This window comes from Peromyscus leucopus, chromosome 6 (genome assembly GCF_004664715.2).
Source record: "Peromyscus leucopus breed LL Stock chromosome 6, UCI_PerLeu_2.1, whole genome shotgun sequence".
NCBI classification, from domain to species: domain Eukaryota; kingdom Metazoa; phylum Chordata; class Mammalia; order Rodentia; family Cricetidae; genus Peromyscus; species Peromyscus leucopus.
The window spans coordinates 80,476,182-80,548,270 of NC_051068.1; the positions used below are offsets into that span (position 1 = coordinate 80,476,182).

Consider the following 72,089-nt stretch of genomic DNA (forward strand, 5'->3'; position numbering starts at 1 on the left):
ACTTGGCTCGGTCTGGGAGGGGAGAATGGACCTGCCTGGACTGAGTCTACCAGGTCGACCCCGGTCCTCAGGGACACCTTGATCTGGAGGAGGTGGGAATGGGGGGTGGGCTGGGGGGAGGGGGGGAGAGGGGGAGAACAGGGGAATCTGTGGCTATTATGTTGAACTGAATGGTGTTGTAAAATAATAATAAAAAAAGGAAAAAAAACCAATAGACTTTAAATCAGTGTGTAAATTTATGTATACACTTTAAATAGTATTTTCATATCTGTACTGACTTGTTGTCTACAACACCCAAAGACCAATTATTAAAGACCACACAATGAAGTATGAGAAGCCCTTTTTTGAGGTGTTGCTCAGACTTGGTTTCTTTTTATTTTCTTGTTTCATTAAGTATGTGTATATGTGTATACTAAATACATAATATGCATTATATATGTATATATATATATATATATATATTCCTCAGTACATAAATACAATGACTCAACCTGTACATTCTTACTAGTATGCCCATGATTATAGTTAATATCTAGATGAACAGACATTTGCTTCTCAGATTTGCTTTTCATGCTGACACAGCCTGTAATCACCTGTGAAGTGTGTCTCATCTAAGGGTTATCCAGAACTCTTTGGCATGTGGAAATATTCATGTGGGTGTCTCTTATGTTAGTTGAAGGAGGAATGTTCTGCATATTATGGGGGAACATTTATCTAGGCAGAGTTTCCTGAATATGAAATGGCAGGAGATAGTTAGACAAGAACAAGTGAGGAGCCATGTCTTTATTCTCTCTAAGATATTGACTGTAGATATGGTGCTTTATGGTCCTTCCTAGGTTCTCCAAATTAATGGCATGTAGCCTGCAATTTTAAGCCTTAAAAACCTGTCCTGCCTTCTGTAGCATTTTTTCATAGTATTTAATCAGAAGAGTAGAAACAATACAAGATCAGTGACATAAATTCCTCATATTTACTCTAATATGGTATACGTGTTTTTGGATTTTATATTCATGCCAGTTATTTATTTATTTTACATCCTGGCTGCAGCCTCCCTACACCATCCTCCCCTCCAGTCTCTCTCCCCCATTTCCCCTCCCATACCTCAATCCCTTTTTCTTCCTTCTCCATCCAGAAAAGGGCAGGTCTTCTATGAGTATCAATAAAACATGGCATATCAAGTTGCAGTAAAACTAAGCACCCCTAATGTGTTCATGCTGGGCAAGGCAATGAAGTATGAGGAGTAGAGACCCAAAAGCCAGTAAAAGAGTCAGAGTCAGTCCCTGTTCCCTCTTTTAGGAGCCACATAAGAGGACCAGGCTACATTACTGTAACATATATGCAGAGTTCCTAGGTCAGTCTCATGCAGGCTCCCTGGTTGCTGGTTTGGTCTCTGCAAGACACTATGAACACAGGCTCTTCCTCTTCTTCTTCTTCTGCTTCTTCTTCTTCTTCTTCTTCTTCTTCTTCTTCTTCTTCTTCTTCTTCTTCTTCTTCTTCTTCTTCTTCTTCTTCATCTCCTTCTCCTCTTCCTCCTCCTCCTCCTCCTCCTCCTCCTCCTCCTCCTCCTCTGCCTTCTCCTCAGCAGGACTCCTGAATGCTGCCTAATGTCTGACTGTGGGTCTCTGCAACTTGCTCCATCAGTTGTGGGATGACTCCTCTCAGATGTCACCTGGGCCAGGCACCAATCTGGTGACAAGAAACAGCCAGTTCAGGCTATTTACTCACTATTGCTTTAGGATCTACGCTGGGGTCCTCCCCATAGACTCCTGAAAGATTTCCTTGTGCCAGACTTCGAACAGACCCCAAAAAGCCCCCCAAACAGAAATCCTCCTCAACACTCTCCCCCTCTCTACCCCCTCAATCTCATTGCCCAAGTTCTCATCCCACCAGCCTTCAGTTCATTCATGAAATCTTTTCTATTTCTCTTCCCAAAGGAGATCTGGGTGTCCACCCATGAAGTATCTTTGTTACCCCGTCTCTCTGGGTCTATAGATTATTATATAATTATCATTTTTACAAGTAATTTCCACTTATGAGTGAATAGATGTCATGTTTTTCTTTATCTGTCTGAGTGTGACCTCACTCAGGATGATTTTTTTTCAGTTTCCATCCACTTTCTTCAAATTTCCTGGTGTCCTTGTTTTCAACAGCTGATTAATACTTCACTGTATAATATATCACATTTTCTTTATCCATTCTTTGGTAGAGAGACCTCTAGGTTGTTTTCAAGTTCTGGTTATTACAAATAAAGCTGCTATGAACATATTTGAGCAAGTGTCCTTTTGGAATGATTGAGTGTCTTTGAGTATATGCCCACAAGCATTATAGTTGGGTTTTGTGGTAGGATGATTGCCAGTTTTCTGAGAATCATCACACTGACTTCCAAAGTAGCTGTACAAGTTTGCACTCCCACCAACAATGCAGGAGTGTTCCCCTTGCTCCACATCCTCTGCAACATGAGCTGTAGCTTGTGTTTTTCTTATGTTAGCTATTAGTACTGGTGTTAGATAGAATCTCACTGTCATTTTGATCTGCATTTCCCTGGTGGTGAGGGATGTTGAACATCTCTTTAAAGGTTTCTCCACCACTTGAGGTGTTTCTGTTGAAATTATCTGTTTAGATATGCACCCCATTATTTCTTTGGATTGTTTGATTTGCCCATATTCATGATAATTTTAGAAGAGAATCATTCTAGATTGGATTTATACGAAATTTGTGTACTCCTGTGAATAGGAACCAAGTTGTGTGGTCACAATCATTCTAGATTAACTAGATAGATTTAAATTTCAAAATGGTTTAAATAGAGAAAACCATGGGGTTGTCCATGAATTCAGGGGAGATTCCAATGTCCTATGATAAACACACATTTTCTATGACCTGAGTGCTGTGTCTCATCACAAGTCACCCCATACAAGCAGGACAGATAATATGTGCTAGAATGATTTCAGAAATTGTGAGAAAGAGCATATCAGTGAGTGCTTAAGAGAGGCCCTCATCTTGACTTTGAAGAGCAGATACTATTGGGATCAGGAAAGACACAAAAGGCTGATGTGTGAGCTTGGAGAGTGACATGCAAGGCTTTTTTTGAAGGTAGTAAATAAATAACTTTTCAGAAATCAAAATTTAATGAAACATGCTAGTAACACACAGTGCTTGGAAATGGTGATTAAAATGAATTCCAAACAAAGAATTTTCAAAATATTTGTGTGGCTTCATAGTGTTATAAATTTGTGGTTTTAACATCTTTAATGTAGAAGTAAGTGGGAATTGCTTTCATCACTCTGTATGTCAGGAGACAGAATGGAAGACTAGAGAGTACCTGAGAAAATTAGCTGGAAATGAGAAAATGAGCTGGAACATGACTGGACTCATACCTTCTTAGGTAAGGCTATATTATAATCTTACTTGAAGGTCCTCCTGTAGAAAACAGTTGGCACATTGTTCAGAAAGTGGCCCCTAACCAGAGAATCTCCCATAGGCAATGATCTCAAGACACAAAGAAATGACTGAAGGAAGTACAAGGGATTTTAAGGAATCAATCATATTGTTTACTTTCCAAGAAGATTGAGATTTGCTTAGGTATGAAATATTCCCAATAGTATTAATTCCAATATTCAAAGAAATGCTGAGTTTTTGGGACTTGACAAGATGATCTTAGCTGGGTGAGTGATGCCCAGGTGGTAGTATACACCCACTTCTTGGAGACATAGCAATTTTGACTGAACAGGTGATTAAAAAGTGCTGGTGATATATTAAAGCTGAGTCAGCAGTAGGGAGCCATGGATTAAAAGATTACCCACAAAGACTTCCTGGAAAAAAACTTTCTACTTGCAAAATCTTTGGAAAACCATGGTCTCAGAGAGTATAAAAAGTCAGCAGAAGCTCTGTTGGAACAATCCCGAAGACACAATGGCCAAACTCATTCTTGCTACAGGTGAGTTGATAATTAGACCTAGAACCTAAGTATTGCCTGATTCTTTCCTCACAGGATCTGACAAGGAAGCAATTTTGACACTACAACTCTAGGCTTTACCATTCTTTATTTGTCACTGAAAATTTTCTTTCCTTATTCAATCTTTCCTGGCTCTAATAAGTGTATAGTTGAGCGAATACTTTTGCCTTCATTGATACCACAGGCATGACACTGATGTCTCCCCTTCATTCAATGCTTCTTTTACTCTTCTTTTTCAACAGTTATTCATTGCCCTGACCTCTTGTTATAGCACCATCCTTAAATTCACAATCTGTTTATTTTATTTCAGGTGTTATGGAACATTTTTTTTGAGAGATGGATATCACTAGACTCTGAGATATAGCTCTCCAAGTTTTCTTTGCTCTTCTTTTTTTCAGAATCATTTCACATCTCTCCTCCATTGTCCTATCTCATTGCTGACTTAAATTGTCACAGGGAGAGACATTTGACCATTTAGGAGTTAGATTGAGGCATTTTAACCCAAGTTGTTCACAATTTACCAGTTGCACTAAATCTGTTTCCGTACATAATTTTCTCAGCTTCAGAACGTTATTCAAGTGAAGACTGAAGCTCGGTGTGTAAAAGATTCACAGTGGAGATGCTGTAGTTACATGATAATGATTCAACCCCAAAATATCAGCACTCAAGAAGCACAGTCAGAACATTGTGCAGTAGAAGGTCAGCCAGGGCTATCTAGTGTGAGACCCTGACTCATTGATCAAAACAGCACAAAGAGGAAACATCCTCAGGCCTAAATTATTCCTTTGTAGCTAAAAATGTCATATGGAGCAAAGCATCTTATTTCCTCAAGCAAGGGCTCTTTTTTGTCTCATTTTTTTTCAATTTTCTTTATTAAGAAATTTTCTACTCACTCTACATACCACCCACAGATCTTTCCTTCTCCATCCTCTCACCTCCAGACTCCCCAAGACACCCCACATCCCCACATCCTCCAAATCAAGGTCTCCCATGGGGAGTCAGCAGAGCCCAGCACACTGAGCCTAGGTAGGTCCAAGCCCCTTCCCACTGTACCAAGGCACCACACCACAGGCACTGGACTCCCAAAAGCCTGCCCATGCACCAGGGATGAATCCTGAACCCCTGCCTGGGCACCCCCTAAACAGTTGGAGCCAAACAACTGTCTTCCGTATCCAGAGGGCCTAGTCCAGTACCATGGGGCCTCCACAGCCACTAGTGTACAGTTCATGGGCTTCCACTAGTGTGGCTGATCATCTCTGCACATCTTCCCATCATGATCTAATCGTCCCCCACCAGCAGAATCCCTTCTCTCTCTCATCGATTGGATTCCCAGAGCTCAGCCTGGTGCCTGGCTGTGGATCTCTGCATCTAACTCCTTTAGTCACTGGACAAAGGCTCTATGATGACAGTTAGGGTACTCACTAGACCGGTCACCAGAGTAGATCAGTCCAGTCACCCTTTCCACCACTGTCAGCAGTCTAAGGTGGGGTCATCCTTGTGGATTCCTGAGAGCCTTCCCGGTACCCTGCCTCTTCCTATTCCCATGATGTTCTCATCTATCCTGGTATCTCCCTTCCTGCCTTTCCACTCTGTCCCTGTTCCAGCTCAACCCTCCCATTTCCCTATGTTCTCATACCCCACTCCTCACCCTCTGCCACCCCCAGTTTGCTCATGTAGATCTCATCTACTTCTCCTTCTCTGGGTCATCCATGTGTCCCTCCTAGGGTCTTTCCCTGTTAGCTAGCCTCTCTGTTGCTGTGGGTTGCAGTCTGGCCATCCCTTCCCTCACATCTAGTACTATGTTATGAGTGAGTACATACTATGTTTGTCCTTCTCAGTCTGGGTTACATTCTTCAGGATGATATTTTCTAGTTCTATCCATTTGCTTGCAAATTTCATGTTATCATGATTTTATTGTGTATATGTGTCACATTTTCTTTATTCTTCAGTTGAGGGGCATCTAGGTTTTTTCCAGGTTCGTGCTATTATGATTAATGCTGATATACATAATTGAGCATGTGTCCTCCTGCAAGGACACTTAACAGATGCTCCCAAATAATGTCCAAGGCTCTAGAATATATTGAATGATGTACTTGAGATGTGTCTTGGCTGGAGGAAGCCTTGACTCATTGCAGCTCTGGAGACTGCAATGTGTGTGCTCACTAAGTAAAAATTCTTGTTTGTCATTTCATTCAGTATCACTGGCAGAGGTAGTAGATTGCAAATTTCATAACAATCAGGACACATAAGATGGAACAGAAGGATATTACTAGGTTTTAATAATAGGTGTAGATGATTTTGAAAAGCATGATAACTCCAAGGTCCATACTTTGTGAAACTGTAATGTTTCTTTGGGGATGTAATGATATATAGTTAGTAGCACAGGCCACATGAACTGAGAATTTGATCCTTATGATTCTAGTAACTGATTTAGAGAAAAATGTGTTTTCTCCCTCTCTAGGTTTGGCCATTGTGCTGAATGCTCAGTTGGGTGAGTTATTGGCAAAAATCTTACTTATATAAGTTTCTAATATTTATTAAGTATTCCTAATGCAATCATCTGCCTGTCATGATTCCTTTTAGTATTACTTCCTCATATTGGGTTATTGGAAAAAGATATTATGAGATAATCTACTTGGGGTAAAGGAAGGGGTTGGCTTTATGGATGGATATTCGACTCACATCAACTTTCACTGCTCTCTCCTCTTGTGAGATGTGTTAAGAGTTTGAAACTGTTAAGTTCTGTGTTTTACAGGAATTATGTGTTTGTTTTCTCAAAAGTCTCCAAAGGTTAGCTGTAATTTGACTATGAATCTGTACACTTAATGAATAAATGTACAATAATTGATTTGAATAATTCTGTATAAGTGGTATGTGAATAATAGCAAGGGCAAGATGAAAGGCAAAATTGTTAGCAAGTTCCCTGGTATCTAAATGAGGGCATTGTTCTGATAAATTTCCCCAGATTCTGCCTACAAGTTGATGTGCTATCACATGTGGCCCAAGAACTGGCCTGACTTGGGGAGTTTCAATCTTGGTTTAATTGACTCCTGCTTGTGTACTCACATAATCTTTAACTTTGGTTGGATGCCAAACAATGAAATCATCTTGAAAAATGAGGATGACTTGAAGGAGTACAAAAGTATCAATAATCTGAAAACCAGGTAAGAGAAGGACCAGTTTTGAGATACTTGGTTTGGTACTTGTGTGTCAATAGTTGCCACTTGTCAATGATTCTTTAAATATAGTTCAGAATCAAAATGTTTGAGTTGACAATCTGCCTATGTATTTTTCTTGAATGTTAAGTTGAGGCAGACTGGCTACTTTTCTTTGTATCACCTTTGATTTCTGACTATAGTATAGAATAGTTCATGACCCCATTAGTGTATGTGTCATCTCACCTACTTCTACCTGACAAGGTAAGACTTCTTCTTATTCAATGTCCTTCATATTCTTCATATTTCATTAATTTTTGACTATGTTTTCCCCATTCTTTCTCTTCTTCCCATTTGCTAAGAATAACCATTAGACTTTCACATTCTATGTGTCTGAACATTTTAGTTAGCATTTGTAAGTCAGACCATGTTCTCTTTGTCTATCAATTACCTTTTCACATAATGTAGTATCCACCTGATTCACAAACAGAGTTGCAAATAGCAGCCTCCCTTGTTTTTATGTTCAAATAGTGTTGGGGGGTTTATGTATAACACACCATTATCCATTCATCCAGTGCCAAATACTTTCTGTGATACCAAGTTATGTTTTGGAAATAATGCTATAGTTCCTGTCAAGTGCTCTCATCCTTTAGGAAGAAAATGATTTCATGTACTTTAGATGTAAATTAAACAGTGTGGTTGCTGGGTCATATAGCAATTTTATCTTTCTGAAAGATCTCCACAGTGCTTTCTTAAGTGACTATAAGCTATATTTCCACCAATTGTGTACAAGTGTTTTCACACCCCTGATAAAATTGGATGTTTTCATCTTTATTATACTTATTGTGACTGACATGAGACATTATCTCAATGTGGTTGTAATTTAAATATCTCTCTTTGAAATGTGTTAGGTTGATTGTCATTCACCTGTTAGGTTTTATCTTTAGAGAAATATCTATTTAAGAGCTTTGCCCACAAGGATGTTTTCAAGGATGATATATTTCTTAATTTTTAATTTATTTCATTTCTGGTATATATATTCAAATTAATTCCTTAACATTGTATAATTTAAAGTATTTTCATCCAGTGTAATGTAAATCTCTTCATGCAGTTGATTTCTCTATCTTCCCTGATTCATAGAAGAAACTCTTTTCTTCACTTTTTAATAGTAGCCTATATGTTTAGGAATATTTTCAAGCAATGTCACTGAACAGATGACTCCAATGAATATTTTATTATTTTTCTTACAGGAATTTAATAGATATAGACCTTATTTTATATCCCTATTCCACTGTCAGTTGAGTTTTTCTATGGTGTGAAACTGTGAAACAATTTCTTTGGTGGCATATAGAGAAGACTGATTGTCTAGCAACCTCTTGCTGCAGGATGCTGCCACTTATGGCTTGGAATCCACGTATCAACTGCAAAGAAGCACACAATATTTTACAAATTCTGACATGATCATTATGACATCCCATGGGATGAGTGTCTTTCTTTGTCTCAGGGGTTGATTTTGCATCAGAAGAATTTTTTTTTAATGGAAAAAGAAATCTTAACTTTCTACTTTAGGAAGTACGAAATGAAGGATATTAGAATTTAGACAGAACTGATTCGCAGAATCAGAAAATCTGATTTATTCTAATTTTCCTTTTTTTTTTATGAGTCAAGCTCTCATATTCTGCAATTGAATGTTTTAGTTTACCCACAACTAAGACGAAGAAAACTCAAGTGACTTCTATATTCAGTAGTGACACGTTCCTTAGGAATAATCTAAGCTATGATTCCTAACTGAAGGTAAACTCATCTAAAGGAATTTCCTTACTCTTCTTTCCTTTCATTTTCCTGCATCAAACTAAACTAAAAGTAATCGCTGAAATCACTGAAAGTAATCCCTGGCCCTATGCCAGATCACAGAATCTGGATCTCTGAGGAAGAGACAGGAAACCTATAACTCTAATGTCTTCTCACAACTGACAATCATAATTATTTGGAGCTAATGTCTTAAAACAACTATTCTGATGAAGATGTGCACTTTCAACTGAATTTATTTGTATTCTTTTTATGGAGGTTGAGAAATTAGTAAAACTAAAATAATCTGTCATTTTATGTCATCAGGATGAATGTGAACTAACTGTGGCTCTAAGTTATTGGCACAGAAATGCACATGAAAAACTTTCATTGAGGACCTAACTTTAAAGACATTTCATTATAAAAATAGAACAAAGAATTTTTGTACAAAATTTTCAAAAGTAATAGAAAACGATACTGGCATGGGTTTTTTTCATGGCACCACAGTACTAAATAATATGAGTAATGTAGAAATCACACTGATGTTTTATATAAAGAAAACCAAAATTTTCTCCATTTTTCTTTTTCTGTTGTTTTTGAGGAACAAGGAACTGAAAACTCTCCTGGCCTTTGGAGGCAGTGAACTTCAATCTAACCAGTAAGTTTTATACACATGATTGATTGTCCTTTGCTAGTGTAACCAAGCTATGGTAACACAATTTCATTCCATTACATCTATTTTCAGAAAGGTGTTAAGAAAATCCATTGGGTAAATGGATTAACTACAAATTTGTTTCACTAGAAACTCAAATAAACATAACTCACTCTTTACAAGGCCATATGTGGCTTTCATAAATTGAAATTTATTTGGGTATTCTGGCCTCTCTCTCTGAGTGATAGTTACCTACTACAAAGTCCTGTTTCTCTAAGTAATTAAAAACCTCCAGGTCAGAGAGGTTTCATATACTGCTTCTTTCCACCATTTCATGAACTGAATTGAGAGCTTCTCATATAAAAGAAACATGCTTTGATTTAATATAAACTGGGGTATGTTTGAAGACAGTATGTGATTGATTAGCTAGGATGGAAGGCTATTAAAAATGAAATGGTGCCAGTGGCCATATCAGAGGAGCAGCAGGTGGCAATTCAGGTTCAAGGTGTCAGACTACCAGGAGGCAGTTCTCTGATGGTGAATCTCGGATAGGCAAGGCCCCAAGACCACAGACCCTGGAATATCTTTTGTTTCTGCCGTGCCTTTACGTGTTTGCTGCTGATATCTTTTGCTGGTATCTGGTATGGTGTGAATGGGTGTGGGAGATCCCCATTGCCTATAATGTAGCAAGTTTATCTCATGGAAACATCCTGTTCTACTAGGCATTTTTTTACTATGGATTATTATGAAGATGATTTTTCCTAAGCTGTACTGTCTAAATGATAATAATAATGTTAGTTTAAATAGAGTTTTGATGATTAAAAATGTAAATAAGGAAATTTCACAGTGCTACAATACTTGAGTTTCTATTGAGGAATGATATAGACTGTGGCTTAGGTTAAGGATTAAAAAAAACATTTGAGTCCCAGTTAGCCTAGCCAGCTTAAATTCTTTTTTTGAACTGAACATATAGGTTTTATCTATCTATCTATCTATCTATCTATCTATCTATCTATCTATCAATTTTTTATTAAGAGATTTTATATTCATTGTACATACCACCCACAGATTCCCCTGTCCTCCCTCCTCTCACCCCCCATCCTTCCTCCCCAAATCACCCCCCATTCCCACCTCCTCCAAAACAAAGTCTCCCATGGGGAGTCAGAAGAGCCTGGTACATTCAGTTGAGGCAGGTCCAAGCCCCTTCTCCCTACACCAAGTTTGCACAAAGTGTCTCAGCATAGGCACTAGGCTCCAAATAGCCAGCTCATGCACTAGGAACAGGTCCAGATCCCACTGCCTGGGATCCCCCTATACAGTTCATGCTAAACAACTGTCTCACTTATCCAGAGGGCCTAGTTGAGTACCATTGGGGTCCACAGTTGATGTGTTTCCACTAGTTTGGCTAGTTGTCCACAGTTGATGTGTTTCCACTAGTTTGGCTAGTTGTCTCTGCACCTTTACCAGTCATGGTTTGATATCCCTTGCTCATAGAATCCCTCTTCTCGCTCATCAATTGGACTTCTGGAGCTCCTCCTGGGACCTGGCTTTGGATCTCTGCATCTGCTTCCATCAGTCACTGGATAAGAGTTCTATCATGACAGTTAGGGTATTCAGCCATTGGATCACCAGCATAGGTCAGCTTAACACAGCACCCTCTCAACTATTGCTAGTAGTCTATGGTGGAGTCATCCTTGTGGATTCCTCGGAACCTCCCTAGCACTCTACTTCTTCCCTGGCATCTTCATTTATCATGGTATCTCTTTCCTTTCTCTCCCACTCTGTTTCCATTCCAGCTCAAACCTCTTGCTCCTGTAAGCTCTCATGCCCCATCCCTTGCCCTCCATTGCCCCCTTCACCCCTGGTTTGTGCATGTAGATCTCATACATTTCTCCATCAATGGGCAACCCATGCATGCTTCCTAGGGTCTTCCTTACTAGCTAGCCTCCCTGGAGCTGTGGGTTGCACTCTGGTTATCCTTTGCTTTATATCTAGTATCCACTTATGAGTGAGTACATACCATGTTTGTATTTCTGAGTCTGGGTTACCTCACTCAGGATATTTTCTAGTTCAATTCATTTGCCTGCAAACTTCATGATGTCATTGTTTTTCTGTGCTGAGTAGTACTCCATTATGTGTATGTATCACATTTTCTTTATTCATTCTTCAGTTGAGGGCTATCTAGTTTTTTTCTAGGTTCTGGCTCTTACAAATAATGCTGCTATGAACATAGTTGAGCATGTGTTCTTGTGGTATGATTGAGCATTCCTTGGGTATATGCCCAAGAGTGGTATAGCTAGGTCTTGAGGGAGATTGATTCCCAATTTTCTGAGAAACTGCCATACTGATTTCCAAAGTGGCTGTACAAGTTTGCATTCCCACCAACAGTGGAGAGGTGTTCCCCTTGCTCTACATCCTCTCCAACATAAGCTGTCTTCAGTGTTTTTTATCTTAGCCATTCTGACAGGTGTAAGATGTATCTCAGAGTTGTTTTGATTTGCATTTCCCTGATGACAAAGGATGTTGATCATTCCTTAAATTCCTTTCAGGCATTTGTGATTCTTTTGTTGAGAATTCTCTGTTTAGCTCTATAGCCCATTTTTTTAATTGGACTGTTAGCTATTTTGATTTCAAGTTTTTTGAGTTCTTTATATATTCTTGAGATCAGCCCTCTGTCAGATGTGGGGTTAGTGAAGATCTTTTCCCATTCTTTAGGGTACATTTTGTCTTATTGACCATGTCCTTTGCCCTACAAAAGCTTCTCAGTTTCAAGAGGTCCCATTTATTAATTGTTGAAAAATGTGTTCACAGATTTCAGAGTACATCACAGCTAAAACAAAGTTGAAAATATCTTAAAGTTAGACTAAGATGTTTTTGTCAAGTAACTTTGAGATGAAAAATCCAAGAAGATAAAGTTTTAGGAAGGCATATAGTTGAATGTGGAACTCCTTAAGGTTAGGGAACAAGAACAATGCAGCCCAATTGTTACTAGCTGATATATATTTCTTGCTAGTATTGGTTGATGATGGAAGGTGGTGATTAATTCCTTGTACCCATTTTTGTTGTAAATCTCCTGATATAAAAATCTATCGATGAGTGAGTATATACCCTAAAGATTTAAAGTAGAACCAACCGAATCTTTTTCATATATAAGTTTAGGTTTGTGATTCCTTTAAGATTCCATATAAGATTTCCTTTCAAGATAATTAATAAAGTAATTGGCTTTCTCTTTGTAACTATAAAACTGCAGCCTGCCAGTAAAAGACCTGGCTGAGAACATCTTGCTTGCCTACATCATTAATAAATAACAATTTGTTCGGGTGTGAATGTATGTGGATTCTTGGAATTATTTGTTTTCTACCTGTAATACATAAAATGTTTATTCATGTAAAGAATATGAAAACATGCTATTTTTCACTGTTTGTTTTGTATTCATTGTAGTCATTAACTTGTAAAACACAATGTAACCACATTGTAATTCCTATATTGCTTCAAAAACTTTGTTGGGGTTTATAAGCTGTAGAAAAAAGAAGTATACTATAGAAAGAACAGTGAAGAATAGAGAATGAAGAAGGAAATCATCAAGGGAGAATGTGAGTGTCTGTTTCCCCTAACCCCCTGCAATACCAACGTATTAGTGCTTGCCAACTCTGTGGCTTCCCTTTGAGGCCTGTGCTGCTGGTGCTCCAGGCAGTATCTCCTGGCAAGGGGCTGCAGCTCCATGAGTGAGATCCTATCAATGGTGACCATTACAGGATTGCCTCTTCTTTCAGGCCAATCCCTAAGAGAATTCTGCACTCTGGACAATGTCCAAGAAGAGCTTCCTCTCTATCCTGTACAGTCTTCTTGATAATTCCTTCAATATCCCTGTTCCTGGTGCTATATTCACCCATCAGGGAGTTGCCTCATGGTGTGCTGACACCTTGAACTTCAACTGCCACCTGCTGCTCCTCTGACTCCACCGCCAGTATATGACAATCTAATAGTAGTTATGGTGGGATTAACAAAACATAGGGAATGCTGAAGTGGCATTGCTAACAGGTAGTTTGCAAGGGGAGACTGGGAACAAATCAGGGAGCCTTGAAGAACAACACAGATTCTGAAATTAACTGTGAATTCTGAAATTGCCAATGTGGTAATTCCACACAAATCTTCACTTATCTCCCTTTGGTCTCCCACAGGTTCAGTGCCATTGTGTCTACTGCTCAAAGCCGTCAGAATTTCATTACATCAATCATCAATTTCCTACGCCAACACAATTTTGATGGGCTGAACCTGGACTGGCGTTACCCTGGGTCAGGTGGAAGCCCACCTAAAGACAAGCATCTCTTTACTCTCCTGGTGAAGGTGGGAAAATCAGGAGATGTCTTCATTCCTAGAGGACTCAAAGTTTCTCCTTACCAAGGAAAATTCGGTTATTTTAGAGTAAACCAAACTAGCATTTATAATTATAGATTCTTAGCACGGCATAGGTCCTGAAATATCATTTATGGATTCAACAAGCATGTGGGACACTACACCACATGTAGGTGTAGAATGGTAATGTGTCTTCATATGTTGCCTATGATGTGAGTTATGGAGTCATTATGACCTTTATGTTATGGACAAATAAATAATATACAGAAAGGGCTTTAGTAATTTTGCCAGAGTCATTCAGATGACAGTATCATATCTGCCAGTTTTATTTCTCTACAGAGTTCAAACCTCATAGCAATTACATCAGAATATCTAGAAGTGACTAAAAATGGTATACTTGATGGTAGTTAATGGATACAGGCTAAAGATGAAAATAAACCAGAATAATATGCTTCAAATTATTCTCATCTGAGGTATAACACTGTAACCTACAATACAATTGAACTGCATCTTGGTAATGACCATGAGGGTACAATAGAAACTCAAATGTGTGTGTAACTGACTTTGTGCAAAAAGGATCAGAAAGAGATTCTGAGTAAGTGATGCCTGAATTTAGTCTATGAAGAAAAATACTGTTGTCATCAAATTCATTAAGCATGGGTCTGTCACAATGAAGTGATAGAGATTAATGAGCAAGTTACCTTGTGAGACAGTGAGTTTACAATAATTGCCACATAAGCAGTGGCAATTTCTGATTATGAGGGAGCTTTAGTCATAGATAAAGATATATAATTCTCCTGCAGGAACATGAGCTATTTTGAGGGGTTGTAGATAGTGGGGAAATATGACAGAACTTGATCTTTTGATGATTATTATGATATTAACTAAAATTAATTAGAGTGAGCAGCTAAGAATCCAGTAGAAAGCTGGTGAAGTAAATTAGGGAACCTGTGATCAGAGACAAAATGGTTTTACAAGCAGGAAGGAGGGCATGTAGACAGAAAACATAAACTTTAATAGGAGCAAGGGACCATTTTGTGCTAGAGATCACAAAACGTCCTAATCTTCAGACATAAAGGACAATATCAGAATACATTTGTAAATTACAGTACGAGTAAATTACAATAACAGTTGATTTAGTGAGAGGAACTTACTCTTTTACCTATGAACATAGTGAATGTGAAGTATGGAGATGAAAACATGCACTGAAATAATGCTGATAATAGAATTCATGATCTAGAACATGACTTTAAGTACTGTTCTGAAAAGGAAGGGTGATGATAATCCAGCAAAAACCAAAAGACTAATAATCAAAGATTGGAGAAGGTTTTTAAAATGTAGTCGATTCTATGATACTTGTATAAAAAAAGAAAAGAACTTTATTTGTGTATTTAATTTTTGACAGATTGGTCTACCACTGATATACACAGATACACTCAACAACAAATTCTTTACAATAATACTCTCACCACTAGATATTTTCCCAACCTCTGAAGAGTTTCAATATTCTGTACCAACTAAATGACAGGTAGCTTCTATTGGATAGCTATGATATGAATAATGATATGAAGCACATTTCTGTGCAAATTTACAATTTCCAGCCATTGTTTCTAGGTGATTTCTCTCCAGCAGGACAAAATTAAAGCAGTCATGCTGCATTTTATGCACTTAATATTTGGAGACAGCTAAAACACTTTTCTTCTTGTGCTTCTTTCACCAGTAAAGTGACCTTATCATTTGACCCTTTTTTTCACAATACAAATTCTGGGAAAGTACTTTAGAAATAGATTCTAGAACACCCCAAAGCAGTGATGAGAGATAACCTGAGTATTGAAAATGAGAATAGAGTCACATAGGATCTAAGCAGATTACAACAGGCAAGAATTTGACCTGTTACACAGTTCTTACCAACTTTCCAATTTATCAGTTCAGCATATCATTAGACAGGATGTACCGTCTATAAACTAATTCATCCAGTCTGCAATGGCAGCTCTCTCCACAGCACTGCAAAGGGATGCAGGGAACTGCTGAAAGACATTTCCAGAGAGCTGAATACAAGAGCAGCTCTGACCAAACTTTGGAGCCTGAATACTGACCACTACAAGTTACTAGATGTTGAACATGTTGATATTTTTAAATGCCTATGCATATTAGAAAGTCATAAATTTAGTAATATCATCTAATTTGAATTTTTGAGGTAATGACATTATAAATTAAGACAAAAATAAGAAAACATGTATTGCAAGAAGTTTAAGTCTATATACATTTATTTTGAAAAAAAATGAAATAAGCTTGAAATAACAACATCAAACAATTTTTGTAGGAAATGCGTGAAGCTTTTGAGAAGGAATCCTCAGAGAAACACAAGACCAGGCTGTTAATCACTGCCACAGTATCTGGTATCATCTCCATCATTGAGCATGCCTACAAGATTCCTGAACTGTCACAGTGAGTGAGGATTCATATTCACAATTTCTGTTAGTATTTACACCGAACACATTTATTCCTGATCTTTCTTGCTGCTCTACCACTCTGAATATAAGCCTTATAAAGGGAATGTTTTGTTTACTTTCACAAGAAAAACAACACCCAGAATAAATTGGATTTGAATTTATAAGTAAGATTTTTTATTTATTCTTTAAATATTTCATACATTTCTGTAATGTATTTTGATTAAATCCATTCACCATAACCTCCCTTTAAATTTTCTTTATTCCTTACAACCTTTATCCCATTGAATTTAATATTTCTTGTTTTGAGTTGTTTATGACTTTAATGCCACTGTAATCCAATTAGTTTTGCCTACATGTGCATGGTTGTGGGGTTATCTATAGTTTCACACACACATAACTGTGTCCAAATTCCCCAGGGAGTTTGAATTTGTCTTTCTAAGCAGCCTTAATCATCAGTAGCTTCTCCCCCATGTTTGTTTCATGTTATGGGCACTGTTTTAATATGGCTGACTTGATATTGGTAGGTCTTGTGCAGGTAACCACAGCCACTGTGAGTTAATGTGTGCAACAGCCAAACCTCGTCTAGCTATCAGCACTCACAGTCTTCCTCCCAAGAAACCACCAGCACATAATATCTTTGCACTGGCTCTTCTATGACATTCATAAGCCTTCGAGATGATTTGTTGTGATATACATGTCTAATCCACAGTTGAGGATTCAGTTACTTGGGTTCTGTACTTTAAACAATAATGAGTATCTGCATTAACCACTATCTACTAAAAAGAGCAAATTCTCCAAAAGACTTTAAGAATACTGTGGATATAAACATAAATATTTAAAATATAGTCTAACAGTATGACCATAAAGGAAAACAACAAGTGTGATTCCTTCTTTGGTCTTTGAGCTCACTGGGACTGTACTTTTGTCCAACTTTACAGTAGCAGGCATGAGATCCATCACTTTACCAGGATTTTATACAATCAGTAAATAGTTTTTATTTCCATAACCATTATGTCTTTAATGCATAATTGCTAATCAGGGAAATTTTGTAATATGCAAGGTCTAGCACTCAGTAAGACTATTGTATTTTCTCCCCTACCAGATTACATAACTGTTTTGACATGATGTAGGCTTGCTAACAGGAAAACACTTTTCATTGTCATTTTCAGGCTTATTCTGCTATGTCTTGAGTTAATGTGTGTCCCATTCAACAATCAGGTATTATCATTCTGTTCCACTGAACATCAAAGACAAGTGGCAACATGGTGGTTTATTTTAGGTGTCTCTAATGCCTACCTGATTAATAACTTGTAGGGAGGTCTCATGTATCACATGGACACATTCTTTTAATAAACTAGGGCTTTTTGAAGAGTATTTTCTATTCATGCTGGGTACTTTTGCTCAAACTCATTTTTGTGTGTTTTATTTTAGTTAGCTTACAAGTTTGTAGGTTGGCAGATTTCTAAAATCTTAATTTTTTCTAAGCCGCTCTTCACTCTCATCCCCAAAATCTGTACTCTGCCATGAAACATTTACCATATAAACCAAAACCCTTTCAATCCCCCCTCTCTCTCAGTGTGTGTTAGTGTGTGTGTGTTTTTTTGTATAGCCCTAGATTAATTTTTTACTTGAGTAGAAGAATGTAACTTTCAAAGTAGAATTTTCTAGAACATTTCATTATAGATAAAATGAAATTGGAAAATGTGAGTAGCCAAGGCAGGAAGTTTAAAATCTCAATGGATTGGGGAATGATACAATGCAGAGCTTCCAGAAATTTGACCAAAAAGAAGAATGATTCTTAGGACTTTCTATTTTTTCCAGGTCCCTTGATTACATTCAGGTCATGACATATGATCTCCATAGCTCCAAGGATGGCTACACTGGAGAAAACAGTCCCCTCTATGAAGGTCCTTCTGATCATGGCATTAGTGCCTACCTCAATGTGGTAAGACCCTGGACAACTTCAAATGAAAATGAGAAATGTCTAATACCTTGGGAGATTCAATCCCAAAATAAACATCAGCTGAGCTTATGCAGTCTTCTTAAGCTACTTAGCAGATCTGAAAAACTAAGTCAGTAATATATTCTTAAAAAGAGATCTAATTAATTTTTCATTAAGGTCACACAATTTGAGCTCTCAGAGCCGAAACTAACCTAAGTAAGCACAGATCACCAGCTGCTTTGACCCTATAACTACCTTCTGCTACTGCAGGACTACATCATGACTTACTGGAAGAATCATGGGGCTGATCCTAAGAAGCTCATTGTTGGATTCCCCACGTATGGACAAACCTTCACTCTGAGTGATCCCTCTGACAATGGAATCGGTGCCTATGCCATTAGTGCTGGACAAACAGAGAAGCACACATATGAAAAAGGATTATGGGCCTACTATGAGGTCAGTTGATTGTTGTAGAGTGGCCAATGAACTGCAGGCCAAGTTCTTTAATCTTGGCACTGAAACCTACTGAAAATGAATGCTTATTATGTGTAGTACCTACATGACTCAAGCAGAATGACCATTCCAAATTATTTATTTTTATTATTTTTAATTAATAGTTAATAGAGAATAATTTAGAATATACAGGATTCCTTATATGATAGATCAATGGTACTTAACCTTCCTAATACTGTGATCCTTTCACATAGTTCCTCATGTGTGGTGACACCCAACTAAAAAAATTATTTTGTTGCTACATCATAACTGTAATTTTTCTGCTGTTATAAAATAATGATGTAAATATCTGATATGTGACCAACGTAGGGGTTGCTAACTACAGGTTGAAAACCTAAATCATACCCTTAGGTCTGCTAATAAGACCATGTAATTAAAATGTAGGTTTATTTTGTGGGGTAACTTACAAGTAAAGGGATAGGTTACAGGGTCCAGGGAAGGTGTAGCGCAATCCAGCTGTGTTCTCTGGAAAACTCTGCTCAGTCTACCTCCAGCATCCAAGATCCAGGAACCAAGAGAGCTGGCACATCCAGATCTCAGGTCTTTTTTTTGTTTGTTTGTTTTTTTTCGAGACAGGGTTTCTCTGTGTAGCTTTGTGCCTTTCCTGGAACTCACTTGGTAGTCCAGGCTGGCCTCAAACTCACAATGATCCACCTGGCTCTGCCTCCCGAGTGCTGGGATTAAAGGTGTGAGCCACCACTGCCCGGCCCGGCTCAGATCTCAGGTTTTAAGGGCTCCTGTCTTTGCCCCACCTTGTAGGTGTGACAGTTACTGAAGCCTCAATGGGGGTAGTACTTCCAGGCCAAAGCTGGAACAGCAACCCACTACAAACAAAGTATATGCTATTTTTCTTTTTTGGTATTAATGCTTAAATATTTGAATCTCTCCAATATTTAAAGATTTGCAACTTCTTGAATCAAGGAGCCACTGAGAAATGGAGTGCCCCTCAGGAAGTGCCCTATGCTTTTAGGAACACAGAATGGGTTGGCTATGATAATGTCAAGAGCTTCCAGATCAAGGTAAATTCAGTCTATTGGATGTGCAGAGATCTCATTTCTGACTCACAGGGATCAAGTAACTCATATCCTCTGTTTAAAAAGGCTCAGTGGCTCAAGGACAACAACTTAGGAGGTGCCGCTGTCTGGTCCCTGAACATGGATGACTTCTCTGGTTCTTTCTGTAAGCAGGGAAGGTTCCCTCTGACCTCTACGTTAAAGAAAGCTCTCAATATCCACTGTCCTTGTAAGTAGTAGTAGTATTGGTGTATAGTGCCCTTCATCAACCAAAGGTAGTCTTGACAATTCCACCCCCAGTTCCCAGAGAGAATGTTTCCATTTTATCTGTTGGACCTTTCCCAGATGTGAGGCAGTTTCTGCCCTTTCCAAACCCCTTGATTCCAATAATCAATATTATACACTTAATGCAAACCAGGTCTACCTTGTGGGTGGGGTGGGATGTTCCAGGACTATTCAATCTTCAAGGCATAAAAGTCCACAGAAACTTTAGTCACATTCAGTTTTCAAATCTTTAACCCTTTAAGGATCTTCATTAGAGTGCATCCGTGCCCCTTTGGGACATTCTATCAGAAAGACTTCAACAGTGTCCAATGCACACTTGTATTTATATTCTCTCTGATGAGCAGTATGTACTGAGTTTTTTTAAAGATTAAACTCAAATAGTTGACTGGCTATTTATAAAATATTGTTAATGTAAAAGAAGTAAATTTAATTGTTCAACATGCTCTCGGGTAGGCAATGAAGACATGGAAATGTAATAAAAACTGGATTTATGTGGTAACCTTCCCTAACATCCAAGTCTTCATTTGTCTTCTGATCTAACTTGAGAGACTATGAAGATAATTACATCTCCAGTTCATGCTGTCTCGTTAGTACTTCTCTTCATTTCGAGGAACAGTGTGTCTTCTATCCAGGATCACAACTTTGTCTTTGTGCTTTATGTTTCAGGTTATGAGGCATCTTGTCATGAGGAGCTTTAGCCTGTAATTGGTCCTCAATTGGGGCAGTGGGTTCTCTGTCAGCCTCCCATAGAAAATAACAGAAGTAGCTGTTGGTCCTGCCTGAATTGAATCACACACCAGCACAACTGTATGTGATGCATATCACCAGCTGTGATGCAACCAGGCATGGTCTTCACCTTTTACCTTTGTCCAAGCTTTGAACATCCTCCCATGCTTCTTTTAATGCCACCTATTTTCTGCCTAGCTTTAAAAAATAAAATTCATGTTCAAATCTTGTGTTTTGTGTGTTATTTGGAGCAAATCTTTTGTTGGTGTGAGATGCCATCTACTCATTGGTTGTAGTGGTGAAAGAGGCCTTGAGAGTATTGGGGGATCTAATTTGCTTTCTATCTTCTATTGGCAAACATGATTCTGTAGGAAAGTGGAAGCTGTTGGAGAAGGCAGTATTTGGTGGTTCATAAAATTGAGAATGCAGGAGGAAGTGTCTATACCATGTTGACCATACTCCACAAGCAGCCACAGTGACTCTAGTATGCCAATTGATAATCAGTGCTCTTTGGCTTGACCAGTAATCCTTTCTAGGACATTCATAGACAACTTCAGAAGACTCAAAACTGTTTGAGCACATACTGGTTTTGCAGATTTGGAAGCTATGCAAGGACTTCTCATTTGGTGCTTTCCCATTATTGAATATGAAGAAGAGCCTTCCTAAGCTACCTTACTCAATGAAACCAGTGTTGGAGGCCATATGCTCTCTCCTAATCCAGTGAAATGTCATCTCTTATTCACTTGTCTAATATTGTTGTTTTTCATATATTTTGCTGTAGTCAAGTGAATATAGGCACTACCATGTTGAAAATCTTTGAATGTGGTTTATATCCATCAGAAATATTCATGCTTTCAAGCAGCACTATCATACAATTCCATAAGCAGTTCTGTATCATAGGACTCATTTTTTTCTAACACTAGGTAAGTCTTCAACTTTCATATAGCAGCAACATTCTATTTTTCTTTCTGTTGTTTTGATTGTTCTGACGATGTCATATTGGATTAATTTTTTGAGACAGGTTTTCTCTGTGTATCTTTGTTGCCTGCTATCATGGAAATTGCTCTGTAGACCAGGCTGGCCTTGTACAGAGATCTGTCTGCCTCTGCCTTCTGAGTTCTGGGAGAAAAGGAGTATGCCACCACTGTCCAGCTCATATTGGATTCTTAGAACATGCAATTCGTTATTTTGTCAATTGGTATTGTCACTCGGCATTATTTCTATATTATTCTTTAATGTTTTATCATTTGTCAGTATATTCCTCTTAAATTAAACAGCACTCCATTGCATGCATATTGCAGTATGCTTGTATTTTTCCACTGATCAATATCTATCATTGCATATTTTTTATTGTCCATAATGTTACTCTGGACACAAAGTTACAAATACATCTTCAAGGTCTACCCTAGGTTCTTTTGAGTACATGCCTAGAAGAAGAATTACTGTATCTTTTGCTCCAAAGGAGCACTCCTCTTCCCTGGGTGCACAAGAAGGCATGGATGGAGGCTACTGTCACAAGTGTAGATTTAGAGTGTGGAGAAGATGACTGAGCTTTGAATATTGATCTGAGACACATGACAAGTTGTTACTTTTCTGTGGAATTTAGTGAAACTTTGTAACAACATGCAGACTAGAGTTTGGTAAAATTCACTGCTATCCATCACACAGGCTTTGCCAAGATATTGCCACACTAAAGTAACACAAAGTATGTTAAAGTGCTTTGAAAAGATGAATCTTCTTTGTTATTAAGGATGAGAAATGCACTTCTTATTGCCCTCCTCTAACTTTCTATAGTAAAAGGATAAGGCTGTTGAGCAGGAGGTAAATGAGAACAACAAACCCAGGCTGATGTAACCACCTCAGTGTCTGCTTCACTCTTCAATATCTTGATTGACAACAAGGTCCACAGCCACCCCAATGAGAGATTCGGTTCATTCTGGAAAACTTGCATGCTTGTAGATAGAGGACACTCATCCTTGGGATGCTGCTTTATAACTTTGTTTGGAGACTTTGGAAAAGTATCTACGGCTTGTGCTGAAGTAGTAAATGACCATCTGAAATGATGTCAATAGTTAAGAACACTTGTAGCTATTCCACAGTACCATGGCCTGATCCTCAGCACTGACATTGCATGTAACATTTGTCTATAAGTCCAGTTTCATGAGATAGGGCTACCTTCTCTGACCTTCTTGAGCCAAGCTTACAGATATACATGCAAAGAAACACATGCGCACATATCAAATGAATAATAATAATTCATTTAAGATAAAAATAGTTTGAGTTCATTCTCTTTCATCAAGGTACTTTGGCTCATCCTAACTATTACTTGTGCAGGGTGTGCCTGCTCTAAATAAAACTGACTCTTATGAATCTTCACCTGAGAAAGTCAACAATGCCTACCTCAAACCTCGGTAGAGTACAGACAAATAGGACACAAACCAAGGGTCATGAAAGTCATATAAATTTCAGACAGAAAATAAATGTATGGTTTTTATGTCTTGTCATGTTTGGTCATTTGTCATATCCTATTTCCTATGGTATCTTTCAAATGTTTGTAGGACACACAATATATAAACCATCTTTTATCAATAGCATATCATGTGACTTTTCAGAAAATGGTATAGCTGAAGTTTTCCTGTGTCCACCCAGCTCCTGCAGTCACTCAGACCCAAGTAAACACACAGAGACTTATATTACTTATAAACTGCAAGGCCATGGCAGGCTTCTTACTATCTAGTTCTTATATCTTATATTAACCCATTTCTATTAATCTATAAGTTACCACATGGCTTGTGGCTTACCGGTACTTTTACATCTTGTTTCTTCTGTATCTGGCTGGCAACTCCTCACTCAGTCTTCCTATTTCCAGAATTCTCCTCTCTGCTTATCCCACCTCTACTATACTTCTGGCCTGGCTACTGGCCAATCAGTGTTTTATTTATTAGCCAAATCAGAGCAACACATTTACAGCATACAGTGTGATAGCCACAGCACTTCCTCTTTTTTTCCAAAAGGAAGGTTTTAACTTCAACATAGTAAAATTACATATAACAAAACAATTATCAAACAAATTTTACAGTCATAATATCTAGTCTATTTACGATATATAGTCTATTTGTATTTGGTAAAATTAAAGATGTTATTCTATCTATCCTATATTTCTGAGTCTAAGGTTTCATATCTAACTTATCTTTTCTCATGACTAAGGAAGTTATAACTATCTAGTCTTCAACTACATCAAAGACCTCAGAAGGATATACTATTACCTGAGAAAAAGGGAGAAGCACATAAGCAACTTTTGGGCATCTTGTGAGGGTAGACAGAGACAGCTAGCAGCCTGAACAGTTATCCAAAGGTCCTATGTAAAGTTGGGGCATCTGTCTTCAGTCCACAGACCCAGGGTCTCTCAGTTACTTCTCTCTGTGTCCTGTAGAATATCTGGCATTTTTCTCTGTGAAGCAAGAATCTGAAGGACCATTTTGCTTTACAAAGTTCAGTGGTCACCTTCCCATGGGTCCTGCATGTCCAGTCAACACAACATTTTGTCAAACAGTCCAGGCAAGAACAGTTTCTTGCCGGGCGGTGGTGGCACATGCCTTTAATCCCAGCACTCGGGAGGCAGAGCCAGGTGGATCACTGTGAGTTCGAGGCCAGCCTGGACTACTGAGTGAGTTCCAGGAAAGGCGAAAAGCTACACAGAGAAACCCTGTCTCGAAAAAAAAAACCAAAAAAAAAAAAAAAAAAGAACAGTTTCTTGCCCAGATGGCTATTTTTTACCAAGAAGAAGATAAATTCCATATGGAGTGTCTTCAATGTCCATCTTTCTCTATGAAGTAAATTGGTGCTGCCAGGAGAAAATGTGTCTCATTGTCCAGAAAGCTTAAAGTTTTAAAACATTTTAAATGCCATATTCTATAGGTCTTTGAAGTGTTTGAAGATTACCTACCTAATTGAATTATATCTATGTATACCTAGAAAACTTAACATGACTATAAGTTTGACTATCATAGAAGACTAATTATTAATCTATATTTTTTAAATATCCATCACAATCAAAATGAGTTATATAAACATAATACCTCAAATGAGAGTATATATATATATATATATATATATATATATATATATATATATATATACAGTATAACAAAATTAAGTTTAAACTTGTATCAATAAAGTAAAATCCATAGCAATGTAAAACATTTCTAAACAAGTTGTTGCTCTTTAAAAATAGGTTCATTAATCTAGCCTTTCATCCTAACAAAATGGTATCATCATAACTAAGTACAGTTTATCTGATTCATGTGGCCAGTAGCTAAACTTATACAATTGCAGCATTATATCAGGAAAGACAAGAGCTATTGGGACTGTGGCTGAGAAGAAAGTATGGATGGACCTCCAGTATGATTGACCCCTCACAATGGATTTAGCATACCTATCACTAGTACTAGCCCTCCGAGACCCTACCAAAAAACAGATTGGTCTCGAGTGTGTTATATGGTCAGCAGGATAGGTATACAATAAGCTCTGAAATTTATGCACAAAGGTGTCCAATAGTCATTTGCAGAGAATCTGCTGCATCACATGTTCCTTCTGTCTTGTACCTATTTTTTCTAAATAGTGCTACTTTAGAGACTTAAATTTTATCATGCATGTCTCTACTTCAAATAAAAATGAAAAAAATAGCCAGGCGGTGGTGATGCATGCCTTTAATCCCAGCACTCCGGAGGCAGAGACAGGCAGATCTCTGTGAGTTTGAGGCCACCCTGGTCTACAAAGTGAGTTCCAGGAAAGGCACAAAGCTATACAGAGAAACCCTGTCTCGAAAAACCAAAAAATAAAATAAAAAATAAAAAAAATAAAAAATAAAACAATACATCAACTTCCTTAAGTCAACATATACATTCTTTTGGTCATGATGACTATAAAAATAAGTGTAACCCTCTTTCTACATTGCTCAAAAAATACAACACTGAAAATATGGTCATGATCTGAATATTGATAAAATAATATTAGTTAGGTTTGAGCCTTAGTGGCCATTTGATCATTGCCAAGGATCTGAGTTTAATCTGCATCATGACAGTAAGCAGTAAGAGATGACATTGTCCAGTTTTATGCCAAGAATATTTTTACAGATTCTATGCTTCACACTCATGAGCACAGCCTTCAGGTGCAGAAGCAAGTAGATCTTTGTTTTAAAGCCTGTTTTATAATACATTGCAATGTTCTCTAAAATATTAATGCTTGATTAGTATTGCATATCTCTTTGTATTATTATTTAAGGAGTTTGAATGTCTTCACTTTTCAGATATATGCAGTTTCACAAATTAAGGAGCCATCCAGTCTTGTGTTTCACTCAGGAAGTGCCCAAAGACTATCAGGGATAGAGTGGATAAACTCAGGCACCATCAAGTGGTTGATCCCTTGGAGGTCATAAACCCAGCCTTGTGTTACAGGAATCAAATAATTCTGAGTTGTTCTTTTCTTTTTTTTTTTTTTTGGTTTTTCGAGACAGGGTTTCTCTGTGTAGCTTTGCGCCTTTCCTGGAACTCACTTGGTAGCCCAGGCTGAGTTGTTCTTTTCTTTAAACCAGTAAGTACATCGAATATCTTTGCAGAAACCATAATCTGGATTATGAATGATTTCTGCAGATTTTTCTATCAGCAGCGGAATTCCCCATTCTCTTTCTCTGAAGCTTCAGCTTATATAATTTAAATTCAAGCTAGGAAACCCAAGGGTATGTGGAGGCCAGTTTATGGACACAAATGTAGCCAAAATTTGTACACACATTTCTCTTCTAATTTTTAGCTCCATTACTTAAGGCAACTCTTCCCATTTCATCATACTCACCCTGGCGTGTAAAGAGGGCAAGACTTTATTCCGAGTTCTCCAGTTCTGTGCCAGGGCTTTTATACTACAAAGGAAAACCAGGCCTACATTGGCTGTTTTGCACACAGAATGAGATTTCATCTGATGGAAGTAGCATGTTCACACCTAGTATAAAAAAATCTGCTTTTATATGGTTGTTTTCTTCAGAATATACTTCAGGTTCACAGTGAGGTTCAACAAGATTCACATGAGAGAGATCCCACACCTCTAATAAGGTTCATGCAATGCTCCAATACCCACAGTTGTTCCTAGTGTTGGACTGTATTTACTCCCAGGTTCTATGTTATATCAGACATACAATATTGATCACTAAATTCCTGAATGGATTCTAATGACAAAAATACATGTTTTGATTCAAAAGTCAGGCTGGTTAGATACAATTTTTAAAATATCTTATGTATGGGCTTCTCTTCTAATGGCCCCCTCAGGGAAGCACAATCACAGTGCTTTACATTTGTGGAAACCTGCCACTTCATGAGGCCCTTTACAGATTGTGAGATACCCGTTCAGGACTTTGAGTGAGCACCTACTCTCCTAGAAATTGGGAGAAGATGCAGTGACAATAATTCTGGATCAGAGCACTGTGTGACAGTACCTCACTGTGTGAGGAACAGAAGAATGTTGCTGTGGGACGGTCTGTATGTCAAATTGCTCTGATTGGTCAATAAATAAAACACTGGTTGGCCAGTGGCCAGGCAGGAAGTAGGTGGGACAAGGAGAGAGGAGAATTCTGGGAAGTGGAAGGCTGATGCGGAGAGACACTGCAGCCGCCGCCATGACCAGCAGCATGTGAAGATGCCGGTAAGCCACCAGCCACGTGGCAAGGTATAGATTTATGGAAATGGATTAGTTTAAGCTATAAGAACAGTTATCAAGAAGCCTGCCACGGCCATACAGTTGTATGCAATATAAGTCTCTGTGTTTACTTGGTTGGGTCTGAGCGGCTGTGGGACTGGCGGGTGACAAAGATTTGTCCTGACTGTGGGCAAAGCAGGAAAACTCTAGCTACAGAATGTCTTCTGGCATTTTTTTGGAATCACTGCCAACAGCACACCAATTGTCTTAGTTAGAGTTCCTATTCCTTTGATGAAATACCATGACCAAAGCAACTTGAGGACAAAAGTGTTTGGTTTATATTTTGATATTATTTTTAATTATCAAACGAAGCAGGACAGGAAATCCAATGGGGCAAAAACATGGAACTAGGTGCTGATGCAGAGGCCATGGAAGGATGCTTGCTCCTCATGCCTTGCTCAGTCTGCTTTCTTGTAGAAACTAGATTCATCAGCAGCCCAGGGATAACTACACCCATATTCAGAGAGGCCCTCCCTCATTGATCATTAAGAAAATGCTCTATGGTTCTGCCTACAGCCCAATTTTATATAGGCATTTTATTAAAGGAGGTTCCCTGCTCTCAGATGATTTTAGATTTTGTCAAGTAGATATAAACCTGGCCAGAAAAAGTGATCCCTTATCATCTTGACAACAAATTCATTACCATTAAGCCACAACCTTTCCTTTCTCATTTACCCCCAGGACCTCATATTATAAACATAAATAGCTTTAAAAGTCCCACAGTCTTTAGAAATTTAAACACATTAAAAGTTAAATCCCCTTAAAACATACAAACTCTTCTTTAAACCATTGAAATTTCTCAAATGTGGACCCCTGAAAAAATAAAAATTTAGTTAAATATATTCTTACTTTAAGGGGGAAGAACCAGGGCACAGTCACAATCACATTAAAGCAAAACCAATATCCCAACAATGTATATAACACAGTGTCTAATGCCTGGGGTCCAATCACAATTTCCTGGACTCCTCTAAAATGCTTGTGTCACTTTTTCTGGCTCTGCCCTCTGCAGCACACATGGATTCTCTTGTAGGTTCTGCTGCTTCCTCTCCACTGTTGCTGCTTTTCTTTGTGGTCATCTCATTGCACTGGCATCTCCAAAATACAATTAAATGGCAATCTACACATTTTTTAAAATTTTAGTCATTAGGAGAAATTCTCTACATGTCAAATGCCAGGGAGACAGAATAGAGGCTCTGAGGAACTGTTACAGTTAGCCCTCCTATAGTCTTTTTCTGTCTGCATGACAGTGGACACTGAAGAAGGAATTTATAAGATTTTGGCACATGGAGTAGGATGAGCATTCAGAGGAAAAATGTATAACCTAGTGGACACTCTCTGCTTAAAGGTGTGGCGACTTGAAGATTGTAGGACTGGTAGCTCTGCTTTGCTTGCTGAGGAATAGAAGTTCAGTACATTCCACAATTTCCCCTGATGTTCCTAGCTCCTCTATTACCTGCAGTATAGGCATCTTGGGAATATCTGTACAGTGGACACTTAGGGAGTGCCTATACTGTGCAGAGGTTGACAGGATCTTTTTTTTTTTCAAGGATCCCCTTGGAAACATCACCTTTTCCCCATTATCTAATCTCATAGCTCACATACTGAGACTATACAATATTTTCTCTTGATATAAGTTCTTTTCACTGCCCATAATGTCTCAGGCCTCATGTTGTGACACAATTTATAAAGGGTCAGCCAGTGATGAGTAACTAACTTGGGCTGTGTGACTTTTGAGTACATATTGACTTTCTCTGGGCTCCATTTTATCACCTATAAGAGGAAAATACGAGTAAACTGTCCTTTATTGCTGATGCACATTTCCTTTGCAAACATCCAAGAGAAGACTTGGAAGTCAGAACTTGTTGTTTCTCTGGAGTTGAGAAAAGACCACCCTATAGGATTAATCATTGCTCTCCTTCTTTTTTTTCTTAGTATTCTCATTCTTTTTTTTTCTTTTTTAAAAAATTTATTTTATTTTATTTTACAATGCCATTTAGTTCTACATATCAGCCACAGGTTCCCCTATTCTCCCCCCTCCCACCCCCTCCCCTTACCCCCAGTCCACCCCCCATTCCTACTTCCTCCAGGGCAAATCCTCCCCTGAGGACTGTGATCAACCTGGTAGATTCAGTCCAGGCAGGTCCAGTCCCTTCCTCCCAGACTGAGCCAAGTGTCCCTACATAAGCTCCAGGTTTCAAACAGACAACTCATGCAATGAGCACAGGACTTGGTCCCACTGCCTAGTTGCCTCCCAAACTGATCAAGCCAGTCAACTGTCTCACCTATTCAGAGGGCCTGATCCAGCTAGGGGCCCCTCAGCCTTTGGTTCATAGTTCATGTTTTTCCATTCATTTGGCTATTTATTTTTCAATAATTGAGTAAAACCGAAATTTATTATAAGCCACAGTCGTCCTAGGGACTTCCATGCTATATATATAGCCTCCATGGTTCTATGGGTTGTGGTCTGATTGTTCTTTATTTTATATCTAGAATCCACTTATGAGTGAGTACATACCATGACTGTCTTTCTGGGTTTGGGTTACCTCACTCAGGATGATTTTTTCTAGTTCCATCCATTTGCCTGCAAATTTCATGCTTTCATTGTTTTTCTCTGCTGAGTAGTACTCCATTGTGCATATGTACCACATTTTTTTTCATCCATTCTTCCGTTGACGGACATCTAGGTTGTTTCCAGGTTCTGGCTATTACAAATAGTGCTGCTATGAACATAGCTGAGCATGTATCTTTATGGTATGAATCAGCATTCCTTGGGTATATGCCCAAGAGTGGGATGGCTGGGTCTTGCGGTAGTTCGTTTGCTAATTTTCTGAGAAACCACCATACTGATTTCCACAGTAGTTGTACAAGTTTACATTCCTACCAACAGTGAAGGAGTGTTCCCTTTGCTCCACATCCTCTCCAACATTGACTGTCATTGGTGTTTTTGATTGTAGCCATTCTGACAGGTGTAAGGTGGTATCTCAGAGTCATTTTGATTTGCATTTCTCTGATGATTAAGGATGTTGAGCATTTCTTTAAATGTCTTTCAGCCATTTGTGATTCTTGTTTTGTGAATTCTCTGTTTAGCTCTTTAGCCCATTTTTTAATTGGACTGTTCAGTATTTTGATGTCTAGTTTCTTGAGTTCTTTATATACTGTGGAGATCAATCCTCCGTCAGATGTGGGGTTGGTGAAGATTTTTTCCCATTCTGTTGGCTGTCTTTTTGTCTTATTGACTGTGTCTTTTGCCCTGCAAAAGCTTCTCAATTTTGAGATGTCCCATTTATTAATTGGTGGTGCTCAGGGTCTGTGCTGTTGGTGTTTTATTTAGGAAGTGGTCTCCGGTGCCAATGCGTTCAAGAGTGCTTCCTACTTTCTTTTCTATTAAGTTTAGTGTAACTGGATTTATGTTCAGGTCTTTGATCCACTTGGACTTGAGTTTTGTGCATGGTGACAGATATGGATCTATTTGTAATCTTTTACATATTGAGATCCAGTTATGCCAGCACCATTTGTTGAAGATACTTTCTTTTTTCCATTGTATAGTTTTGGCTCCTTTGTCCAAAACCAGGTGGTCATATGTGCATGGATTAATGTCAGGGTCTTCAATTCGATTCCATTGGTCCCTGTGTCAGGTTTTATACCAGTACCAAGGTGTTTTTATTACTATAGCTCTATAGTAGAGTTTGAGGTCAGGGATGGTGATGCCTCCAAAGGTTGCTTTATCATATAGGATTCTTTTAGCTATCCTGGGTCTTTTGTTTTTCCATATGAAGTTGAGTATTTTTCTTTCCAAGTCTGTGAAGAATTGTGTTGGGATTTTGATGGGGATTGCATTGAATCTGTAGATTGCTTTTGGTAAGATTGCCATTTTTATACTATGTTAATCCTACCTATCCGTGAGCATGGGAGATTCTTCCATTTTCTGATATCTTCTTCAATTTCTTTCTTTAGAGATTTAAAGTTTTTATCAAAAAGGTCCTTCACTTGTTTAGTTAGTGTTATCCCAATGTATTTTATATTATTTGTGGCTATTGTAAAGGGTGATGTTTCTCTGACTTCTTTCTCAGCCCTTTTACCATTTGTGTATAGGAGGGCTACTGATTTTTTTTAGTTGATCTTGTATCTTGCCACTTTACTGAAGGAGTTTATCAGCTGTAGGAGTTCCCTGGTAAAGTTTTTGGGGTCACTTATGTATACTATCATTTCATCTGCAAATAGTGAAAGTTTGACTTCTTCCTTGCCAATTTGTATCCCTTTGATCTCCTTTTGCTGTCTTATTGCTCTAGCTAGAACTTCTAGTACTATATTGAATAAATATGGGAAGAGTGGACAGCCTTGTCTTGTTCCTGAATTTAGTGGTATCGCTTTGAGTTTCTCTCCATTTAATTTGATGTTTGCTGTTGGCTTGCTATAAATTGCATTTATTATGTTTAGAAATGTTCCTTGTATTTCTGATCTTTCTAAGACCTTTATCATGAAGGGGTGTTGGATTTTGTCAAAGGCTTTTTCAGCATCTAAGGAGATGATCATGTGGTTTTTTTTTCTTTCAGTTTGTTTATATGGTGTATTACATTGACTGATTTTCATATGTTGAACTATCCTTGCATTCCTGGGATGAATCCTACTTGGTCGTGATGAATAGTTGTTTCGATGTATTCTTGGATTCGGTTTGCCAATATTTTGTTGAGTATTTTTGCATCAGTGTTCATGAGGGAGATTGGTCTGTAGTTCTCTTTCTTTGTTGCATCTTTGTATGGTTTGGGTATCAGGGTAATTGTAGCCTCATAAAAAGAGTTTGGTAGTGTTCCTTCTGTTTCTATTGTGTGGAACACTTTGAAGAGTATTGGTATTAGTTCTTCTTTGAAAGTCTGGTAGAATTCTGCACTGAAACCATCTGGTCCTGGGCTTTTTTTGGTTGGGAGACTTTTGATGACTCTTTCTATTTCTTTAGGGGTTATTGGTCTATTTAAATGGTTTATCTGGTCTTGATTTAATTTTGGTATGTGGTATTTATCCAGAAAATTGTCCATTTCTTCCTGGTTTTCCATTTTTGTGGAGTACAGGTTTTTGAAGTATGATCTGATGATTCTCTGGATTTCCTTGTTGTCTGTTGTTATGTCTCCCTTTTCATTTCTGATTTTGTGAATTTGGGTGCTCTCTCTTTGCCTTTTGGTTAATTTGGCTAGGGGTTTGTATATCTTGTTGATTTTTTTCAAAGAACCAACTCTTTGTTTCATTGATTTTTTTGTATTGTTCTGTTTTCTATTTCATTGATTTCAGCCCTCAATTTGATTATTTCCTGGCATCTATTTCTCCTCAGTTGGTTTATTTCTTTTTGTTCTAGAGCTTTCAGTTGTGCTGTTAATTCATTGGTATGTGATTGCTCCATCTTCTTTATGTGTGCATTTAGAGCTATGAATTTTCCTCTTAGCACTGCTTTCATAGTGTCCCATAGGTTTAGGTATGTTGTACTTTCATTTTCATTGAATTCTAGGAAATCTTTAATTTCTTTCTTTATTTCTTCCTTGACCCATTGATGTTTCAAGTGGGCATTATTCAGTTTTCATGAGTTTGTGGGTTTTCCATAATTTTTGTTGTTGTTGAGGTCTAACTTTAAGGCATGGTGGTCTGATAAGATACAGGAGGTTATTCCAATGTTTTTGTATCTGTTGAGATTTGTTTTGTGTCCAGACATGTAGTCAATTTTTGAGAAGGTTCCATGGGGTGCTGAGAAGAAGGTATATTCTTTTGTGTTAGGATGGACTGTTCTGTAGATATCTATTAGGGCCATTTGAGTCATAACATCTGTTTGGTCCTTTATTTCTTTGTTAAGTTTCAGTTTGGTAGATCTGTCTTTTGGTAAGAGTGGTGTGTTAAAATCTCCCACTACTAATGTTTTGGGTTTGATGTGCGTTTTAAACTTTAGTAGTGTTTCTTTTATGAATGTGGGTGCTTTTGTACTTGGAGCGTAAATGTTTAGAATCGAGACTTCATCTTGGTGGATTTTTCCTGTGATAAATATGTAATGTCCATCCTGATCTCTTTTGACTGATTTTATTTTGAAGTCTATTTTATTAGATATTAGGATAGCTATACCAGCTTGTTTCTTAGGTCCATTTGCTTGGAAAGCCTTTTCCCAGCCCTTTACTCTGAGGTAGTTTCTGTCTTTGAAGTTAAGGTGTGTTTCTTGTATGCAGCAGATGGATGGATCATGTTTTCTTATCCATTCTGTTAGCCTGTGTCTTTTTATAGGTGAGTTGAGACCATTGATATTGATGGATATTAATGACCAGTGATTGTTAATTCCTGTTATGTTTTGTGGTTGTGTTGTGTTGTTCTTCTTTGGTGTATGTTGGTGTGGGATTATCTATTGCTTGATTTTTTTATGGATGTGTTTAGCTTCTTTGGGTTGGATTTTCCCTTCTAGTGCTTTCTGTAGAGCTGGGTTTGTGGACAGGTATTGATTAAATCTGGTTTTATCCTGAAATATTTTGTTTACTCCGCCTATGGTGATTGAGAGTTTTGCTGGGTATAATAGTCTGGGTTGGCATTGGTGGTCTCTTAGTGTCTGCATGAGATTTGTCCATGATCTTCTAGCTTTCATAGTCTCTATTGAGAAGTCTGGTGTTATTCTGATGGGTTTGCCTTTATATGTTACTTGGTCTTTTCCCTTTGCAGCTCTTAATATTTTTTTCTTTGTTCTGTGTGTTTAGTGTTTTGATTATTATGTGGTGAGGGGAGTTTTTTTGGATCCAGCCTATTTGGTGTTCTGTAAGCTTCTTGTATCTTCATAGGTATTTCTTTCTTTAGGTTAGGAAAGTTTTCTTCTATGATTTTTTGAATATATTTTCTGTGCCTTTGAGTTGGTATTCTTCTCCTTCTTCTATCCCTATTATTCTTTTTTTTTACACCTGAATTAGGTATTTATTGCAATTTAAGACAAGTACAAAATCTAAAAATGTTTCATTATCATTTAAATTTATAGGGCAAGTTTTACAGCACTAGAGGGAAAAGTAACCAGACTATCAGGAGTCAGGCTATACTTAGAGCTGTGAAAGGAAGGTATCCTAGATACTTATAGCTTGGAAGAGAAAGGAACACTGACTGTTGGATGTCAGGCTCTACCTTCAGCTGCAAAGGGAGATAGATATCTTGGATACCTATTGCTGAGAGGCAAAAGGTACCCTGTCTATTGTGAAGTCAGGATATACCTGAACCCGTGTTTCAGGGGGAATTGTCTCCCCACAGAATGTCATAATTTGGCTTCTCACAAAAAGTGAGCCATTACAACTGGGCTCTGCACCACTCTGCTAAGAGAGTTTACCAGGAGAGATGTCCATTGCTGCTCTACTCTGCTCCATTGAGGAAGATTCTCAGCAGAGCTATCATATGTTTCTCTTCTTTGCTCTACTAGGGTGTTTCCAGCAGAGATGTCCATTTTCTCTCAGCTCCAGCTCAAAATCTTACTTCTATGATTCACTCAAGTAAGGGGTAAATTGCCGCAGAATATAACTGAGTCCGATGAAAAGCTGTTATACTCTACTTCTTCAACGGACTTTGACATCAGACGTGTCCATTGCTTCTCTTATCCAATCGAATAGTGAGTTTCTTATTTCCTTCAATTAAAGGTCTCCACTTAAAACACATTCAAAAGATTTATTTAGCAGGAAGGAATCCAGGAAACTGACTGCCCTTTGAAGGGTGGAAAAAGGCAGCTCCCACCTTAACAGGCACAGGACTTGAACAAATTCAAAAACTGGCTGGATTTTATGCTCAGGAATTGGTTTCAAACTCAGGGATTGTTTGCTTTTGTGCGTAGTTGGTCAAGGGAAAAGTGTTTCTTTGGTTCTGGTTTCAGGTCTAACATGGTTTTCTTTCACTGGCACCTTTTAACTTTTTATTTATTTATTTATTTATTTATTTATTTATTTATTTATTTATTTATTATATATTATGTATGAGTGTTCTACATGTATGACTGGCCCCTTTAAACGTTTTATTTATTTATTTATTTATTCATTCATTCATTTATTTATTTATTATGCATGCATGTTCTACATGTATGCCTGAATGACTGAAGAGGGCATCAGATCCTCTTATAGATGGTTGTGAGCAACCATGTGGTTGGTGGATATTGAACTCGGGTCCTCAGCTCCTCTGGAAAAGCTGCCAGTGCTCTTCACCATTGAGCCATTTCTCCAGACCCTCTCCCTTTTAACATTTTTGGTCTGGCTTCATGGTCAGGGTATTTCTATAACTGGTTCTGGATTCAGAAACAACCTGTGTTTATTTGACTGTGGTTTCACAGTCCAGTCATGCTTTTCCCTCTGGTTTCAGGCCCCAAATATGTGTCTTTCATGGGCTCCATTTTCAGGGTCAGAGTGTATTTCCATGGCTGGCCCTTTTACCCTACAAATAAGCATTCATAATTTATAAATTTGGTTTTCTTCATTAAGTTTGCTAGTGCAAATAATATAAAAATGGACAACATAATGTTTGAACAGTTTGTTGACACTGTCAAATATTACCTACAGAATACATACTTTTCTGTAACTGATTATAACTGTGTTGGCTGTAGATCTTACAAAGTACTTTATAATAAGATGCCATCAGTATCTTTTTCAGATAGTCAAAGACTCATAGTATAGAAAGGCTTCCACAGACTAATTGTACACCAAATGTTTTACTCTTGTATAACTTTACCTCACTGCCTATATTTATAGAGTTTCTCTGCAGAATGAGTTTTTTTCTAATGATTTTGAAGATTACTGATACATGCAAAGGCTTTACCACATTGATTACATTCATAGGTTTTTCTCTCCAGTATGTGTTCATTTATGCCTTTGAAGATTACTGTGATGTGAAAAGTATTTACAACACTGGTTACATTCATAGGAGTTCACTCCAGTATGTGTTCTTTTATGCCCTTGAAGATAACTGTTACATGCAAAGGCTTTACCACATTGATTACATTCAAAGGATTTCTCTCCAGTATGTCTTCTTTTATGCACTTGAAGATAACTGTTACATGCAAAGGCTTTAGTACATAGATCACATTCATAGGGTTTCTGTCCAGTATGTGTTGTTTTATGCATTTGAAGAGAACTATGATATGCAAAGGCTTTACCACACTGATTACATTCATAGGGTTTCTCTCCAGTATGAGTTCTTTTATGCATTTGAAGATGAACATGTTGAGCAAAGCCTTTACCACATTGATTACATTCATAGGGTTTCTCTCCAGTATGTGTTCTTTTATGCATTTGAAGAGTATTGTGTTGTGCAAAGGCCTTACCGCACTGATTACACTCATAGGGTTTCTCTCCAGTGTGTGTTCTTTTATGTATTTGAAGATTACTATGATATGCAAAGGCTTTACCACATTGATTACATGCATAAAGTTTCTCTCCAGTATGTGTTCTTTAATGCCTTTGAAGATTACTGTGATGGGCAAAAGCTTTAACACACTGATTACATTGAAAAGGTTTCTCTCCCATAGGTGCACTTTCATGTCTTTGAAGATGACTCTCATATACAATGGTTTTACCACATTCAGAGTATATGAAAGGGTTCTTCTCTCCAGTTTGACTTCTCTCATGCCTCACATGTCTTCTAGAATTTTGAAAATGTTCTTCAATATTATGATTTTCCCAATTGTATCCTATAATAGTGAGGTTCCTGTAGGTCTCAGTCATCACATCTTTGTAGAGATTCTTCTGGGAAGGGTCCAGCAAAGTCCACTCTTCCCAAGTGAAGTTGATATGCACATCATCATAGGTCACTGCATTTCATAGGAAGATGCTAGATGTGGAACGAGGATGACTGGACTGCTACTCACACCACCAGTGAGGCTACCATATTGTGGTTTTTCATGCTCTTTGCTCAGCTCCCTATCCCTATTATTCTTAGGTTTGGTCTTTTCATGGTGTCCCAAATTTCCTGGACATTTTGTGTTATGACTTTTTGTCTTTAGTGTTTTCTTTGACTGACCAATCTATTTTCTCTATTGTGTCTTCAGTGTCAGAGATTCTCTGTTCCATCTCTTGCAAATGGTTGTCTATGCTTGTTTCTGTAGTTCCTGTTCATTTAGTCAGGATTTCTATTTCCAGCATTCCCTCAGCATGTGTTTTCTTTATTGTCTCAAATTCATTTTTCAGATATTGGAATGTTTCTTTCATCTGTTTAATTGCTTTTTCTTGGCTTTCTTTGATTTCTTTCCATTTTTTGTTCATTTTTTCTTCCATTTCTTTAAGGGAGTTTTTTATTTCCTCTTTAATGGAGTTTTTCATTTCCTCTTTAAGGGAAGTTTTTATTTCCTCTTTAAGGGAGTTTTTCATTTCCTCTTTAAGGGAATTTTTTATTTCCTCTTTAAGGGAATGTTTTATTTCTTCTTTAAGGGACTCTATCATCTTCTTAAATTCATTTTTAGGGTTGATTTCTGTTAGGAGCCAAAAAATGGATGGCTGTGCTCTGGCCTTTCTTGCTTGGATGATCTGACGTAACAACACCCTTGACAACTGTTACTAAGTTACAAAAAATAATAACTCCTGGAAAAAAAACACAAAAAGTACCTTTAGATTAATATACTTTTAGAATAACTTCCTTGAACATGTTCAGGTTGGTCGGTTGCACAAGTTTTGGACCAAAGAGACCTTGTGATCCTATTGTTCAGAAGAGACCTCACCTGCACCCTATTCTTCTATTCTTCAGAAACTTTCATTCCCCCCCTTTTCCCCTATTCACTTCTCCTATCTACCAGCATATATAAACCTGATTCCCCTTGCAATAAACGAGACCTTGACGTAACTCAGACTGACTTTGTCCTTTTTCTGTGCTTGGTCTCCTTTTTCTCTCACTCCCATTGGTCTTTCAGGAGGTGCCTCCTCGAGTCACACCTAATAACCTGGCCTGCTGGACAGGTCAGATTTTTTTTTTAGCTCCAGCCATCTTTATTTATACATAAAAAACAAGCATGCTTTTCCATAATAACAAACATGTTTTTTCCATCCTCCATTAACCCAAAGCAAAAACAAATATGTCAAATGTGTTTTTCCCAACTTTAATATCAAAACATCTTTAAACCCAAACAACAGTTTTCATTTTGCTGACTTGGCCAAATATCGAGTTGGGTACATCCTGTCTTTACAAAACTAAAAGGTAATTGACATAGGCACACATTTTCAAGAACAACAATATCATTCAAAACATATTTACAGAAATAGGGGTGATCTGCCTCTGATCCTGTCAGCTCTGAATCAGAACAGCTCCCAGGCTCTTTCAGACAGCTGGCTTCCCCAGACAAGAAACCTGAGAAGCATCAGCTCCCAAAGAATTTTAGGGGAAAATATTGGAGAAAAATTGGGTTTCCAGGAATGATCACATCTGTTCCATGCAAGATTGACAAAATGACACTAAATCCACCAAGAGAGTCATCAATATCATGAGAGAGAAGAGAGAATGCAGGCCGCGTGGTCCCAGCAGTATCCTGCAGTATCCTGAAGTCCAATGGTCCTTGCCGAGTAAGACTGTCCCTGTGGGCTTTTACCTCATCTGGACCTGTTGGACAAGCACTAATATACTGGTCCAAAACTAGACCGCAGGGCTCCCAACAGAGAGTCATTGGTCTGAGGGCATATAATCAACCCAATATGGCAGGAATTTAACAAAGTTGGTCATATTGCTCCCACAGTCAAGAAGCAAGGGTAGATGAATGCTAACACCCAGCTGCTTTCTCCTTTTTTCCTTTTTATTTATCCTTGGACCTTAGGCCATAGGATGGTGCCGCCCAATTTCAGAGCTGGTCTCAGTTCAACTTCTCTGGAAATATCCTTACGGATATGCCCCAAACTGTATCTCATAGGTGATTTTAAACTTGGTTAACTTGACAATGAAAATGAACCCTCACAGCCCCTATTATCCAACATGACAGATTTCTACTCAACTGCCACTTGTATGTTCAAGAGATACTTTTGAGTCATATTACATTGCCCTCATCGTTACTCCTTCCACATTAAAAGTCTTTCTTCTGAGTTCAGTGCCACCCTTTTTTTCTCCTACTGTCTTCTGGCCACAGCTGGGTTTCATTTTTTTTCCTTTTTTTGAAAAAGAAAATATAACTTAAGATATTTGAAAAAAACAAGGTGAATACAGGTTCAAAAATAATTAAGATACATTTTCCTAAGGCTACCTAGAATTAGGATTTAAAGAATTCTACCATTTCAAGTTTACCACTAGTTACTAGATACCAATTTACAAACAAGATATTCACTTTTTTTTTTTTTTTTGGTTTTTCGAGACAGGGTTTCTCTGTGTAGCTTTAAGCCTTTCCTAGAACTCACTTGGTAGCCCAGGCTGGCCTCGAACTCACAGAGATCCGTCTGCCTCTGCCTCCCGAGTGCTGGGATTAAAGGCATGCGCCACCACCGCCCAGCGATATTCACTTTTTTTGTTCCTTTATCAAGAGAAAAATCTACCTTCAGACTATGAGGGTGGTGATGGGGAGGGACTAAAAAACAAGATTCAAACAATCCCATGTAAATATCACATTTTTCAAATGGAAGAACTCCAAACTGCACTAGAAGTTCCAATCACTAAGACACTTTCCATTGAAATGATTTAAGTACAAATACATGGCACCAAGGTTTAGGCCTAATATAGGCCTGACAACCAAGTCCTTGTTTTCTGGAAGAAAGGCCTCAAAAGCCCCACTCAATTCCACATAACAATGCTTCAAAGATCAATTAGGTTTTCATTTCCTTAATATTTTTGTTTTTGACTTCTAATCTTAAAGACTAGATTAAAACTTAGCTCAATTCCCAGAAGGCATTGCTTCCCTTTGCTCTATGAAAGAGTCCACCAAGACCTCTTCCTCAAAACCATCTAGCCCCAGCCTCCAGCCTGTGCTTGTGATGCATCTTTCTCAACATCCTGAAAAGGTAATGTAGGTAAAATATGCTCATAAACATTAAAACTAATTATTAGAAAGACATAACTAGCATTATAATTTAAGTTTTAAAACATAAATACTTGCAGCTTAATCTGCACTGACAATGATTGTCGGAGCCTAGAATTCAACATTTACAAATTCTCATTCACACACACAAACACACTATTATCACACAACTTGTGTCTTGAGAGAATCTTCTGCTTTTTAAATCTTTGGCCTCCCAGTCAATCCCAAGTTCAACCAACTTTAACTAAAACTTCACTCAGAATTTCACCAAGCTTTTCACCCACACATTAATGCTTGTCGTATCTTTCATCAACTGTCAAAATCTGAAACCTTTAAACCTTGTGCAACATCTTAAGCCAGTAAAGCACCAAAATAAAAAAAAAATTTAAAAACCCACCAAAAATCACTTTTCATAATGATTAACATAGAAGCACAAAATATCGACTATAAGTCAGGAAGCAATTACCTGGACAGATACAATGTCCACTGTTGAAAGAATTTTTCTTCAATTTAAATGTCTTTTCTCATCTCTAAAGAAACCTTAAAGTGCTAACTTTACTTATATAAAGCAAGCAAATTCTTCAAGTAATTTGCTACGCCAATTTTTATCAAGCTAAACAAGGAACTAAAAATAGCAAGTGAAGTGAAAAGGGCAGAACACCCGACCGGTTCCACACAGGTAGACACCCTGGAGAATGTCACCTACCATGTCGCCTTTCTTCACTGCACTGCACAAGCTAACAGATTAAGTATCTGTTTTCTTACATTAACTCCCTAGGATTTGTTAAGGTTTTTGCAAGTCACTAGGTAACACATACAGTCCTAAGGAAATAATGTCACTTAAAAATCAGCACACTAATTAAAGCGAGCTTGTGTGTGTCTACTGCCTTAAACTAAAAGTGAGGCATTACTTACAAACAGTGACGAGCCGCCCTCTACCGGCCGGCTCACTACTCCTGCCCCTCGACTGCTTTTTCAAGGAAGTATACATTAACCAGATGGCGATTGAGGTGCTTGCTGTAATCCTTTTCCTTTCTGAAAGACCGATCACAGAAAATACAAACAAACTCTCCCTCGGTTATTTTAACTGCCAACCCCTCCTTCCCACTTTTTGAACTTGCTTCTTGTGGCACTGGCCGAGCCCCATGCAGCCCAGAATCATCACTTCCCTCAGACATATTATCACTCAGGTCACTTCCATCATGGTTGTGGATGCCTTCATCTTCATCAATGTCCGGTGACCGTTTTCAGCCAAAGTGATAGGAGACGAGGCTGTTACGGTTGGTGATGGGACCGGAGGCAATGGTGACGCCGGTTCGGGTGCTGAGGCTTTCACAGCGACACTGTCTGGGTTCTGCTCAGTGTCCACTTCCATTTCACAAAGACCAGCTGAACCAGTCTGACACTTAGCATGTAACGTTTCACCACTTGACCCATTTGAGTTTTGTTTCGAGGATAAGACACTGGTAGATTCCTTGGGAGCAGCAAGCATAACTAGACTCTTGCCAGCTTCCTCTGTTCCCACTTTCTTGATAGGGGCCATTTTATTTCCTTCCCCATCAGAGCCAGTTTCTTGGTCCTTGGGTGTCTCATCTCTTCTTGAGTTTCCATTTGGAAGATCCTTTGTGTGCCTGCTTCCCTTCAGAAGCTGGCTATCTCTAACAGGCACTAAGCCAACTTCAATAAGGACTTGCTCCTGCCTCACCACCTCACTCTGCATGCCTGACCTCTCCTTGGTACTCTCTTTTTGGGGAGAAGACCTTTTGGTGACTGGTTTCACTTGAAGAGGTGGCTCCATGACAGCAGGAGGCTCCTTCTGAACAGATTCCATGTGAGGAGGCCCTGTCTGAGCAACCTCCACCTGAGCATGGTCCAAAGGACAAAGCAGCCTTTTCTGACAATGTCTCCGCTGAGACTCCATGGGAGGAGGCGGCCCCATCTGATCAGGCTCCATGGGAGGAGGCAGCTCCCTCTGAGCAGGCTCCATGGGAGGAGGAGGCTCCATCGGATCAGGCTTCATGGGAGGAGGCTGTTCCATCTGAGTAAGCTCCATGGGAAGAGGCTGCTCCATCTTTGGAGGCTCCGTGGGAGGAGGCGGCTCCCTCTGAGGAGGCCCCAGGGGAGAAGGCAGCTCCATCTGAGCAGGCCCAGTCTGAGCAATATCCATGGGAGAAGGAAGCCTGGGCTGAATAGAGCCTGTAGGGGTGACCACCACCTGAGTGAGCGCAGGACCGGAATAGACCTCCTCATGAGCCAGCTCCATAGAAGGAGGCTCTGCAGGAGCCGTCTCCTTCTGCGTCTCCCAAGCAGGTCTGCTGCCTTTCTTACTTGATTTACCTTTTTGAGGTTTCTTCTTTGCACCTTTTTTAATGAGAATATTTTGCTTTTTATTGTCCTCCTTAGTCTCCTCCGTCTTGCTGTCATCCTTTAGCACCTTGGTACTATTTTTGGATTTGCTTTCCATCTTTTTTTTTTCTTTTTGTCACTGGTTCCTCGTTCACAGGCTCATCTGACGGATGGGCTTCAGCATCCACCTTTCTTTTGTTCTTCTTGGCTTTACTGACTTTTTCTTTATTATTTCCTGTATGTACATCTATGTGTTTCGTCTCTGCTGCCTTAGTCTCCATCGTGGATTTCCAAGTTCTGGTAGTTACCTGGACCACTGAGGTATTGCCACAAGACTTCTTCTCTTTTGAAACATCCTTTTTCTCTAGATATTAGGATAGCTACACCAGCTTGTTTCTTAGGTCCATTTGCTTGGAAAGCCTTTTCCCAGCCCTTTACTCTGAGGTAGTGTCTGTCTTTGAAGTTAAATTGTGTTTCTTGTATGCAACAGATGGAAGGATCCTGTTTTCTTATCCATTCTGTTAGCCTGCATCTTTTTATAGGTGAGTTGAGACCATGGATATTGATGAATATTAATGACCAGTGATTGTTAATTCCTATTATTTTCTGTGGTTGAGTTGTGTTGTCCTTCTTTGGTGTATATTGGTGTGGGATTATCTACTTCCTGAGTTTTCATGGATGTGTTTAGCTTCTTTGGGTTGAATTTTCCCTTCTAGTGCTTTCTGTAGGGCTGGGTTTGTGGACAGGTATTGATTAAATCTGGTTTTATCCTGGAATATTTTGTTTACTCCGCCTATGGTGATTGAGAGTTTTGCTGGGTATAATAGTCTGGGTTGGCATCGGTGGTCTCTTAGTGTCTGCATGAGATTTGTCCATGATCTTCTAGCTTTCATAGTCTCTATTGAGTAGTCTGGTGTTATTCTGATGGGTTTACCTTTATATGTTACTTGGTCTTTTTCCTTTGCGGCTCTTAATATTTTTTCTTTGTTCTGTGTATTTAGTGTTTTGATTATTATGTGGGGAGGGGAGTTTTTTTTTGGATCCAGCCTATTCGGTGTTCTGTAAGCTTCTTGTATCTTCATAGGTATTTCTTTCTTTAGGTTAGGAAAGTTTTCTTCTATGATTTTTTGAATATATTTTCTGTGCCTTTGAGTTGGTATTCTTCTCCTTCTTCTATCCCTATTATTCTTAGGTTTGGTCTTTTCATGGTGTCCCAAATTTCCTGGACATTTTGTGTTACGACTTTTTTGTCTTTAGTGTTTTCTTTGACTGACCAATCTATTTTCTCTATCGTATCTTCAGTGTCAGAGATTCTCTGTTCCATCTCTTGCAATTGGTTGGATATGCTTGTTTCTATAGTTCCTGTTCGTTTAGTCAGGATTTCTATTTCTAGCATTCCCTCAGCATATGTTTTCTTTATTGTCTCAAATTCATTTTTCAGATCTTGGAATGTTTCTTTCATCTGTTTAATTGCTTTTTCTTGGCTTTCTTTGATTTCTTTCCATTTTTTGTTCGTTTTTTCTTCCATTTCTTTAAGGGAGTTTTTATTTCCTCTTTAAGGGAGTTTTTCATTTCCTCTTTAAGGGAAGTTTTTATTTCCTCTTTAAGGGAGTTTTTCATTTCCTCTTTAAGGAAAGTTTTTATTTCCTCTTTGAGGGAATGTTTTATTTCTTCTTTAAGGGACTCTATCATCTTCTTAAAGTCATTTTTAGGGTTGATTTCTTCTGTTTCTTCTGTCATGGTATGTTTAGGTCTTGCAGGTGTAGAATCACTAGGTTCTGATGTTGCCATATAGGTCTTTATGTTGTTGCCTGTATTTTTGCACTGAAATCTACTCATCTCTTCCTCTGTGCGGTGCAGGTGGTGTCTGTGTCTGAGAGTGCCTCTCTTGTTCTAATTTTTAGTCTTGGTTTAGTAGGAGTTCTTGGTTAAACTGGTGCTATTGGGCTGTTTCTTCAGGGGCAGCTGATATCAGTCGGTGAAGTTTATACTTATGATTCTGGTGATCTGGTTTGGTGGCTGGGCAGTGCCTTCTTCTGTGTTCCCAGGTCACGTTTTGTTCATCTGTCAACTCCTCAGCTGATCTTGTTTCTTCAGACTTCAAACTGTAGGCCTCTGAATCCTCTCCCGGATGGACTTCAGCTGAGCGGGGTAGTCTCACTAACACTTCCAAGTTGTTGGGTTTCACAGGATCAGCAGCTGGGCCCTGGGTTGTCCTCAGATGGAGTGTTCAGATTCGTTCTGGTTCCATCCCACAGAGATAGCTTCTTCCCCGGGTGTTGGGGTTAGAGGCGTTCCTGTTCCAAGCTGCTACTGATTGTCTCTGTCTGCAGGATGCCGCTGGGCCTGTATGTCTCTGCTGGCTGCTGCTGGGCCTGTATGTTCCTGTCGGCCGCAGCTGCCAGGCCTGTCTACCTCTGCAGGCCGCCTCCACGGGCCTTCCTGCATCTGCTTGTTTTCACCGCTGCCAGGCCTGTCTCGCTCTTTCTTGTTCTCTTATCCTGCTCATTGTCTTCTTCTTTCTTGCCAGACAACTACTTTGAGATACTAGAACATATGCATCTCATCTCATGCAAAAATGTCACCAAATCATAAGGCATCACATTTGTTTATTAATAGATTTCACATCACTGTTATAGGAAACCACAAAGCAACATTTTAAGGATAAAATCTTATTCAATTATGGTGAGTGGTTTAGAAATAATTCAGCCCATCATGGATGCAAAGCCATGATAGTCCTTCTCTGTTTTCCCAATGTCCTGACTAAAAGAAATTTGTTTCCAGTTTGTCTTCTCATTTGGTGATCTGACCTACTAGAGACAAAAAGCATTGAATTTTGGGGGTTCTTATTTGGGTAATTTATACCTTTTGGTGTTTTATATAACATTCTATATTCAATAAATAAATGGAGTTTTGTTATGTGCTCTCCCCAAAAGAAAATAAAAGGCATGGTAGCAAGTTCTACTCTTTTGACGGTGATTGAGGTGTGGTATAGACACTTCTCATACTCTACAGTCAAGGGAAGTGAAAGCTATTGTAGAACTGGAGGTGGACAGAGCCTCAAGAACCAATAATAGTGACTTACTCTCATAGTTTTCCTACTATTTACAAAGTTCTACAACCTCTGAAAATATTTTTTCAGGTGGGACCAAGAGTTCAATCACAATGGACTGTGGCATCAGTTCTGATTCACCTTACAACGGGTTATCAAGAAGGAAACATTATGTTGTAAGAAGCAATACCTAAGATCCAGGCTCTGTCTGCAAGAATCACAGCTCTACTTCTGAGTTTAACTTTACTTTGTAGATGTAACCAACCATCTTATTAAAACAAAAAACACAGAACAAATGTAAAAGAGAAAGCCGAGAGGTCAGAGCTCAGAGATAAAATCTTACCTCCTGCAGTGATCCTAGCTTCCCCGAAAGAGAGCTACTTCCTGCATGTCTGTCTTTAAATAGTCTTTCTGTTCTGCCTTCTCATTGGTTGTAAACCCAAACACATGACTGCCTTGTCACTGCCTGTAAGTACCACCCTCCAGGTCTTAAAGGTGTATGTCTCCAATGCTGGCTGTATCCCTGAACACACAGAGATCTATGGGATTAAAGGCGTGCACCACCACCGCCGCCGCAGCCGCCGCCGCTGCCGCCGCCACCACCACTACGCTCTTGCTATGGCTCTAATAGCTCTGACCCCCGGGCAACTTTATTTATGAACATACAATGAAAATCACATTTCAGTACAAATAAAATACCACCACATTGCTTTTGCCCATTCTCCAAACTATTAAAGGCATAACAAATCCAGATCTACATCTAGTGGCTATTTGAGTATGTATGCAGCTTTTAAATAGTAGCAAGATAGTAACACAGTAAATATATTTGTGAAAATTCTATCTAATGCTCATATTGAGCATGAACCAAATTTGCTTTATTGTTTTTAGTCAATGATTGTAAATGAGAAATGAAATGAGTTGTACATTTTATACCATCCAGAAATTCAGAACTAACCAATTAAGTAATGGGTAACTATTCTTGACTCTAGGACCAGAAATTGACTTGCTGCCCCATATATGTGTGTATAATGAAAGACTGTCTACTGAGAATATGGAAGTGCTATATAAACTTTATGATGCACATTGATGCTCAGTATAATATCTCATAGAATAAAGAAAGGATAGTGCCTGGTGGCATGTGCCTTGTTTCCAGAACAAATGAGACTGAGACAGGGTACTCTGAGAATCCTGTGCACATTTAGATCTAGTGGGTTTTTTTCCTTTCTTTTTTTACATCCTCTTTACAGGTAAGAAGTAAGTTGCATAGAAAGAATCTTCAATGGCTAAGCATACTTGGTGTACTTCTGGGAAACAAAGCTTTAGTTCCTAGCTCCTATGATGGGAAGCTTAAGACCTCATGAAATTACAACATAGGAGGATCTGGTGCACTCTTCTGAGTGTACCCCACATACATGCGTCGTACACACAGATAGACAAGTGGGCAGACAAACACACAGCGACAATTTCACCCACATCCTCAATCTCTCTCTCTCTCTCTCTCTCTCTCTCTCTCTCTCTCTCTCTCTCTCTCTCGCATGCAAGCATGCACGCATGCACACACACACACACACACACACACGCACACGCACACGCACATACACATGCACACACTCACCAAATATATAATAAGGATAAAGAAGAAATTAAGTACCAAACATTATGTGTCTAAGCAAAGTTGACAGGAGCTTAGAAGCAGTGCTTATCTTGCTTTTCTTAACAGCTGTGGCATGCAGTATTGTAGCCATGAGTCATGGGATGCTACTAAGCACTGCATAGATGACTAGTTCAATCAGAGATGTGTTGTACATTGGTAATACATGACTAATTCTGGATGATACTTTTGTATTAGTTTACTCATCGCACATAACAAACACCCTCAATATTTTGCCAGCAAGTCTTTATATTACAATGTGGACAGAACTTCATACCTCATCATGATTGAGATTAGCCACTCAATAAGGAGAAATACCCCAGGATCCCACTTGTATAAAATATTCATGCACCTTTCATAGAAACGATGGATGTTGTTACTGTGGACAAACACTCTGTATCACTTCATTCACTGGATCCTAATTTTATCTTATTTATGTGACTGCACCAATAATGGTTGAGAGCTACATCTTGTTCACAAATCATCCACAGGCAAATGAGCTAATGGAGACATTCACTGACTATTAATCCTTGTAACACATTCATTAATTAATTTTTGTGTCAACACTCAACCTCCCCTTGTCCATAATGCAGAGTACTACCTATTAGTTTGTCTCTATTTGAATGGTAGTCTGTGAATGTATTGTCAGTGATGTGAGCTCAGAAACCTGAACTCCCTCTTACTTTATTATTTCAAGAGCCTTAGAAAAGGACAAACTTATTCAACCATAAATATATATATATATTTTACAACAAAACAATTTTGTTAATATCTTAGACCTAGACATTCAATATTTTTTGTTTTGTGCCTGTGAGAAGTATTGTAAATTCCATAATTTCATGCATTATTTCTCATCTAATTTTGACAATTTTTAAATGTGTTTTTGATGTTATTAGCCAATTACATAAAGAAAATTACAGTTTTTCCTTTGTTGCTTTCTCTCTTAGTATTCACATGTACCTTCTTTGTTTATAAGAATGATTCAAGAAATTTCTTTGTTTGTGTTTTTTGTCACAAGATCTCTATAAGTAGTTGATAATGGCCATGAAGTCACAATGTTTTTCTCCCTCATACTACTGTATGTCACCACATCCAGTTGGAAAATGATTCGTATCCTAAGATATGAGTACATATCCTGGAGAAACTATAAAAATTATCAAAGTAAAATGGGACCATTCTCTGTGTGAAGGTGTGTTAGGCAAGCAATAGAGAGGTGAATAGCCAAGTACAAGAAATCTAACTGTGAAAATAGCAAAGTGGGATGAAGGACACTAAGCATGTGGGGTTGGGGGAAATAATTGCCTACTGATTGTTAGACAATCTATACTTTTGAGTGTCTATTCATTTTGACTATACATACCATTTTAATTCACAGAAATTTATCTATTTATTTTATTGTGGTGTTGATAAAATATGTCAAACAAAATAGGTGAATGTACATTGAAATAATTTAATATAAGTTTTATTCACTTATTAGAGATTTTCTGAAACAATTTTGAGATATACCTTTTGCATAATTTTTGATAGGTAATGGGTGATGCTTTTGAGCAAGACTCCATTGAGAATGTCATGCCCAGGCTGTTAGACACTGCCTAAGTAGCTGATGTCATTGCTGCCATCTAATGTGGCTACAATATCCCTGAACAGTCTCAGTAAGTGAGGATATAACCTCAGGAATCCTGTTGGAGTTTAGGCACAAGGAAACTTATTTATGGACTTCCTTGCTGCTGTAGGATGTTGTTTATAGGTGTTGATATGTGTGTTTTGCCTATACATTTATCAAAAATGTTCCTTGTAGTAGGTATTATTTTGTTTTTTATTTATTTTAAAACAACGTGTTTACTCTTTAAATATTTTATAAATATTTTGAAAATATGCATTCATCAGGACCTTCTCCTAAATCATCTAATATATTATATTTATATGCTTAAGAACTACATGGTTTTCACATTTTTATTATTAAGTAATTTCCTATTCATTTAACATACCAATCATAGATACCCCTCTCCCTCTCCTCCTGCCTCCCATTCTTCCTCCCAACCAATCCTCCATTCCCACCTCTTCCAAGGCAAGGCCTCCCATGGGGAGTCAGCAGAGCCTGGTACATTTGGTTGAGACAGGTCTAAGTCCCTCCCCACTGCACCAAAGCTGCACAAGGTGTCCCAACATATGTAGCATGAATCTTAATTGGTCTTATTAATAAAATCAAACCCGGTGTATGGTGGTATTTTATTTGTACTAAAATGTGTTTTCATTGTATGTTAATAAATAAAGTTGCCAGGGGGTCAGAGCTATTAAAGCCATAGCAAGAACACGGTGGTGGTGGCGCACACCTTTAATCCTAGCACTTGGTAGAAGAGCTAGGTAGATCTCTGTGTGTTCAGGGATACAGCCAGCATTGGAGACATATGCCTTTAAGACCTGGAGGGCTGTACTTACAGGCAGTGATGAGGCAGTCATGTGTTTGGGTATACAACCAATGAGAAGGCAGAACAGAAAGACTATTTAAAGACAGACACACAGGCAGTAGCTCTCTTTCGGGGAAGCTAGGAGCACTGCAGGAGGTAAGATTCTAGCTCTGAGCTCTGACCTCTCGGCTTTCTCTTTTACATTGGTTCTGTGTTTCTTATTTTAATAAGATGGTTGGTTACATCAACACCAGTGCCAGTTATTGGAGTGAATGCTGGAAGATCAGAGAAGCAGAACAGGCCACAGCTAACCCCACCTTGCCAATTCCTCAGCTGATCCTGTTTCCTCAGACTGGAAGGAAGCCTTTGAGTCCTCATCCAAATGGATCTCAGCTGAACTGCTTCTAAAAGCCTAAAAGCTTAACCAGGACCGAATTTCTGGTTTTCATGCCTTATACATACCTCTCTGCTTCCTGCCATCACTTCCTGGGATTAGAGCGGGGTCACCATGCCCGGCTATTTACAGTGTGACATTGAACTCACAGAAGTCCAGATGGATCTCTGCCTTTGGAATGTTAGGATGAAAGGTGCGTGTGCCACCATTTTCTGGCTTCTATGTCTATTTAGTGGCTGTTCTGTTCTCTGACCCCAGATAAGTTTATTTGGCTGCACAATATTTTGGGGAACACAATATCACCACAACCATAGGCATTGGGCTCCAAAAAGCCTACTCGTATACAAAGGATGGACCCATTCCCACTGCCAGGGAGCCCCCTAAATAGTTCAAGCTAAACAAATGTCTTGCCTATGCAGAGAGCCTAGTCCAGTCCCAGGGGGGTGACACAGCTGTTGGTCCATGGTTCATGAGTTCCCACTAGTTTGGCCTGGTCATCTCTGTAAGTTTCCCCCATCATAATCTCGATGTCCCTTTGCTCATAGAATCCCTCTTCTCTCTCAAATTGACTGGACTCCTGGAGCTTGGCCTGTGCCCAGCCATGGATCTCTGCATCTGTTTCCATCAGTTACTGGATGACAGTTCTATGATGTCAGTTAGGGTATTCACTAATCTGATTACCGGAGTAGGCCAGTTCAGGCACCCTCTAGACTATTGATAGTAGTCTAAGGTGGGGTCATCCTTGTGTATTCCTGGGAACTTCCTTAGCACCCTGTTTCTCCTTATTCCCATGATGTCTCCATTTGTCATAGTATCTCTTTCCTTGCTCTCCCACTCTGTCTCTGAGAACTACGTTTTCTGTTTTTAGTTGTTGATGTTTTTCTTTTAGTAAACATTTTTTATTTTTTGAGAATTGCATACATTATTATATGGTGTTTGAATGAAATCCAAACCCCATTACTTCCTCTCAGACTCCTTTACCTTTCCCAAAGTTTTACAGGACAGAGCCACACCCACTTTTCAGGAGCCTTCTACAAGTAGAGACTTGAATGCAGGATATACAATGGATGTTATGGCATAGAGACTAAGATTTTTTTTTACCATTGCATTAAAATCTACTTTTAAAGTTTGTTTGATCTTTACTATTTGTAGCATATTGACTTTGAGGTGGGTAAGGGGACTGCCATGTGTCATAAAGTTGAACAGAGTAAAACACATACACACAAGTATGAATGGCTGAGTAAATCTGAGTCATGTATAGGAATGGGATGAGAGTCAGCTTCCTATTTACAATCTAGTACCATCAGTAGAAGCTCAGTGAATAACACATGGGCTCTACACTTTATTTTCTACAAATTTATGTGAGTTAATAATTATCACAATATATTAAACCATAAAGTATCAAAAAATACTGGAAAATAATAAGTATTTCAAAAGGCAAAAATTACACTATTCATTACCCATTTGATTTTAAGTTATTCCTATCTGTTTTATAAATTGAATTTACTAGGTACATGTTTGGTATTTGTATTTAAATTATCAAAATAGAATTTATTTGAATAACCATGTATATTGATTTGACAGGTTTAAGTTGTGCTTAAGTTTTCAGTTAGAATATTTGTACCTTATTAAATATTTTATATAACTTTATATGTGTCTCATTCATTGTTTCTTATTAAATGTTGAAATGCCGCTGTAACAATCATAGCATTTACTAAAACTGAAACATACAAATGATTTTACCAAAAATTTTCTTTAGTGATATGTGACTTGTGGAGCTATAATACACTACCTCATGAACACATTTATTTTTAAATTAGCTCCATCTACATTCATTCCACCATGACACATTGGCTCTGGTTGGATATAAGGTATCACATTTGTATATTTGCATCAGTTGTTGATGTTGTTAATAACTCCTGAACCTCAAGTCATGCTTATATGGGTATGCTTGTGAGGTTATCCACTGGATTATAGGAACCTAATGATGGCTACATTCCCAAGGGATATTGAATCTGATTCCCTCAGCAGACAGTAAGTAACAATAAATTCTTTACCAAGTATGAAGCTTGGAAAGAAATCTACCCCAACCATGCTGTAATTTAGACTGCCTTGATCTCATGTGGGTATTGTGAAGGTACCCAGAGATGCTGTGAAGTAATGTTTTCAACAGCCACATCTGATCTGGAAGTCAGCATTTCAGTGTTTCTTCTTTCCTTCAGCAGCAAAAAGTTCTTTTCACTCCCTATTCTATGATAAATTTTTGACTCTAAACCTGAGGCATGTTCATATAGATAACTCTACCACAGATCAGGACTGATGGATTCTTAGATTGTGAACACTAACCAGAAATGAGTATTTGTGTAAACCCTATCCTTTGGAAAGGAGAGTCTCTGAAAGAAGTCAAAAGCAACATATATCTAAGGATATAAACACATATGTTTAATGCCAGTTAAATAGCATGGCCATCTAGCAAAACAACAAAAGTTGGTTCCCTCTTGAATCTGAGTTTCCCCAGACAAGAACTCTTGCCAGATTTACAGTAGCAAGCATGAAATCTTCCTGGTACCCAGCCTCATACCCAGTCAATAAGCTGCTGATTACCTCCTTAGCTATCATGCCTTTAGTGTACAACTGGACAAGCATGGCAATATGTTAATATTCTGGGTATAGCAATTGGTATGATTGCTGTTGTATTTTCTCCCTCATAGACATGCATAAAACTTTGACATGATATAGGTTTACCAACAGAAAGAGAGTTTACAAGGTAAGTTTCAGTTTGTTTTCCTATGTATGTCTGGAACTTATATTTCATGTGCACAGAAAGGTCATGCATCACATTACAGTGATCATGAGAATATGCTGGATTATGGTGGCAACTGACACTGCCTGTATGATCACCACCTGGTAGGTAGGCATCCCATGCCTGACACTGACATTTTTATTCAAAGCAGGATTTTGAGTCTATTTAGAGTCATATTCTTCACACACCTTTTTGAATATTAAATTTTTAGTTAGCTTATGAGCTATTGGATTGAGAAAGGCTTTCTCTCATATAATTTGTGTATACTAGGCCAATCTCTCCTTTCTAACTCCTAACATCCCTATGCTGACATAAATCCTTTAGCCACATACCCTCTGACTTATCCATTTCATGGGTGTTCTATTATCTACTTGAATTAAAATGCTTGTCTTATGTGGAAGAATATGTGTCCACATAGCTTATCACAACACACTTCATTTTCGATAAGATGAAAATAGAGGATTGATATATAAAGGGAAGAAAGAAGGTCTGTAGATTGGGATAAGGAAAGGAAAATGGCACAATGAGGGGCTTGCAGAACATTTGTCAAAATGAAGAATATTTTTAAGACCATTCCTGTTAATGGATCTCTTAACTACATTTAAGTCACAACATATAATCCCATGGTTCCCAGGATGGCTACACTGGAAAAAAAATCTACAAATATCCAACAAACTATGCAAAAAATGTCTACCCTGGTATGACAAGACCCTCCATAGTTTCCGATGTCAAAGTGAAATTGCTTATATCTTGGGATATTCATACACAAAACAAACACAGGATGAGTTTATGCCATTTACCATGTCTTAAAAACTATAATTAAGCAATATATTTTGGAAAGCAGCTATTATTAATTGGTTAGGAACATCACCCAAAATGAGCTGTCAGAGCAGGAAACTCATCTATGCACAAACAGGTCAGCATATTCTTTGGCAAGTTCTTTAGAAACTTGAACTTCTAAAGAAAACAATAAGCATGGCAGAACTTTCTTTAATAGATTTGCTCACTCTCTTCTGAGAAATAGGCTCTGCCTAACACCTATTGTCTTATAGCATTTCTAAGACTGGATCTTAGTTGATCCAATCTAGTTGACACTCCTATAATGTGATATGAATCAACTCTGGGTTCCAGAACAAGGTCTTGATGTACTAATTCGTGAAGATGACTTTTCACACAACATGGAGTGGACTTAAAAAATAGAAATGATGGAGGATCTTTAATTGTTTGTAGTAGCTATGGTAACTCCTTTTTTTTCATCATCATGATAGTTGTATAATGCAGCAAGGCAGCTACAATGTTTTTACTATAGTACATGGATGGTATTCAAATTTCCCAGCAAAGGAAATGTACCTGATATATATGTAAATTGCAGATAAAAGTGTCTATTTTTTTTTGTCTTGTGGCATATTTTGGTCAAGGATTAGACTATTTTCATAAACAGTAGTTTGTGAGCAGTCTTGATGTTTTAAGAAATGATATGTGTAGAATTATTGAATTTTTTTTTGCTTTTTCCCCCTTTGTCATATTGCCAGTGCAGTTTGGTTGAAATTATTTATTTTATTAGGTATAATTTAGGTGATGTTTTCCACCTATACTGCATCAATTTTTTTTAAAAAAAGCCTTTTTCATCTGAGGCTTCTATTTCCATATCTTAAAATGGAATTACATATCCTGGAGTAATTGTGAAAAGTAGGAAACTATGATGGGACCATTCGTGAAGTTATAATAGAGAGATGACTAGATGGGTGAAAGTTACATAATTCTGAATATGAGTAAAGGAGGACCCTAAATATGTTGGGAGAAGGGAGAGAAATATAGAACAACAAGGAATAAAGTTAAAAGAACAATAAAGATGTTTGGAAAAGTCAAAAGCAAATACAATGCTAAATACCTACCTTAAAAAAACCCAATAGACTTTAAATCAGTGTGTAAATTTATACACTTTAAATAGTATTTTCATATCTGTACTGACCCCTCACCTACAACACCCAAGCGTCAAAAAGTAAAGACCACAATATGATGTATGAGAAGCCCTCTTTTCAGGTGTTACTCATACTTGTCCAAGAGAATTCCCAACATTGCACGTTATTGCTGTTGTTCTTGCTTGTCCCCTACCCTCCAGAGGTTAGAGCATGTCCCCATTGCTTCAGATACCATGCATTTTAGACTCATGTGCTGTGGGATGTTCTGTATGGCAAATGTGTTGCTCTGATTGGTTAATAAATAAAACACTGATTTGCCAGTGGCTAGGCAGGAAGTATAGGTGGGACTAACAGAGAGGAGAAGAAAGAAGAGGAAGGCAGAAGGAGTCACTGCCAGCCGCTGCCAGGACAAGCAGCATGTGAAAATGCCAGTAAGCCACGGGCCACATGGCAAGGTATAGATTTATGGAAATGGATTAATTTAGGCTATAAGAACAGTTAGCAAGATGCCTGCCACGGCCATACAGTTTGTAAGCAATATAAGTCTCTGTGTTTACTTGGTTGGGTCTGAGCGGCTGTTGGACTGATGTGTGACAGAGATTTGTCCTGACTGTGGGCAAGGCAGGAAAACTCTAGCTACATAGGAGTCTCTGAATCTTTCCCCAAACCTAACATTCATGATAGTAGAAGGTACTGTCCAAGCTTTCAAAAGAGCTAAACCACTAAACATACTTCTTTTTTTTTTTGGTATTTATTTTACAATACTATTCAGTTCTACATAATAGCCACAGATTCCCTTGTTCTCTCCCTTCCTACCCCCTCCCCTTCCCCCCAGCCCACCCCCCCTTCCCACCTCCTCCAGATCAAGGTCCCCCCCAAGGACTGGGATAGACCTGATAGACTCAGTCCAGGCAGGTCCAGTCCCCTCCTTCCAGATTGAGCCAAGCGTCCCTGCATAAGTCTCAGGTTTCAAACAGCTAACTCATGCAACGAGCGCAGGACCTGGTACCACTACCTAGATGCCTCCCAAACAGATCAAGCCAATCGACTGTCTCACCTATTCAGAGGGCCTGATCCAGTTGGGGGCCCCTCAGCCTTTGGTTCATAGTTCCTAAACATACTTCTTAATTGTGATGCCTCTGAGGTGCAACAAGGATCACAAAGAAACAATAACTCTAGGGTGCAGTGGCAGAACACAAACCTTGATTGCAACCAACCACTCTCTCATTGGACTTATGTCCTGTTGCACACTTAGGATATTATGTTTTCTACTAGAAACCTGAAAACTACACATGATTACTAAAATCATGAATCTTGGAGAACTTATAACCACAAACTTACTAAATGAGTATATACCATAACAACACTGTAAATATTTGGCATAATAAAACCAACAAGTGTAATCCTCAAACCTTATCGATGAAATTTCTCTTTGCAATAGAAAAGGACATTTTCTGAAAACTACAATTTATTAAAGTGCAGATGTATGGATGCTAGCCCCAATTGATACAGGTATAAAAAAACTCTGGTTTTAAGGCTTAATAACATTATGGAAGAAGAGGCAGAGAGATTGTAAAATCTGAATGATTAGAAAGTTTTCTTGGGACTATATCTGCTAATAATGTCAGAAGCAACATCCATAAAAATCTCACCAATGTGGTAACCTAACCATGTGCTAAATGAGGCCAATAACACAAGACATGCCCAAGTGGACTGGGGAAACCACAGGCGGTCTCAGTCCCACACAAAGGACTTCAAGCAGAGAAGGAGTGCTGAGAATGGGAGAAAAGACTTTCCCAGGGAGGAGCACAGCCTACCACATACCTCGTGGGCAGTCCTGAAAACGTACATCCATTTAACATCATACTGACTGAGCAGGTCATATTTAAGACTTTATGTATACATATATGCACATATATATACGTACTGATAAGTAATAAAAAGAGGGCATGAATTTGAAAAGTGCAAGGAAAGGATTTGGAGAGAGGAAGGGGGAAATGACAAATTATATATAATTTCAAAAGGCAAAAAGTAAGAAGTTAAAATGTATTGGTTTCTGCTACTTTTAAGTATTAGAGGAGTCTGCCGAATTATGCTAGGTGAATGTGATCTATTGCTTTGTAAATAAATTTTACCTTTGAGATCATAACATAATTATACCAGGTGCTCTTTCCACCTTCCAAACCAAACCATGAACATGATTCCTTCCTTGCAGTCTTTCAAATTCATGGATTCTTTTTATTTAACAGTTGTTACATATATAAATGTATGTATGTGTATATATATATATATAAATAACACATAATTACTATATATTTTACTTTCATCTTTTTATAATAGGCAGCATGATAGACATAAGATGACTTCTCATTGTGGTTCTAATTCATTTATGTCCTGGTAATGTTGTTAGATTGTGTTTCAGTTATGTTTTAGTCAAGTATCTTTTTTTGAGGAATGGCTACCTGAGAGCTTTGCCCATTTCCTAAAGGATGATTTAAAGTATTGATATTAACTATATTTAATTACTGAGTTATACAATTATACACAAACATATACATATAATATTTTATATATTACACAATATATGTTTATCATATATATTACATTAAAACCATATCATACATTATAGTTATTTCCCACCAAGCCTTGATGCTCTATTGAACCGATTTATCTCTCTCCTTTATTTGTAGAAGAAAGCATTTTCTTTATTTCTCAATAGTAGACTATACATTTATGGATGATATTTTAAAAGTCCCTGCCCAGACTACTTTCATGGAGGTTTACCCATTTTATTACAGTAATTTGGTATCATTGGGTCTTATGTCTAAGCCTCTATGCCACTTTCAGTTTATCTTTGCCTATGGTGTGAGACTGGAAACCAAATTCTTGTTTATCATGTGGAGATGACTATTTTTCTAGCAACTTTTTGCTGCAGGGGCTCCCATTTATGGTAAGTGCCACACATAAAATATCAAGTACATAATCTTTTGCAAAACATTCTGTGATAACTATAAAAACATCTAGGGTGTGCTTCATATTTTTCTTTCAGATTTTTTTGTTTTTGACAAACAAAAGCAATGAAAGCTTTGCAAGAATCTAAGAAATTAGAAGATGGATATCAATGTCCCCAAGAATCAGAATAGTTTGCAATGTTTGTTAGAGTTCTACTTTGTTTAACAACAAAAGATTCCCTCATATCTAGAAATTGCAGATTTGTTAGTGTAACCATATGTACAATATGGAATACTCAGCTGACATCTACCTGTAGTTTGACACTATCTTGAGGAAGAATCTGACCTACAACTCCAAACTACAAAAAAATTGATTGAAAGTACTTTTCCTGAACTGTGTCCTTTAGTTTTATTGCATCAAAACTAAAGGGATCACTGAAGTCAGTGCCTTCCCCCAGCCCAGACCACAGAATTTGAATCTCCAAGGAAGGAGCAAAATCTAGAATGTCAGTGTCTTTTCACAACTGCTAACCATAATTAGTATGAAAACTTATTTTCACAAATATGTGCACTTCCAGAAGAATTGATTTTTACTTACTTATAGAAGTTGAGAATTGATAAAGCTCAAAGGATCTTCATTGTTTTACGTGATAGGGTGAAAGAAGGTTAATGATACCTCTAAGCTGTGTACAAAAAAAGTTGTCAGTACAGTACTTGAAAAACCTTTTTAGAATTTCCCTTATGCTAAAGAACTTGTATGAAAATTATAGTTTTTCAACAGTGAAGAAAAATTTTGTTTGGATGACTGGTATTGTGTCAACTCAATACTGAATAATGTGAACAATATTACAAATCAGACTGCTCTTTCAAATAAAGAAGTCCAAGGATTTTCCCAGTTTTCTTTTCTGTTGTTATAAAGGATTCATTCGCTATTCAAGGATAAGTTTTTGAGTCTTAAACATGAGGCATGTTCATATAGATGACTTTAGCATAGATTAGGACTGATGGTTACTTAGATTGTTTACTATAAACAGCAATGGGTTTTTGGATAAACCACTATGCTTAGCAAAGAAGATTCTCTGAAAGAAGTTGAGAGCAACATATATCTAAGGATATAATCATATAATCATGTGTATTTACTGTCAATAAAGGAACATGGCCATCTAGCAAAAAATAAACAAGACGTAGTTTCCAATTGAGCCTGAATTTCTCCAGACAAGAACTCTTGCTAGATTTACAGTAGCAAGCATAATATCTTCCTGTGACAGAGCCTCATAACCAATGAATAAACTGCTGATTGCCTCCATAGCTATCATGCATTTACATGTAAATTTAACAGGCATGGCAATATGTTAATATTCAGAGTATAGCAATGGGTAAGACTATTCACCAGCCTGCATAATACTTTTTGACATAATGTAGGTTTGACAACAGAAAGAATGTTTACAAGCCTATGAACACATGATTTTTGACAAAGAAGAAAAATATAAAATGGAAAAAAAAGCTTTTTCAACAAATGGTGTTGGCATAACTGGATGATAGCATGCAGAAGTTTGCAAATAGATCCATATCTATCTCCCTGCACAAAACTCAAGTCCATTTGAGACAAAGACTTCAACAAAAATCCAGTTAAACTGAAGCTGCTAGAAGAAAAACTGGGAAGTAGCTTTGAATGCATTGGCACTGAAGACCATTTCCTGAATATTACACCAGCAACATAGACACTGAGATTGACAATCAATAAATGGGATCTCTGGAAACTGAAGCTTCTGTAAGGTAAAGCACACTGCCAATAAGACAAAATGACAGCCTGCAGAATGTGAAAAGATCTTCGCCAACCCCACTTCTGACAGAGGACTTATAGTCAAAATATATAAAGAACTCAAGAAACTAGACAGCAAAATACCAAATATTCCTATTAAAAAATGAGGCAGAGAATTCTCAACAGAAGAATCTCAAATGGCCGAGATACATTTAAAGAATTGTTCAATGTCCTTAGCTGTCAGAGATGTGCAAATCAAAACACCTCTGAGACACCATCTTATACCTGTCATAATGGCTAAGATCAATAGCACTAATGACAGCCTATGTTGGAGACGGTGTGGAGTAAGGGGAACACTCCTCCACTGCTGGTGTGAGTGCAAACTTGTACAGTCACTTTGGAGATCTGTATGGTGGTTTCTGAGAAAATTTGGAATCAACCTACCTCAAGACCCAAAGATACCACTCTTGGGCATATACCCAAAGATTGCTCAATTATTATTATTATTATTTTGGTTTTTTGAGACAGGGTTTCTTTGTGTAGCTTTGTGCCTTTTCCTGGAACTCACTTGGTAGTCCAGGCTGGCCTTGAACTCACAGAGATCCGCCTGCCTCTACGTCCTGAGTGCTGGGATTAAAGGCGTGTGCCACCACCGCCCGGCAGATTGCTCAATTATACTACAAGGATACTTGCTCAACTATGTTCATAGCAGCATTATTCATAATAGCCAGGACCTTGAAACAACGTAGGTTTCCCTCAACTGAAGTATGGATAAGGAAAATGTGCATTCACACAATGGAGTATTACTCAGCTGTAAAAAAAACGACTTCATGAAATTTGCTGGCAAATGGATGGAACTAGAAACAGTCATCCTGAGTGAGGTAACCCAGATCCATAAAGACAAACACAGTATGTACTCACTCATAAGTGGATATTAGATGTAAAGCAAAGGATAATCAGGCTACAATCCACAGCCCCAGAGAAGCTAGGTAAAAAGGAGGATCCTAAGAGGGACACATGGATCTCCCTGGGAAAAGGAAGTAGATGAGATGAACTGGGTTACCTTGGGGCAGGAGGGTTATAGAGGCAGGCATGGAGAAATGGGAACATAAGCTACCTGGATGATTGAGTTGGGGGCAGGACAGAGGGTGAAAGTAATGAAAGAAAGATCTTTATTGAGGGTGCAATTATGGGGTTAGGGAAAAACCTGATACCAGGGACACTCTCAGGAATCCACAAGCATGATCCCAGCTAAGACTTCTAGCAATAGTGGAGAAAATGCTCAAAATGGCCTTCCCTTGTATCAGATTGATGACTACCCTAATTGTCATAACAGAGCCTTCATCCAGTAACTGACTGAAGCAGATGCATAAATCCACAGCCAAGCACTGGGCTAAGCTCTGGAAGTCCAGTAGAAGAGAGAGAGAGGAGGGGTTATATGAGCAAGGAGGATCAAGATCATGATTGGGAAATTCACAGAGATAGCTGACCTTAGCTTGTGGGAGCTCATGGACTCTGCACAGACAGCTAGGTAGTTGGCATGGGACTGACCTAGGTCTCAGCATGTGTGTGACAGTTGTGTATCTTGGTCTTTTGTAGGGCCCCTAGCAGTGGGACTAGGAAATGTCACTGACAAATGAGCTGGCTCTTTGAAACCTATTCCCTATGGTGGGATGCCTTGATCAGTCTAGATGCAAGGGGGAGGAGCTTGGTCTACCATAACTTGATATGCCATGCTTTGTTGACTCCCATGGGAGGCCTTAACCCTTCTAAATGGAGATGGAGGAGTGGATTGGAGGGGCAGCGTACAGAAGGGAGGTACGGAGAGGGAACAGAAGAAGAGGATTGAGGAGAATCTGTGGTTGGTATGTAAAATAAATAAATAAGTAAACAGATAAACAGGAAGAAAGAATGTTTACAAGATAGGTTTCAGTTTCTTTCTCTATGTCTAGAACTAATGTGTGTTGTGTTCAAATGTAAGGTCTTAGTAAAAATTTACAGTGAGCATGTGAATATGATGGATGATGTTGGGAACTGATGATGCCTGTATGATCACCAATGGTAGGGAGGCTTCCCATTCCTGAAAGTGACATAATCATTTAAGAATCTATGTCTTCTCAAGCGAGATTTTGTGTCTATGCACAGTCCTTCTGGACAAATACTTTTTTATAAAGATTGTATTTTTACTTACCTTATTTGCTATTGGATTGAAAAAGGCTTTCTCTCATATCCATTTATGTTTCTGTAAGTGCTACTCTCTAGGGGAATAGCCTCCAGCAGCACTAGGCTTCGAGAGAAATCCAAAGAGTCAGCATAAGTGAGGCTTTTTCTTTCTATGTGGTTTAAGGAACACACACTCTCTCAATGTTTTTCTTTTTAATTCGCATGAACTGACATAGCACAGCTCAGGTGGCTTGGCTTCCCCCCAAACAGCTTACAAAGCATATCTATATATTGTTACATAACATATTTCTTCATAGCAAGATCCCCATCCTTAATTCACACATCTTACTAAAGAGGAGCATCACATGCCTCCATGACTCTAGTCCTTCATTATTCATTGTGAGCAATACACAATAATACAAGAGCTCCAGGTGTGTCTGAGGTGTCTTGTGAATAAAGTCATGGTAGGCCACAAGGTCTCCTTATCAGGACAATTATTATTTTCCATAAGGAATTCGTCAAGGTCAAAGTACTTGTAAAAATCATCAGTTGTGAAGCTAGCCCCCACCAAAGACCAAAGACAAAACCAACAAATTTAACCCGTTTCTATTAACCTATGTTTTGCCATGTGGCTCTTTACCTCTCTTCTGTACCATCTGTCCAACTTGCTTCACATCTTCCTGAGTCCTCCTGGGAGTCTTGCCTGACCGTTCCTGCCTAGCTATTAGCCATTCAGCTTTTTATTGTACCAAAAAAATCTGTTCATTCTAATCTCTATCCTATACAGTGATTTTGCTAAATCCCTACAGAGTACAAGTAACATGTTTTCCATTTCCCTTACATAATTAAAATAAAGTCATCCAATATCCCATATAAACTTATGTCTAAGTAATGTATTGCAGATTAATAGAACATGAGCAGACAGAAAGCATCTCTTTATAGCCAACTCCCTTGCTGGCAGACTGCACACATTAGCTACCAAGAAAGAATTAATCATTCTACTCTCTATCTAGGAAGTTCACCTTACAAGGAATCCTAAAGGAATCACAAACCTAAACTTTTGTACATAAAAGACAAACTGCCAGCTGTACTTTATGTATTTAGGGTGTAAACTCATTTTTCACTAGTTTCTCATGTCAGGAAAATGAGGGCAGGATTGGATGCAAGCTGTTAATATCTTTTAAGCATTAAGAGAATTAGGGCCATTCTGGTTCCCAGAGAATTCAATTGTTTTACCTAATCATTACCCTGATCAGTGATCAAAAACAGCTTCAGGGCATAATTATTGGCCTTACCTGTGAAACATATCCTTGTATATATTTTTATTCATCAAAGCTCTGTATAAGCTAACATTATTATCAATTAGATGGTACAGCATAGGGAGAAAGTCATCTTCATATTAATCCAAAGATAAAAATGCCCAGAAGAAGGGGATGTTTCCATGAGATAAACATACTACCTTACAGGGAGTGGGGCTTTCCTCACACCCAGTTTAATCATGCCAGCTATCAAAGAGAGAGATAGCAACCCCAAATATGTAAATGTCACAGCAGAAGCAAGAGGCATTCTGGTTGTCTGTGATCTTGGGAGCCCAGCCTATCTGAACCTTAATTGCCACCTGCTGACATGGTCATCAGCAACTAAGCCACGCTCTGCTCTCTGTTCTCCCAAAATCTTTATGCCAACATCAATCCATTAGCCATATAATCCCTTACTTATTCATTTTGCCGGTGTTCTCTTATCTGCTTGAATTAAAATGTTTTTGTTGTGTGGAAGAACCTAAGTGTTCACATAGCTTATCACTACACCCTTCATTATACATAAAATAAAAGTAGAGGAATCAGAGTACATGGGGAAGACAGACTGGTGCAAGGATTGAGATACAGGGAGGGGAATGGCACGAGGGGCTTGCAGAATTTTTATCAAAATGAAGAATAGTTTTAAGACCTCCCCTGTTCATGGGTCTCTTGACTACATTGAGTTCACTACATAGAATCTCCATGGTTCCCAGGAATGCCACACTGGAGAAAATAGACCCCTCTACAAATTTTGACCTGACCCTGGCATTAATGCTTTCCTTTATGTGGTAAGAGTCCCCATGGATTCAAATGGCAAAGAGAAATTGCTTATATCTTGGCATATTCATGCACAAAACAAACATTAGATGAGTTTAAGCATGTAGCATATCTTAAAAACTATCATTGAGCAATATGTGTTGTAAAATGGGTCATATTAATTGGCCATGATTATCACACTATATGAGCTGTCAGAGCAAGAACCAACCTATGCTTTGGCAAGTTCTTTGGAATCCTGAGCTTCCTAAGAACACAATGAGGGTAGCAGCACTTTCTTTGTTAGATTTGCTCACTCTCTTCTGTGGAATAGGCTCTGCCTAACGCCTATTATACTATTTCTAAGACTAGATCTTCAATCTAGTTAACACTGCTCTTTTCCCATGTCATAAACAGAGGTGACTCAACACATAGAGTGGACTTAAAAATCACAGGTGATGGAGGAACTACAGTTCAGGATCTTTAATTTTTCATAACACCTACAATAGCTTCTTTTTTGCCATCATCATGATCGCCATATAATGCAGCCAGACAGCCACAATGTTTTTACTATAGTACATGGTTAACATTATAATATCCCAGGGAATGAAATGCACCTGATAAGTATATAAATTTCAGATAGCTACACATATTTTCCTTTTCTTGGTATGACAGATTTTGGACTCGGTATTACACTATTTTTATAACAAATAGTTGTGAGCAGTCTTTATTTTTTTTTAAAGATTTATTTATTTGTTATGTATACAGAAGAGGGTTCCAGATCTCATTACAGATGGTTGTGAGCCACCATGTGGGTACTGGGAATTGAACTCAGGACCTCTGGAAGAGAAGTCAGTGCTCCTAACCTTTCAGCCATCTCTCTAGCACCACAGTCTTTATATTTTAAAGATTATCATGTATGCAATTAGTATTGTTTCTTATTTGAACTTTTGGTGATTTAGCAGTGGTCCTAAGAATATGTTTTTTTTTCTTTTTGTTTTTTTAGCTATGGCAGTTTTTTTTAAAAAAATTTCTCTTATGTTGCCAGAGCATTCGGTTTAAATTATTTAGTTCATCAAGTTTACTTTGGGGACATTTTTTTCTATCTAAAACTACATCAATTTTTTCAAAAGGATTTTTCACCCGAGGCTCCTCCTTCCATACCTTATGATGGGATTACACATCCTGGAGTGACTGCAGAAAGCAGGGAACTACATTGGGGGCATTGCCTTCTTTTGGAGGACTGAGAAAACATAGAGGATGATGAGCTGTGTACAAGTTATGTAATTGTGGGTATAAGGGAAAGGAGGACCCTACATATGATGGGTGGAAGGAGAGAAAGACAGAACAATGAGGAGCAAAGGTAAAAGAACAATAAGGATGTCTGAAAAATCACAAGCAAATATAATGCTAACTACGTACCTTAAAAAAACCAATAGACTTTAAATCAGTGTGTAAATTTATGTATACACTTTAATAGTATTTTTATATCTGTACTGACTTGTTGCCTACAACACCCAAAGACCAATTATTAAAGCCCACACAATGAAGTATGAGAAGCCCTCTTTTCAGGTGTTGCTCAGACTTGGTTTCTTTTTATTTTCTTGTTGTTTCATTAAGTATGTATATATGTGTATACTAAATACATAATATACATTATATATGTATATATATATTCCTCAGTACATAAATACAATGACTCAACCTGTACATTCTTAATAGTATGCCTGTGATTATAGTTAATATCTAGATGAATAGACATTTGCTTCTCAGATTTGCTTTTCATGCTGACACAGCCTGTAATCACCTGTGAAGTGTGTCTCATCTAAGGGTTATCCAGAACTCTTTGGCATGTGGAAATATTCATGTGGGTGTCTCTTGTGTTAGCTGAAGGAGGAATGTTCTGCATATTATGGGGGAACATTTATCTAGGCAGAGTTTCCTGAATACGAAGTGGCAGGAGATAGACAAGAACAAGTGAGGAGCCATGTGTTTATTCTCTCTAAGATCTTGACTGTGCATATGGTGCTTTATGGTCCTTCCTAGGTTCTCCAAATTAATGGCATGTAGCCTGCAATTTTAAACCTTAAAAACCTGTCCTGCCTTCTGTAGCATTTTTTCATAGTATTTAATCAGAAGAGTAGAAATAATACAAGGTCAGTGACGTAAATTCCTCATATTTACTCTAATATGGTATGCGTGCTTTTAGATTTTATGTTCATGCCAGTTATTTATTTATTTTACATCCTGGCTGCAGCCTCCTTACACTATCCTCCTCTCCAGTCCCTCTCCCCCATTTCCCCTCCCATCCCACAATCCCTTTTTCTTCCTTCTCCATCCACAAAAGGGCAGGTCTTCTATGAGTATCAGTAAAACATGGCATATCAAGTTGCAGTAAGACTAAGCACCCCTAATGTGTGCATGCTGGGCAAGGCAATGAAGTATGAGGAGTAGAGACCCAAAAGGCACTAAAAGAGTCAGAGACCGCCCCTGTTCCCTCTTTTAGGAGTCCCATAAGAGGACCAGGCTACATTACTGTAACATATATGCAGAGTTCCTAGGTCAGTCTCATGCAGGCTCCCTGGTTCCTGGTTTGGTCTCTGCAAGACACTATGAACACAGGCTCTTCTTCTTCTTCTTCTTCTTCTTCTTCTTCTTCTTCTTCTTCTTCTTCTTCTTCTTCTTCTTCTTCTTCTTCTCCTCCTCCACCTCCTCCTCCTCCTCCTCCTCCTCCTCCTCCTCCTTCTCCTCCTCCTTCTCCTCCTCCTCCTCCTCCTCCTCCTCCTCTGCCTTCTCCTCAGCAGGACTCCTGAATGCTGCCTAATGTCTGACTGTGGGTCTCTGCAACTTACTCCATCAGTTGCTGGATGACTCCTCTCAGATGTCAACTGGGCCAGGCACCAATCTGGTCACAAGAGACAGCCAGTTCAGGCTATTTACTCACTATTGCTTTAGGGTCTACACTGGGGTCCTCCCCATAGAATCCTGAAAGATTTCCCTGTGCCAGACTTCAAACAGACCCCGAAAAGGCCCCCAAACAGAAATCCCCCTCAACACTCTCCCCCTCTATACCCCCTCAATCTCATTGCCCAAGTTCTCATCCCACCAGCCTTCAGTTCATTCATGAAATCTTTTCTGTTTCTCTTCCCAAAGGAGATCTGGGTGTCCACCCATGAAGTATCTTTGTTACCCCGTCTCTCTGGGTCTGTGGATTGTGACATAATTATATTTTTTTACAAGTAATATCCACTTGTAAGTGAATATACATCATTCTTTTATTTGAAATCACTTCTATTTCTCCTTCCCAGGGAGATCTTGGTGTCCACCCATGAACTCTCTTTGTTACCCTGTATCTCTGGGTCTACAGATTATTATATAATTATCATTTTTTACAAGTAATTTCCACTTATGAGTGAATAGATATCATGTTTTTCTTTATCTGTCTGAGTGTGACCTCACTCAGGATGATTTTTTTTCACTTTCCATCCACTTGCTTCAAATTTCCTGGTGTCCTTGTTTTCAACAGCTGATTAATACTTCACTGTATAATATATCACATTTTCTTTATCCATTCTTTGGTAGAGAGACTTCTAGGTTGCTTTCAAGTTCTGGCTATTACAAATAAAGCTGCTATGAACATAGTTGAGCAAGTGTCCTTGTGGAATGATTGAATGTCCTTTGAGTATATGCCCACAAGTATTATAGTTGGGTTTTGTGGCAGGTTGATTGCCAATTTTCTGAGAACCATCACACTGACTTCCAAAGTAGCTGTACAAGTTTGCACTCCCACCAACAATGCAGGAGTGTTCCCCTTGCTCCACATCCTCTGCAACATGAGCTGTAGCTTGTGTTTTTCTTATGTTAGCTATTAGTACTAGTGTTAGATAGAATTTCAATGTCATTTTGATCTCATTTCCCCGGTGGTGAGGGATGTTGAACATCTCTTTAAAGGTTTCTCCACCACTTGAGGTGTTTCTGTTGAAATTATCTGTTTAGATATGCACCCCATTATTTCTTTGGATTGTTTATTTGCCCATATTCATGATAATTTTAGAACAGAATCATTCTAGATTGGATTTATGTGAAATTTGTGTACTCCTGTGAATAGGAACCAAGTTGTGTGGTCACAATCATTCTAGATTAACTAGATACATTTAAATTTCAAAATGGTTTAAATAGAGAAAACCATGTGGTTGTCCACGAATTCAGGGGAGATTCCAATGTCCTATGATAAACACACGTTTTCTATGACCTGAGTGGTGTGTCTCATCACAAGTCACCCCATACAAGCAGGACATCTAATATGTGCTAGAATGATTTCAGAAATTGTGAGGAAGAAGATATCAGTGAGTGCTTAAGAGAGGCCCCCATTTTGACTTTGAAGAACAGATACTACTGGGATCTGGGAAGACACAAAAGGCTGATGTGAGAGCTTGGAGAGTGACATGCAAGGCTTTTTTTTTTTTTTTGAAGGTAGTAAGTAAATAACTTTTCAGAAATCAAAATTTAATGAAACATGCTAGTAACACACAGTGCTTGTAAATGGTGATTAAAATGAATTGCAAACAAAGAATTTTCAAAATATTTATGTGGCTTCATAGTGTTATAAAATTGTGGCTTTAACATCTTTATGTAGAAGTAAGTGGGAATTGCTTTCATCGCTCTGTATGTCAGGAGACAGAATGGAAGACTGGAGAGTACCTGAGAAAATTAGCTAGAAATCAGAAAATGAGCTGGAACATGACTGGGCTCATACCTTCTTAGGTAAGGTTATATTATAATCTTACTTGAAGGTCCTCCTGTAGAAAACAGTTGACACAATGCTCAGAAAGTGGCCCCTAACCAGAGAATCTCCCATAGGCAATGATCTCAAGACACAAAGAAATGACTGCAGGAAGTACAAGGGATTTCAAGGAATCAATCATATTGTTTACTTTCCAAGAAGATTGAGATTTGCTTAGGTATGAAATATTCCCAATAGTATTAATTCCAATATTCAAAGAAATGCTGAGTCTCTGGGACTTGACAAGATAATCTTAGCTGGGTGAGTGATGCCTAGGTGGTAGTATACATCCACTTCTTGGAGACATAGCAATTTTGACCGAACAGGTGATTAAAAAGTGCTGGTGATATATTAAAGCTGAGTCAGCAGTAGGGAGCCATGGATTAAAAGATTACCCACAAAGACTTCCTGGAAAAAACTTTCTACTTGCAAAATCTTTTGAAATCCATGGTCTCAGAGTGTATAAAAAGTCAGCAGAAGCTCTGCTGGAACAATCCCGAAGACACAATGGCCAAGCTCATTCTTGCTACAGGTGAGTTGATAATCAGACCTAGACCCTCAGTCTTGCCTGATTCTTTCCTCACAGGATCTTACAAGGAAGCAATTTTGACACTACAACTCTAGACTTTACCATTCTTTATTTGTCACTGAAAATTTTCTTTCCTTATTCAGACTTTCCTGGCTCTCATAAGTCCGTAGTTGAGAGAATACTTTTGCCTTCACTGATACCACAGGCATGACACTGATGTCTCCCCTTCATTCAATGCTTCTTTTGCTCTTTTTTTTCAACAGTCATTCATTGCCCTGACCTCTTGTAATATCACCATTCTGAAATTCACAATCTGTTTATTTTCATGTAGGTGTTGTGGAACAATTTTTTGATAGATGGATATCAGTTGACTCTGAGATAGAGTTCTCCAAGTTTTCTTTGCTCTTCTTTTTTTTCGGAATTATTTCACATCTGTCCTCCATTGTCCTATTTAATTGCTGATTTAAATTGTCATAGGTAGAGACATTCAATCATTTGGGAGTTTGATTTAGGCATTTTAACCCAAGTTGTTCACAATTTAGCAATTGCACTAAATCTGTTTCTGTATATACTTTTCTCAGCTTCAGAACCTTATCCAAGTGAAGACAAGCCCAGTGTGTAACAGATTCACAGTAGAGATGCTCTAGTTACATGATAATGATTGAATCCCAAAATATCAGCACTCAAGAGGCACAGTCAGAACACTGTGAAGTAGAAGGCCAGCCAGGGCTACCTACTGTGAGACCCTGACTCATTGATCAAAACAGCACAAACAAAGAGGAAACATCCTTAAACCTAAATTGTTTCTTTGTATCTAAAAATGTCATATGGAGCAAAACAACTTATTTTCTCCAGCAAGGGCTCTTAACAGATGCTTCCAAATAATGGCCAAGGCTCCAGAAGATATTGAATGAAGTACTTGAGATGTGTCTTGGCTGGAGGAAGCCTTGACATATTACAGCTCTGGGGAATGCAATGTGTGTGCTCACTAAGTAGAAATTCTTGTGAGTCATTTCATTCAGTATCACTGGCAGAGGTAGTAGATTTCAAATTCCATAACAATTGGGACACATAAGGTGGAACCAAAGGACACTACCAGGTTTTACTGATAAGTGTAGATGATTTTGAAAAGCATAACCCCAAGGTCCACACCTTGTAAAACTGTAATGTTTCTTTGGGGATGTAATGATATATAGAGATAGTAACACAGGCCACATGAACTGAGAATTTGATCCTTATGATTCTAGCAGCTGATTCAGAGAAAAATGTGTTTTCTCTCTCTCTCTAGGTTTGGCCATTGTGCTGAATGCTCTGTTGGGTGAGTTATATTATATTACTTTAATATAAGTCTCTAATACTTATTAATTATTCCTAATGCAAGCTTCTGCCTGCTATGATTCATTTTAGTATTACTTTCTCACATTTGTTTATTGGCAGAAGATGTTATAAGATAATCTACATAGGGGAAAGAATAGGGTTAGCCTTGTGGATAGTAGACTCATAGCTTTCACTGTTCTCTCTAGGGAGATGAGTTAAGAGTTTGAAACAGGTAAATTCTGGGTTTCACAGGAAGGGTGTGTTTGCTCCAGAGGCTCCAAAGGTTAGCCATAATTTGACTGAATCTCTACACTTCATAAATAAATGTACAGTTATTGACTGGAATAATTCTATGTACCTGTATACAGATAGTAGCAAGGAGATGGGGAAAGGCAAATTTTTTAGCAAATTCACTGGAAACTACATGAGAACATTGCTCTTCTGATAACTTCCCACAGGTTCTGCCTACCAGCTCATGTGCTATTATACCAGGGAGGCCAAGAACCGGGCTTACCCTGGGAAATTCAAACCTGATGATATAGACCCCTGCCTGTGTACTCACATCATCTATGCCTATGCTACAATGCGGAACAATGAGATCACTCCGATAAGCATGGAGGACTTGAGTGACTATGATGCCATAAACAATCTGAAAACCAGGTAAGAGAAGGACAAGGTAATAGATATCTCTTTTGGTACATGTGTGTCGATAGTTGGCACATCTTAATGCTTCTTTAAATGTAACTCTGAATCAAAGTACGTGAGAGGACAATCTGCCAATGTATTTTTCTTGAATTTTAAACTGAGACAGACTGATTGTTTTTATTGTATACAACCTTTGATTTCTGCCTAGTACAAAATGGCTCATGACCCCATTAGTGTATATGTTATCTCACCTACTTCTACCTAACATGATAAACGTTCTTCTTATTCAATGTCCTTGTGCATATTCTTCATATTTCATTAATTTTTGACTGTTTTTCCCTTCTGTTTCTTCCTCCCATTTGCTAAGAATGACCATTCTACTTTCACTTCTATGTGTCCGAATATTTTAGTTAGCATTTGTAATCAGACCATATTCTATTTGTCTATCAATCACCTTTTCCTATAATACAATGTCCACCTGATTCACAAACTGAGTTGCAAAAAGCAACCTTCATCTTTTTGTGGTCAAAGAGTTTTGTGGGGTTTATGTATAGCACATCATTTGTCCATTCATCCAGTGCCAGATATTTTCTGTGATACCACATTGTGTTTTGCAAATAATGCTACCGCTCTTGTCAAGTGCTCTCATCCTTTAGGAAGAAAATGGTTCCATGTACTTTAGATATAAACTAAGCGGTGTGGTTGCTGGGTCATGTGACAATTTTATCTTTCTGAAGGATCCCCACAGTGCTTTCTTATGTGACTGTAATCAGCTATA

General features: G+C 38.3%; 2 protein-coding genes and 1 pseudogene across 2 annotated transcripts in view; 2 read left to right on the forward strand and 1 right to left on the reverse strand.

Annotated features, from left to right (window-relative positions):
• The first annotated feature begins 3,909 nt into the window (after nt 1–3,909).
• On the forward strand, nt 3,910–20,061 carry LOC114707265 (chitinase-like protein 3). Its single transcript, XM_028889950.1, has 10 exons — nt 3,910–3,934; nt 6,414–6,443; nt 6,918–7,116; nt 9,497–9,553; nt 13,729–13,894; nt 16,227–16,351; nt 18,178–18,301; nt 18,569–18,754; nt 19,711–19,830; nt 19,912–20,061. Exons 1-10 carry the CDS (start codon nt 3,910–3,912, stop codon nt 20,059–20,061), a joined length of 1,182 nt encoding a protein of 393 aa, XP_028745783.1.
• A 15,971-nt stretch (nt 20,062–36,032) lies between these two features.
• Nucleotides 36,033–37,367, reverse strand: LOC114707242 (annotated as a pseudogene).
• Nucleotides 37,368–69,327: 31,960 nt separating this feature from the next.
• LOC114707243 (chitinase-like protein 4) overlaps nt 69,328–72,089 on the forward strand; it is a 16,634-nt gene continuing 13,872 nt past the window's right edge. The window contains exons 1-3 of the mRNA XM_028889918.1: nt 69,328–69,352; nt 70,638–70,667; nt 71,125–71,326. Of these exons, the coding sequence (XP_028745751.1) occupies nt 69,328–69,352; nt 70,638–70,667; nt 71,125–71,326 (257 nt within the window). The remainder of the gene's footprint in view (nt 69,353–70,637; nt 70,668–71,124; nt 71,327–72,089) is intronic.

Coding starts and splice junctions, on each gene's coding strand:
- LOC114707265 (XM_028889950.1), top strand. CDS start 3,910: ATGGCCAAACTCATTCTTGCTACAG. Junction 18,755..19,710: donor GATTATGGGCCTACTATGAG/GTCAGTTGATTG, acceptor CAATATTTAAAG/ATTTGCAACTTCTTGAATCA. Junction 19,831..19,911: donor TCAAGAGCTTCCAGATCAAG/GTAAATTCAGTC, acceptor CTGTTTAAAAAG/GCTCAGTGGCTCAAGGACAA.